Source organism: Mustela erminea, chromosome 19 (assembly GCF_009829155.1).
Source record: "Mustela erminea isolate mMusErm1 chromosome 19, mMusErm1.Pri, whole genome shotgun sequence".
NCBI classification, from domain to species: Eukaryota; Metazoa; Chordata; class Mammalia; order Carnivora; family Mustelidae; genus Mustela; species Mustela erminea.
In genome coordinates this window covers 18,742,072-18,810,078 of record NC_045632.1, presented here as the reverse complement: position 1 = coordinate 18,810,078, position 68,007 = coordinate 18,742,072, and the positions used below count along the sequence as shown (strand labels likewise).

Below are 68,007 nucleotides of genomic sequence, written 5' to 3'. Positions count from 1 at the left end.
TCCCTTCTGGGAGGTGACAGATAAGCCTGGGCAGGGGCTGGGATGTGGCATGTCATAGATGCTTGAGCTTGGGTTGAACAAATGCTACAGAGAGGGGCTTCGCCATGTTCATGAACTCTTCCAGCAACTGTTCATCAAGGTTTGGCCTGTGCTGGGTACTGGGGAGGTAGCAGGCAAGAGAATTTGATCTTGGGGTGGTGAATCCACGTGCTTGTGACAAATGACTTTGTTCCTCTACAGCCAGCTTCCCTGCCCGACAGCTGTAGGGATGCTGTGCCAGGAGGGCTGCCGGTGTGACACAGGCTTCAGGCTCAATGTCACCGACTGTGTGCCCCCGTCCAGTGTGGCTGCCCTATGGGAGGCAGGGGCAGACACCCTCTGGCTGGGGAGATCTCCGGGGCCTGGGGAACATGGGGAGTAATTCTGCCATCTTCCCCCAACGCCGTGTGCTGCTCCCCCAAGGTTTGCCTGTGGGGCCTGCTCTGGGAGTCCGAAATCCCTGCAAAAAAGGCTCTGAGCTCAGTCCAGGGCCCTCAGTGACCTCATGCGAGGCCCGTTCTCAGAGAAGTGGACACACCGAGCCCCATCACCGGCGGGGGTGGGGGGACCTGGGGAGTGCAGTGGATGTTGTACGAGGGTGCCAGGCCTCCTGCAGGGTTGAGAAGACAGGAGGTGGCCCTGGGCAACCTCTCCTGGGCACCAAGTCCTGTCCAGAAACTCTGAGGCATCACCAATTCTGAATTCACACCTGGCCTCCAGGGCATTAGAAAGGTCTGCGTGTCAAGATAGGAGGACAAAACCCAGTTCACTGAACACTTTGGCGGCTGGAAGACATGGCGTGTGGGCCCCCATTTGTACTCCTGGTCTGGGCCCCACAGGTGGTGGGGGAGGGAGTGGACGTTGGGCCCACACAACGCAGGGAGTCAGTCTAAGAAACAATGTGGGGAAGGAATGAAGTAGGCGGCACCAGGCCTGGTGGCCCGGGTTCGAATCCTGCTGTGCCCTTTGCTAGCTATCGACCTTGGCCTAGTGGCTTTCCATCTGTGTGGCTTGGTTTCCCCCTCTGGGGCATAAGGGTACTGTGGGTTCCATGTGGCACAATTCTCTGCTCACACAGAACACACCAAGCAATTCTCCAGGTCCCTGTGGACACCAGCCAGGCCTCCTAACATTCGATTTAATTCTGACCCTACCTACGTGAAGAGAGCACAGGTGACGGGCTGCCCCCACAAGACTGTCCCCCCAACCTCAGATGTCAGCTGCAAGTAGTAGGCTTCCCATGACTTTGGTCTCAGAATTGGGGGTTCCCACAAACCCCTCCTCGGGTTTGGTCATTTGTTCTAATGCTCACGTTTACAAGTTTATTATAAAGGCTGTCACGAAGGGTGCAGGTGAGCGTCCAGATGGAGGAATACACAGGGCCGGGGCCAGTGGGTCCGGAACACGGGGGCTCCTATCCCCAGGCAGTTGGGACGGGCCACCCTCCTGGCGTGCGGATGTGTTCTCCAACCTGGAGACTCTGTGAACCCCATACTTGAGGGATTTTTATGGAGGCTTCCGGACGTAGGCATGATCGGTCATTCACTCGAGTTCCGGCCCCTGCCCCTTCCCCAGAGATGGGGTGGGACTGCAAGTTCCAAGCTTCTGGTCAGAATTTGGTCTTTCTGATGACCGGAGCCATCCAGGTGCCTGCCCAGCGTTGACTTATTAGAACAAAAGACACTACTACTCCCTGGGAAATCCCAAGAGACTTAGGAGCTCCGTGCTGGGGAACTGGGGTCAAGGACCAAACCTCAGAACAAAAGAAATCCCTAGTGCCCCCATCACTCAGGAAGTGACAAGGGTTTTAGGAGCTATGCCAGGAATGGGGCAGAGACAACATACAGATTTCTTAACATGTGCTTATCTGTGTGTGAGGACTAAGAGATGCGAATTGCCAAGGACAAGCCATTTAGTCAGGGCATAAAAGGATTTGATAAACAAATAAAACATATAATTGCAAAGTCAAACCAGATTTCTAGCAGCACCCTACCGCCCCACTGTAGGCAAAGGTGCAATCTTTAAAAAAAGGCCAAGTCAGATCACATGTCCCTTTTTAAAGCCCTCTCATGGCTCCATCTTACTCGGACTAAAACTGTGGCCTGTGTGACCCCACAAAATGGCTTCTCTGCCCTCACATCCTCTTCCTAACCACCTCCCAACTCTGTTCCTACCACATCGACTTCTCCGTTGTTCCCCCAACACTCCAGGCAGGCTCCCACCTCAGGGCCTTTGCACTAGCTGTTCCCTCTGCCTGAAATAGTCTTCCTTGAGATGCTCACACAGCAGATGCTGACACATCATCCTTCATGTGTCAGCTCAAATGTCACTTCCTCTGGGAAGCCCTCCCTGACTACCCCCATGAAAGGAGTCCCCCTAAGGCTCTCTTCACTATAATCTCCCATTTTCTTCCCTTCAAACTATTTGTCAGTATCCTAAATCACCCTTTCTATTAATCACTTCTTTGTTTCCTGTCTTCCTCTTGACAGTATAGGAGCTCTCCAAGGTCAGGGACTTTGTTTATTTCGGTGAAAAAAAAATAGACAAAAATTCCTGGGAAAAAGACAATAAACATCAACAAAAGCCTCAAGTATGTCCAAAGGCAATGCATGCAGTTCATTCTGGAGAAAAATAAGGCAGGGAAGGAGGTTAAAGAGAGGGAACCATGTAGACACATGAGGGAAGAGGGTCCAGGTAGAGGGACACGACATTCTAAAGGTCCAGAGATTGGAACGGGGCCTGGTGTATGGCTGGAGCAGAGTGAGCAAGGAGCTGAGTGGGTGACAATGAGGACAGAGAGGTGACAGAGGCCAGTCTCCGAGGGCTGCCCAGGCCGCAGTGAGGACTTTGGATTTTATCTGAGTGTACCAGGGAGCCATGGAAGGGTTTGAGCAAGGGAGCAACAGGATCTCGTGGAGACTGGATCACGGGGGCAGAAGCCAGTGGTCCCGAGGGCCTGGTGTCTGAGGAGGGCTTCCTGACCCACCTGGGCTTCTGTTCTGTTCTGTTCCAGATGAGCAGGTCCCAGCTCAGCCTGCCCCTGCTTCTGGCTGAGGTCATGCTGCAGGCCTTCTCCAAATCTTCAGCCATCACCATCTCTGGACCTCAGTTTCCTTATTTGTAAAAGGGGTGATGAAAGTCTCTATCTCATGAGATTGTTGCAAGGTATAAACCAGATGGTGTGTGGAGAGCAAGCTTCAGGGAACTGCTCAATTATTGGTTGTTCTTCTCATTTGATGTGTGATAATGACCTTGTATACTTTCTGGCTAACCCAGGTTTCTTCAGTGAATTCAAGAAGAAAATATGAATTATTATAAGAGATAACACCTGGAAGGAGTCCAGAGCAGGGCCTAGCATACAGTGAGTGCTCAGGAAACATTATCTAAGACAATTCTTTCACCATCATCACCACCATCATCATCATCATCACCACCATCACTACCACCACCACCACCATCACCATCATCATCACCATCATTACCATCATCACAACCATCATCACCATCACCACCATCTTCCCCAACACCATCATCACCACCATCACCATCATCACCCTCACCACCATCACTACCATCACTACCATCATCTTCACCATCACCATCACCACCATCGCCACCATCATCACCATCATCATCACCGTCATCGCCACCATCATCACCATCACCACCATCACAACCATCACTACCATCATCACCATCATCACCCTCACCACCATCACCACCATCACCACCATCACTACCATCATCACCATCATCACCCTTACCACCATCACCACCATCACTACCATCATCACCATCATCTTCACCATCACCATCATCACCATCACCACCATCGCCACCATCATCACCATCATCATCACTGTCATCACCACCATCCTCACCATCAGCACCACCATCACAATACCTCCTGATGAGACCTCCACATTCCCTGCCTTGCCCTTATGACCCGCCTCTGGCCTCTAAACTGCCCTCTGCTCCCTTAGTCATCTTCTGGTTGGAAACCTTCCAGAACGGTAATACTCAGCTAATTATTAACCCCCATCTGTGTCCCTCCAGAGCTGGCCTGCCCTCCCAAAAGCCATGATGAGCTCTGCAACTCCTCACATGTCTTGGCTCCTGCACTGAGATGGCCCTGCCCGACTGCTGCCTGACACCATGCCAGGCGGGCTACCAGTGTGAGCTGGGCCTTGTGCTCAGGGACACTGACTGTATGCCCCTCATCCAAGTGGCTGTTCCTTGGGTGGCAGGTACCACCTGGCCAGGGGAGATTTGGGGGCTGGGGAGCGCTGGGAGCCGTTCTGCCACTGCCCGACCATGCCACGTGCTCGCTGCTCCCTCTCCTCCCACAGGCCTGGGCAGAAATATGGGAGCCTGAGAGGCATCTCTGGGTGTCACCTACTCTCCCCTGGGGAGATACCTACTGGGCATCTGAGTACTCGTCCATCACCGCCTTCCATGGGAGGACTTTGGAGCTCCAAGGCACCTCTGCTTCTGTCTCTTCCAACCCCTGTGGCTCCTCTGGCTCACTGCCCTTTTTCCAGGTGGAAGCTGTGACGAGGACAGGTCCTTCTCAAAGATGTCTGCCCAGGTGAGCAGTCTGAGACTTGTCCACAGAGAGACTTGACCTGGCCAAGGTAAGTACTTACTGGCTCCTGGAGATACTTGGAGTGATTAAAGCAAAAAGAAATGCTTTGGCTCAAATGAAATAAAAATCATGGGACATATTCCAGTGAAAGTGCAGTGATGCCGGGTCCACAGAATTTCTCTGTGCACTAGTTTGGTTATTATTATTTACAAATAACAGAAAACCTCACTAAAATTAACTCGAACAAGTCAGATTTTTAGATTCATAACTGAAAGTTCCAGAGGGAGATCAGGCATGACTTGATCAGGGTGCAGATTCTGTTTCTCAGCATTTTTCTTGGTTTGTGGTCCTCTTTAGTGTTAGCCTTGTCCTGAGGTTGGCTCTTCCTGTGGTGGCAAAACGATCGCAATTTCCAGAACCCAAATGTGCATTTCCCACTATTCAAAGCAAAACCCAAATCTTCTCTTCCCTCAATTACTAAGCAAAATTCTGGGCCTCACTTTGATTGGACCCCACTGGACCAATGGTTGCGGCCCAAAGATTATCTTAGCCTCCCTGGTCCTACCCTCAGGAGCTGCAGGTGGGAGAGACACCCCAGGAAAGACACCCCCCACCCCAGCCCTTGTAGCTGTTCATCGCAGGGAGCCCACTAGGGTGGGCTCACGTTCCCAAACCAGTATTTCTCGTTGTAACAATCATCAAAGAATGTAAATGCCCTGGAAAAACTCCCTCCTGAGACTTGAAAATTTTATCTGGAGCCCATAGGGGTGGATGTGTTTTCCATGCCTGAGGGCCCTTGCCTACAAGAGTTCCATTGTTGGCTGTTGGAAAACACACTGCCCTGCCCCTTCCACCCCACCCCCTTCCAGGAAGGGAACCAGCTTTCAGAATTAGTCACGGGCAGCCAGCATCCCACACAACAACCCCATTGAGTTGAAAGGGCAGCCCAGGCAGGGTGAGGGCTATTCTTAGTCTAATTTACAGATGGGGAAACTGAGGCACAGAGAGACGACTGGCTCCCCTGAAGTCACATAGTGAGAAGGGGGTGGAGCTAGGATGTGAACCTGGGCTCTCTGGCTCCAAGTTCCTTCCCTCTCCACCTGTGGACCTACTGTGTGCCTCCCAGGTGTGATCCCACTTAAGGAGTGCAGGGTCCTTGAGTCATCTGTTACGAGGCCTGGGATATAGTAACTCTCAAAAACGGTTTTCATTCAGTCACTCAACAAATATTTCTTGGGCACCTAGTATGTGCTGGACCCTTGTGTTCGGCACTGGGGACATGGAAGGAATGGAACAGTTGAGGTCCCTTCCTCCCAGAGCTGACATTCCAGAGGCGAAAGAGATAATAAGTAGAACCAGTAAGTGTGTATACACTATGTCAGGAGGTGGTTGGTGCAAATGCTAGAAGGAAAGAAAGAGAAAATAGGGTAGGACGGGTTTCCAGGAGGAAGATGTAGTTTTGAATCCAATGGTCGAGGAAAGCCTCATCAAGAAGGTGACGTTTGAGCAAAGCCCTGAAGAAAGGAGGTGAGAGAGGGAACCATGTGTGCACCTGCGTTGTGAGAAGAGTGGGTCCGCTAGAGGCAAGAGCAGCGGCCGGATGTCTGGAGGCTGGATGTCTGGAGGCTGGAAAGGCACTTGGGTGCTGGAGGGCCAGCAGGGAGCCCAGGGTGGTGGGAGGGAGCGAGCCAGTGAGTGAGCGGTTGAGGGGGAGGAGATGACAATGTCGGAGTGATGACAGGGGACCAGCCAGAGCAGTGACTTCTGGGTCGTGGGTCACAGTGAGGACTTTGCTTCTACCAGAAGAGAGCTGCAGCCAGAGGAGGCTCTGAGCCAGCAGGGCCCTGCCCTGACTCAGGGGTTCACAGTCTCCCTCTGGCTGCAGGTGAGCAGGGAACAGACCAAGGGCCAGCAAGGGAGCATGGAGCCCGGGGAGCGGCGGCTATGGGGTCCAGGATGGGCCAGGGTAGGGGCAGTGGGGGAGAAGTGGTTGGTTCTGGAAATATTTTTTGTGATCTAATTCTTTTTTCTAACCTGCTGTCTGTTCTCAGGACCCTCAAATTTACGCGGGGTCCTGATCTTTGGTCGCTCCGCTCCCTCCCCTCCCCACACATACCCACGAGTATGGAGCCCAGTGACCTGGCTTGGCATCCCAAACTTGACCCTTTGTTAACTGTGTGCCTTGGGACTAATGACAGCCCCTCTCTGCCACACCTACCCTCATTGGGCGAGTCACACAACCCAGTAGAGGACGATCCGATCTGTTGACAATAGAGTGAGGCAGTTAGGATAGTTGGTAAATGACTCAGGGATGCACAGGGGTGTGGAGTTGGTTCTGCCGGGTGTGGCACCGCCTTCTTAGACACCAGGGTGCAGGGAGAAGAATGGGACTGCTGGAACGTCAGGGGCCCCACTGCCAGCAAGCTGCTGGGTCAGTGCCTCCCTGGAGCCACCGGCGCCAGCCAAGCTCTTAGAACTGCAGACTCATCTCCCTATGTCCAAAGCCAGGTGGGAGCCTGCCAGCCCCCGCGCCAGCCTCAGAGCCCCAGGGCCCCTTAGCAGGCAGGGCTGGGCTGGGCTGCCAGGAGCCCGTGAGGCCCCCACAGCTGGGGAGGGCCAGAGTCGGGAACCCAGGGGTCCAAGACGATGCAGGCCACCCAAGCAAAGGAAAAGGAAGACACCGGGGGAGAATGAGTAAAGAGCACAGCTTTTATCCATAAAGAAAGAAATTCATAGAACAATTCATCTCCCAGGTGCCATATACATAAATCCATAATTTCCTAAGTCCCATTAGATTCTGTTTACTTAACACTTAATCCAATTCCCATTGACCTTTTCTTCCATTCTTTTGCCATTTTATAAAAAAATCTTGCAAGGAATTAGTTTGTGTTGACTTGAACTGGAGATTTTTTTTTTTTTTAAGATTTTATTTATTTATTTGACAGAGAGATCACAAGTAGGCAGAGAGGCAGGCAGGCAGAGAGAGAGAGGGATGCAGGCTCCCCATGCGGGGCTCGATCCCAGGACCCTGAGATCATGACCTGAGCCGAAGGCAGAGGCTTAACCCACTGAGCTACCCAGGCGCCCCAGAATTGGAGATTATTTATTCCTTTTCTGCAACTTTGAGTTTGAATTTTTGTCACGACATGAGTTTTACCTGAGGATATGAGGAACCCAAGTACCCTTCACGGAGATGCCCTGATTCTGACTATTTTGCTTTGTCTGCTTTCGCTCCATATATCTGTACCCTAGTTATTATTTTTTTCTGAGTGTCTGGCCTTGCAGGCATCTTCCCCTGCCCATCTTTGAGCAGGTGGGCACTGCGAAAGACTGGCTCTTCTCCACTGGTACTTGCCCATCAAAGCTTTTTTGGGACAGAGTCACAAAACATGAATAAGCTTTTCCTTAGTTGTGTTTTTTTCTGCAGTCAAGGGCAGACTAAGGCTGACGGTCCTGGGGTCTTGCCTGCATAAGCCACACCAGATCCATCCTGGGCCGGAAGGCCCAAAGGCAGAAGCAGGTTTGAGACGGGAGGTGGGTCTCTCTGTCCCATATTCTCTCCCATGAAGCTTCAAACCAGGGGGAGATGGTCTTGCCCCTTCAGCCGCTGCTGTCGAATGGGAACGTTCATGCAGTGAGGCTATGTCTTCCTAATAAACCAGAAATGCAGGTTAGCTATTGGTAACATCCTGATGCTTCAACATTGGTGACTATTAATTTTTGCAACACTTTGTAAACCAAAGGAAACACGTACAGTAGTTGAGTTTTGGTCTTTCTAAACATCAGAAGCATAATGGCAAAATCAAAATTAATTAAGTCTGGGTTGGTGACTATGTAACGCCCTATGGCTTTGATTTCGTGCTTCAGTTCGGCATTCCTGAAAACTGGGGTGTTCAGAAGCTATCTGTAGGTTTGGTTTTTCTCATCTTGCTAGAATTCCTAGGATACTGAGAATTCACAGCTAATCACAACTTCAGCGGATTCTTTAGGACCAAATGATGTCAAAAGCAAGATGAAGGGCAAATATTTCAAATGACTTTATTATTAATATAGTATAATATACAACATATATTTACATATAAAAGCTTATATATACAGATATATATAGAGAGAGAGAGGGGAGACTTCAGATATGATTGAAGTCAAGTTGACCTAGAACACACCCCAAAATAGATCCCGACTCCCTGCAAACCTTCCCCAAGGGTCAGTGGGCACGCCTTCACCTGTCCACACGGGGGTCTGAAGTCCTTCCTCCCTGGGCCTGAAGCCCCAGCCCAGGCCAGCACACTTGTGGATGACACCTTCCAGTCCAGCCTCAGGGGGACGTTATAGTTGGCCTGGGTTGGGTTAAAGCCCCATAAATGAAAAGCCACCGTTATTAAAAGTTCAGGAAATGAAGTTGGCAGAAGTTGCTTCCCCAAGCTGAAACCAGCCCTTAGATGTATTCGTTGGACTTGCATACCTTTTAAAACCTGCATATTTTTTTTTAATCTAGCCAACTTTTAAAAAAAGTAATCTCTGCACCCAACGTGGGGCTCAAACCCATGACCCTGAGGTCCGTAGTCGCCCGCCCCAATGGCTGAGGCAGCCAGGAGCCCTGAACCAACGTTTAATATTGGGAATTCCGTATGAAGATTCAGGTTTCTGACATCGATTGAAAATGTAGCAGCAGTTGGCTAGGATTGTGTAGAGATGACCTTTCAATTCTCTTAATTACACTTTTTTTCAAAGTAGGACATTTTCAGGATCTGTAATTCAAAAGGTACGAGAGGGAGTCTCCCTCCACCCCATCCCCCAGCCTCTCACTCCTCCTCCCCAGAAGCAGAATATCCAAAGATACCTCATTCATGAACAAGTGTATACACATTCTTTTCCGCCTCAAAGATGTACTTCTATACATCTTGCCCCCCCGACCCTCCCCCTAAGTATGTAGCAAGATGTCTGGGAGCTGCTTCTGTCTCTGTCTGCATGAGCTAGCTGAAGTTGTTTTGGGGGCTGCCTTTTAAACAGGACAATTTTCCCGTTTGCCCAGTTTCCAGCCCTCCCTGGGGTCTCATGCCTGTCCTGTTTCACTCATTCACAATTCTTGCCTGGCCCCTTTGGCATCTCAGTTTGCAGAATCTGGCACAGGTGAAGGACAGCCTAGCCACGGAGCACTGGCCCCCTCGCTCTCTGAAGCCTGCAGTTCTTGAAATTTCCAGCAGAGGGAGACACCACTCACCACCCCCCACACCCGCAAGAGCACCAAAGGGGTCTTCCCAGGGACATTGTAATAGGGAAATGTCTAGGCGAGGGATGCATGCTCTCTTCCCAGAGACAAAGACCCCCTTAGCTGGACTGGGATCCTCCTCTCCAGGCCTCCCTTAACTGTTTCTGTCTTCCCCCCGCCCGGAACCTCCCACTTTGACTGAGCCCCACCCCGGAGCATCCCCTCCACTCCTTGTAGGGACTGGCCCCTTCCTAATGGGAGGAGGGTGGTGGTGGTTGGGGGGTGGAGAGGCCTTGTCCTAGTCTAGGGCCTGGGATTGAAAAATTGCCTGAGGGAGTCACATAAAGAAAGCATGTAATTGGGCGGGACTTCCTTGCTTCCCCATCCCTTTCTGCTAGGAAGTGGGGGGTCCTTTCTCTCTGTCCCCAGCAGACAACCCCCAGCAGAGTCTTGACCTCGGAAACCCCCTTTCCCCATCCTGCACTCCACCCTCTCCCTGGCCTGGCTCCTGCAGCCCTCTGTCCCACCCCCGAGCTGGTGTTGGGGGTCGCCTGGAGTCCAGCTGGTGGCCAGGGCACAGCCACCCCTTTCCTGGCCCTGCCCCTCCCCATGACCCCAATCCTCCGCCAGCCACTCAAAGGCGCCTTGTTCTCCATCCAGCCCCCAGACAAAAGTCCCTCTGTCTGAAAAGGCAGAATTGGGGGGAGGGGGCACCCCAACGAGGACCGTGTGGGGGCCCATGCAGACCCCAGCCAGAAGGAATGCCATGAGGAGGAGGGGCAGGAGGGGGGAGGGAGGTGAAGGGAGCCTTGCACAGTGCAGTGGCCTTATCCAGAGTGGGAGGCAGCCTCCACCCTAACGCCCACTGCATAGACCCGGGCATCTGGCTCCCAGCACCCTTGGGAAGAGCCTGAGCTCAGAAGGTCTGCTTGATGCTCAGAAACCAGTCTTCGGTCTCTCCTGAGAGCATCAAGGGCATGCGAGAGAGAGGTCATGGTCTAAAGCCCGACAGCCACCCCCCTACCCCTTGTACACCCCCACCCCCACTCCCACCTCATGATCTTGGTCATATCAGCCTCTTCTGCTGACCCTCAAACTGTCAAAAGCAGCAAGTGGTCCGGAAGAGGACCTTGGATGTCCCACAATTGCCACCAAGCCCTCCTCCAAGCGTAACCTGCCATCTAAGTGAAGGAAATGAGACAATTACGCCAATGCATTGCTTTTCCCCACCATTCTGCGAGGCAGAAGCTTTGCTGCTAAAGACCTTGAATTTCTTCCTTCCAGGTCCTTTTCACGGGGGCAAGAGATTGAAGAAAGCCCCCTCCCCAGATGCGAGGAACAGACTTCTGCCCTGTCCTATGCTCCTTCTGCCTACCTGAGGCTCTTGTGACCTTGGGGAGCTCCCTGCTGGGAAGAAAGGGTGGTAGCTGTCTCTTTAAGAGCAGGAATGGGATGAGAGAGCCCCCGAGCTTAGGGAGTCTGACTTGTTCTCTACCTGCCCAGGTTTGCCTAGGGCGTGGCAGCTGTGGATAAAGGCAGGACTCAGGCTTAGCAGCTGCATTCTCCCCTTCTCTCCCGGAACTTTCCAAGCAGCCTGGGGAGCCACACAGGTGAGAGGCTGGGGTCCCCTGCTTCCAACACCCTCTCGGCTCTGCCCCCAACCTCTCCTTGCCCCTCTCTAGAACTTCCTCTCTTCAAGGATCTTTTCTGGGGGGCAGGGGACAGGAGGTTAGGGAAAGCACCTTCGACTAATGTGATCATCCCCCCATCATTCTCCCCTCGGGAGGCTGGGTAAGCTAGCTGGGATGAGCCCACCAGTGGGATTGGGGTGATTGGGTAGATCGGGGGTGTCTGAGTTGACCAGAAACATCTGGATCGGGGGTATCTGGGTGGATAGGGTTGGAGCGGGCTGCTTGGGTGGGTGGGGGGTAGCTAAGTTGATCAAGGCTGGACTGAGGGTATCAGAGTGCACGGTGGGTGACTGCGTGGACTTGGGGTGTCTAGGGATTGAGGATGTGTGGATCCTGGAGACCTCTTGGAAGAGGGGACAGCGGCTTCCTGGGGGAAACTGTAAGGTGGGGAGGTGGGTAGGAAATTTCAGGGACATGGGAAAGTCATTCTGCACAAGCTTGATGGGCCTGGCCACCATCACGGAGGAACAAAGGGGATAGCAGAGGGCGGACCGTGGAAATGTCCATCACTCGGGTGTTGGGACCGGCAGGGCGGGGAAAGAGCCCAGAGGGGTGGGCACAGCCTCTCTCTGCCGGTTGTCTTCCTCTCCCAGGCTTCACGCCAACTACAGTCAGTCCGGAAGCAGCTCAGGAGCCCCTTCCAGCAACAGCCTGGGAGGGGAAGGTGAGGGCAGATGCCAGACACCAGCTCCCAGTGGCCTGCCCTGTAGGAGAGCCAGGTTAGGAATGTGGCCCCAGGGCTGGGGTGCAGCCAAGATTACTCCCACATCTCCCCTAGGCCAGGGATGCTGGGAGAGATGCCCTGGGGATGCGGAGTAGCAGAGCCCGGCAGCCAGGGGGACTAGGTGAACTCCAGGGCAAGAGACTTCAGAGCTGGGACTCTGGGTCCCTGGTGACAGCTGCAGCATTCAGCTTCGTTAGCAGGGTTTATGGGGCTCCGACAGCACAGTGGGGTAACCACAGTGCCACCCCATCATGCTGCGGAGTTATATGAATAAGCGTGAAGCGCTGAGACCAGGGCCCAGCGTATGGTAAATGCTCACAGGGCACTAGCTCCTATTACTGGGGTATTATCTCGGGGCTTTAGACAATAGCTGGTCCTTCTCCAGACCTGTGCCTGGAACCACCAGGCTGTCCTGCCCACACACCTGCTCCAGCTCTCCTCCCCAAATCTGCGGGGTCCTGAATGCCTTAGCAATGTTCCCCAAAGCTATAGGCCCCCTGCCTGCAAGAAATGGATGCCTTTGGGTCCACCATATGGGATTCAGGGCTGAGAGGATGCCCTGGACCTGAGTGTACCCAGGGAGAGGGAGGAGCCTGTGAGGAATGTGCAAGAAACAGAAGGAAATGTGAGGTGGGGGTGACGCCGAGGGTGCGGAGACAGATGGGGTCACTGTCTTCAGTGGTGGAGAGGAGTCTAGGGACAGAGCAGGGAATGTCAGATGGCTTAGTGAGGGCCCGTGCTGTGCCATCAGTGAAATGAGGGCTGGAACAGATCATCTCTGGGGTTACGGGGTGGGGGGAGGGGAATGGGCGAAGACACAGCAAGGTCATTGGAGGGGGCCCAGCACAGGGTGGGGCAGAGGACATGCTGGACAGTGTCTGCTGGTGGCAGTGAGGCGGGTCCTGGGAGAGGACTGGGGGACACACAGAGACCAAGGCTTCGCTCAGGCATCCGGAATGGGGAGAGGGTGGGCTGAGACCAGACCAGGAGGGGATCGGAGGGGTTCTTCTTGCTGGACAGGCCTGTCTGAAGAAAGAGGAAGTAATGGCTGCCAGGAAGAGCTTGGCAGGAGCAGGGGTAGGCGCGGGGGGCGGGGCCTGGGGCAAGGCCAGGGGTAGGAGCTGGGGCTGGGGCAGGGGTAGAGGCAGGGGCAGGGGCTGGGGCAGGGGTAGAGGCAGGATCAGAGGCAGGTACGGGCACAGAGGCCAGGGTAGGGGTAGGGGTTGTGGCAGAGGTAGGGGCTGGGGCAGGGGTAAGGGCTGGGGCTGGGACAGGGGCAGGGATAGATGTAGGGGCTGGGGCAGGGGTAAGGGCTGGAGCTGGGGCTGGGGTGGGGATAGAGGCAGGGGCTGTGGCGGGGGCAGAGGCAGGACAGAAACGAGGAGTCATGGAGGCAGAAGATGGGGCTAGGGCTCCAGCCATGTGACTCCTCTCTGCTCTGGCCCTCGCCCCTGCCCCAAGCCTCCAGCTCTCTCCTCCCCACACCCTGCTCTGAGCAGCCTGAGGAGCCAGCTCGAGATCTGTGGAGTCTGGCCAGGGCGGGCAGGCTCTGAGCTGTCTCTGAGAGACACACCCGGCAACCCGGGCCTCCTGCCACCTGGCTCCCTACATCCCATTTCCCAAAACACCCCGAGGACCCGATAGTCCGGAGCCACAAACAGCCGCTGCAGAGCTGGGCTGCTCAAAATCCTGCTCCCTGCCAAGGTGACCCTATGCACCCATGTTTAGTTTTCAGAGCCCCAGTTTCCCCATCTGTAAGCTGGGGCGAACAGCAGGCAGCACCTCCCTCATTTGGTCACCAGGGCCATGTCCCTAGAGCCCCAGGTCTGTGTTGAGCCAGTGATTCCTGCAGCTCCTCTCCAGGTTCGCGTTGCCACCCACCCCCGCCCCCGCACCTCCCCACTCCTCAACCCCCTTTGATGGCTCCTCCTCACCTTCCAGACAGGCTGGTTGGTTAATAGCAGCCTCTCTGTCCCGGGGCGGGGAGTTGTGTACCCTGGAGAGCAGAGTACAAGAGGACTGGAAACCAGAGGCACCGCTCTGGCACCTTGGTGGGGGGGCCCCCATAGAGCTGGACCCTACCCCCTCCCTCCCCCTCCAGGCCAGCTGGCTGACATGCGGGAGGTGACAACACTGAGCCTGCTCCTCCTCCTGGCAGGTGAGTGCCTGGGCCCCTCACTGCCTTTCCCAAACCCTGCCACAGAGTGTTGGCCAAGCCCCATGTCTGTGCATCTGTGGGTGTGTCAACACTCCAAGCCCCATGTCTGTGCATCTGTGGGTGTGTCAACACTCCAAGCCCCATGTCTGTGCATCTGTGGGTGTGTCTGCCTCTCTCGTGCTTTCTGCCTCCCCTGTCAGGTGGCAATTCTCCGGTCAGCATCTCCTTGAGGGTCGCAGTGTTGCACTGATGGTTTCAAGGTGCACACAAAGACAGGCCCCACCTTACGGCAGTGGCTCACACAGCTAGTCACCCCCTTGAGGTCTCTCCGATGAGAAGACTCAGCCCCGGGCACTGGGTCTTCAGCACCTCCCTTGCCCTTTATTATGAGAGGGAGCTGGGAGCTTTGAGGTTGTAGCCGTTATGGAAATCCTTTGTGCCTCAGTTTCCCCAGCTCTACTAGTAAGTACTTAGTAGCCACTGTGAGGATTACACAAGTTGGTATTTGAGAAGTGGTTAGAACAGGGCCTGGGACAGAGTAAGCTCTAGGTGTTCATGCTTTAAATACAATTAGAACTTATTAATCACCCTTGAACACACAAAGATCAGAGTTTAGGCCCGGAGCTCAGGTAGCCCACGGCGTCTAGCCAGAATGTAATCCTAGTCCTTTGCTTTTATTGTATTTTTTTATCCCTTACATCGGGCCAGGCTGGCATTCCGTTCAGGGTAGGGAGAGAGGGCTGCATTTTTAAAGAAAGTGTATTAAGTTTATCATTAGTAATTTGCTCTACAAGGAAGCGGTGAGGACACGCCAGAACAGGTAGGGTATGGACGAGGCTCCGAGAATGACTGGGAGCTGGGACCGTCTGTCATCTTGAAGAGAATGTTGCTCGGTTTCTGCTGGAGGGAGGATTAGCCAGGTGTCTGGAAACATCAGGCTAAAGAGTGGCCCCAAGCCACCTAGGCTAAAACCTATTTTGGGAGGCAAAATGTGGGCAGACCTGAGGGGCTCACAGGTATGGGGAGGCGGGGGAAGCCAACACCTTCAGGTTTGGGGCCAGGACCCCTGGGCCCTCTCGAGGCGGGGACCTGTCCATCAGGGGCCCCTGAGGCTCTGTGGCCCTGCCTCCCAGCTTTGCTGAGGTCAGCAGGCCATCGCCTCTCCTTCCTGCTTCTCCCAGCAGGCCTGCCTGTCTTGGATGCCAATGACCCAGAAGGTGAGTCAGACTCCACCACCAGGCTCACCCCCAAATTCTAGCCCCCACCCTTGCCTCCTGGCTGTTGTCCTGGATTCATGTTCTTTTTCTCTTTCTTTGCAGATAAAAACAGTCCTTTCTACTATGGTGAGAGTTTGTGCCCCTCTCTTGATTCCCTCCCACCCACTCCCCCTGCTCACATTTTGTGTCTGTGGACCCACAGGGCTTGGGTGGGGGTCCGATGTGGGCGAAACAGGAGGCGAGGGTAGGAAGGGGTAAGGATGGGGAGAGAGAGAGGTCTACACAGTGGAAGAAAGGAACGAGCCACGCGGGTCTGGTCCCAGGGAAGGTTCTCTTGGGGCAGGAGAGCCGCACAGAGGAAGCCAGGAAGGTTCACCAGAAGCCGTTGTGATGGTTCAAATCAAATGCTAGGAGGAGGCTGGCTTTGCAAAAACTGCCCGGAGGAGGGAAGTTATCGGGCACCCTTTCTGCGGTTGCTCACACACACAGTAGACACCCTCCAAACCCCCGGACCTTTATACTTTCCGATCTCCCTGCCAGGCCCCCCGCCCCGCCTCATCTCCCCAGGGCTCTGCTCAGAGAGGCCTTCCCTGACCAGTCTCCCTAAAAGAGCTGCCCTCTGACTTTTTGTTCCCTGGCTCAGCTTATTTGCCTTCAGAATGCTTATCTCCACTTGACCTTCCATTAAATCTCTTATCGGTTGTTTGTGTGTAAGGGAGAATGTGAGCACAGGAGGGCTGCGGGGCTGTTTGTTCTCTCCCCTCTGTATCCACAACTCCCTGCTGGTGGTCAGGTTCCCCATACCCACCTGTCGGAGAGATGGAGGTTTGGATGGGGAGGACACAGGCGGGCACTAATGGCCTCCTCTGGGTTTCTCCTAGACTGGCACAGACTTCGGGTCGGTGGGCTCATCTGTGCTGCGGTTCTATGCACCATCGGCATCATCGTCCTCATGAGTGAGTGGGGACCCTGGAGGCCGAGCTGGCAGGGAAGGGCAGGGCTGTGGGTCCTCTCCCTCAACCATCCCTTCTCCCCTGACAGGTGGGAAATGCAAATGCAAGTTCAGCCAGAAGCCCAGGTAAGACGGGCTCCCCAGGTGCCTACTTCATACTGAACAGACACCTTTCCCTGGTCAAAGAACTGAACCTCGCAGAAAGAGGCCTCCAGGCATTGCCCTGGAGAATTCCTGCCACTGAGATGTCCCAGGTTTATTCCTCAGAGCTGATCATCTTCAGAGGGCCCGAAAGCCTGAAAAGCTTTGGTCCCATTCCAGGAAAAATAGCCAGGAAGCTCTGTTAGGGCAAGCTGAGAATCCTCTAGCCTTAAGGGAGAGGACAAGGGGGATGGAAACACATCTCACCACTTTTCTTTCCCCAGCCACCATCCAGGGGAAGCCCCACCTCTCATCACTCCAGGTAAGCCGGGAACAGAATGGGGATGCAGAGAACACAGGCCGTGAGGGCTGGGCACGTGCGAGGGTGTGTGCCTGTGTGTGCACGTGTCTTGGGGCGAAAACTCCATCTGCTCTCACAAGCTGACCCATCATCTCTCCCAGGCTCTGCCCAGAACTGTTGAGGATGGATCCGTTGAAAGGACACAGAGGTCCCTTCCCATCTCTTCCTCCAAGTCCTGGCTCAGCGTGGGAGCCCAGACTCCAGGATGGAATTCTCCCTCTTCTCAGAGCACCTTGCCAGGGCCTCACCTTACCTCTCACTGGAGGGGTCTTTATGTTCAATTTTTATTCTAAAAATGGCTCTTGCCTCCTTATCCTTTATTCTAAAAATTGATTAGCCAAGTGTCCTCAAGACTCCCTATGTGTACATCACAGTGGGCTTTTAAGGACTAGCAGAAGGTGGATTGGATACACCCTGGCAGCTGGGACAGAAGCTGGCAGCTAAATCTCTTTGCTGGGAAAAGTTCAAGGCCTGCTGGATGGCTTGAGGCCCGCCCTCTACCCCCAAGGCTAGGGGAACCACAACGGCAATTTAAAATTTTCTGGTAGCCAAACGGCGGATGCTTTGGGGAATGAACGAGGGCTCTAGCCAGATGGAATGCTGGGATATTCCAGTGGACACTGAGACCATCCTGGGAAAACAAGGATGTGGATCTTACTACCACAGTATGATTAGTCAGATACATTATGATTTTAATGGTAAGACCCCCATGACCCTCCCACTCACCCCCAAGACCCCACTCTATCATAGAAAACCCTTCCTAATACCCAAGCGTCCCTCTGAGACCTTTAAATAATTCCTCATGACACTCTTAATAATATATAGCAGTGTGAGAACTTCCAAGGAGCCTCAAACTCCCTTGAGACTCCCCAGTACCCAGTAAGATCTCCAAAATGCAACGAAGGGCCACTCTATAAAATGCCTAAAACCCTCTAAAACACCCAAAACTATCTCCTACGATGCACTGAGTCATGTCCTGAAGAAGAAACCCAGAATAAACCAGAGACTTGTCCCCTACCAATGCCCTTATATCTCTCAAACATCCCATAAGCCTCTCCCCCACAACCCACGAGCCCACACGCATCGGGCAAGCGTGAGCGCACCAGGGCAGACAAAATGCACCCCTGGGGCAACCCCCACCCCAATACTGCTTCTGGGACACCATTCCTCCCCCTTGTTATTCTCTCCCAAAGATCCCACAACAACGAGCGGGGCAGCTGCACAGCGTGTTTATTGAGCTCATACACTTTCTCTCCTCTCCCCTGTCCCTCATCGGATATGTGCAGCTGGGCTCCCCACAACAGCTCCTGCTTTCCTACCTATTTCCCACTTTCCCACCTATTTCCCGCGCATGCGCAAGAGGGCCAACATGCTGGTCTTCCGCCTGGGCAGCAGGCATGCGCACAAGCAGCAGAGGAAGTTAGCAAGCCCGGCTGGGAAACCGGCCCAGCGACTGATGACGTCACGGAGGCGGGCACCAAAGCGATTGGCCGGATTGAGTTTAGAGGGAAAGGAAAGCTGTCTCTTCCTCAGTACTTTCTCAGGGAGCAGAAACGGTGGGAGTGGGTTGAGGGGGCGCACTTCCAGACCGCAAGGAGTTCTGCACATTATCCCCACCATGACTATTGTATCCTGGCTCCTTGCAGCGCCCCAGCCTGAGCTACCAAGTCATCTCTAGTGGGGACATGAGCCTCCAGCTGAGATGTTGCTTAAAGACTGGAAGGACAGCTCTTGCCTTGAATTTGGCCTCTGGTCAGGACCTCACAGGTAGCATCAGCCCGAGTAGGGCCAGGAGGCCGGTGTCTTGGGGAGAAAACTCCATCCGCTCTCACAAGCCCTTCCAGGCTCCCCGTCAAGTGGGTATCCAGAGGCCTGGGACTCTCTGTGCCAGTCAGTGCCCCCTAAGGCCCTCCCGGCCATGACCAAGGTCCTGTGGGGTCTCAGGCACTGAGGTCTAACTCGTGATGCTGGTAGATCTGTGTGGGGCCTTTGAAGCAAGCGGCAAAGAGGAAGCGTCTGCCGGCTATGGTGATGTGAGCAAAGGCACGAGGGGCCACCAAGGCTGGGGGCCCCAGCTCCTGTAGAGGTTCCAGGAGCCCCTTGTCAGGCTCAAGGCGAAAGACCTGGCTGAAAGCGAAGTCGCTGCCCAGGATGGCCAGCTGGTCCCTGGCGATGAGCAGTGGCTGGAAGACGTGGGCACCACGTGAGGGAAGTTGCTGCAGGAGGCGGAACATGGAGCCATCCCAGCGCATGACCTGTGAAGTGTGGCGACCAGTTAGGGCCGGGGGTCCAGGAGGGCCAGGCCTGCCAGTAGCACCCTGGGTTTCAGAGCACCCGGAACAGCTTGGAGTCAGGCCCATAGGTCCCCAAACTCCCACAGCTTTCCTACCTTCATACACCACCCGGTTGCCCAGGACACAGACTTGACGTCATTCTTGGCCACTCTCTCTCCCTCACACCCCACAAAGAATCAGTCTGTTTTACCTACAACGGTATCTATTTTTCCTATCTCCTCTGGCCGCACTCTGCCCAGCCACAGTCACCTCCCTCCATGACGGCAGGCTCTGCCCTAGGCTCCCCACTCTCATCCCTGCACCCACAGTCTGCTCCCCACACACATGTCCCGTGAACACCTGAGTCAGACCATAGCCTTCTAGGCCCAGAGTGCCTGCTTGACTGTTCCTCAACCCAGAATGAGAATGCTGGAGGGGGTGGGCCGTCAGCCTCGGGGGTCCAGAATGTGGTGGCTGTGCTCAAATGTAAGGCTCAGAGTCGGGGGGGGCAGTGTTAGTGTTGGGGGGATACGAAGTAGCTTATGGTCACTCAGGCTTGAGGAGTCACAGTGGTCTTAGAGTCGGTGTGGGGGGGTGTGGGGAGGGGGTGGCCAGAGTTCAAAGATCAGTACATCAGGTGGGGTCAGAGTTCAAAGGTGAGTCTGTGCGGTCAGGTGAGAGTTTAGAAGTTCCTGTGCAAGGTGGGAGTCAGCGCTGCAAAGCCAGCCCCGAGGCGGGAGGCCACTGTGGTCAGATCTGGCTTGTGGCCGCCTGCCCCACCTGACTGGGCCCAGCCTCACCATGGAGTCCCCGATGTAGCGTGTCAGGCACAGGAACACATCACCCCCGGCCTGGAAATGGCGTGTGGCATAGACGTCCTCAGCCTCGGGGATGTCCGTGCGCCTCTCGAAGTGGCCGCCGAGCCACTGGAAGAGCACGGGCCGCTGGGAGGCGGAGGCCAGCAGCAGATGGGGCCGGCCGTCCAGCTCCAGGGCCTCGGCGTCCGTGTCCCGATGCCAGGCGTGCAGGCTCTGGCGGGGGTAGAAGCCGGGCCCATCCTGGCACAGCAGCGTGGTGCTGCCTGCCTTGGAGGCGTCAGCCACCACGAAGCAGGGCTGCCCGTCCAGCCACAGGAGCTCAGCGTCGTTGGGCCGCAGCAGGCGCCGCGGGGCCAGGGCCTGCGTGGGGGCGAGGCGCAGGCCAGGGCTGGGCCGAGCCCACAGCTGCGAGCCCCCCCACAGGCGGGCGGCCAGCACGAAGAGGCGCAGGCCCAGCACCAGTGGCTTGCAGGACACCACCGAGGGCGCTGTGGGAGGGCGGGGTGCAGGAGGGCAGGTTAGGCCCGCCCGGTTGGGCCCCTCCACCCCCTGCAGGCAGAAGGATGGAAAGGGGTGGTGGGGGGGTGGCAGGCTCACCGGACAGCTCTTCTTCAGGCCGGAAGCGCTGTAGGCTGTAGTCCCAGGTGAGGATCAGGCAGCGGCCCGCAAAGGGCTGCGCCAGGACGATGTGGGGCTCCCCCTGGTAGGAGAAAGACTCCACGCCCAGTGCTGACTCCCCAACCGTCTGGAACCAGGACAGCTCTGGGGGTGGCAGGAGAGAGTCAGGTGGGCACCGGGACCTCGCAGGCCCTCATCGTTGAGCCTCGGTTTGCACATCTCTGAAATGAGGACCGTCGCAGTGTACACCTCATAGGGACACAGAGTGGGATCTTTTCATCTATAGATGAATTAAGTCACAACAACAGGGGAATGCTTTGTTTTCTAAGTCGCAGGACACCATCAAATCATTGCTTAGAAACAACGTGTTTCTCAATTCATTTAGGGATGTTCCATTCTACGCATTCTACAGATGAGGAAGCTAAGGCCGGCAGGCACAGTCCAGCCCTTCCATGTTCCATGAAAGAGGACTGGAGCACAGCCACAGCGCTGACCCCAGCGCTCCCCCAATACCTCCCTCCTGAAATTAGGTGTGGCCCTATCTAGGCCAAGTTCCCCGTGGAGAAAGAGCAAAGCGCTGGCGGTAATGCTCGTCTCCCTTGTTTGCTAATGGCTCTTCCTGGACTTGGTCTCTTGCCCCTTCTCCCTGTGACCTGGCCGATAGATGGGCCACAACTCAGTTTCAACCATGGAAACCAGGACAACACCCAGGGGCTCACCCACCCGCCGGGACTGCTCACCTCAGACCCTTCTGTCTTCTTTAATTCATGGGATTTTGGACCTCTTGGTTACAGCCACTTAGCTTTATGGTAACGGTACACCAAGGTTGCCCAGCGTGGAGGTGGGTTGTAGACTCCAGGTTATAATACTTCATTCTATATGCGGGGCCCTGTTTCCAGGCACCAGGGTTGAAGCAACAAACCGAGGCACCAAGGATGCCGGCCCAAAGGTGGATCTTTGAAAAATGGCCATCATATCATCACCCCCGGTTCAAAACCCTCCGAGGCTTCCCACGGCCCTCAGGGTAAGATAACTCTACTCTCTGTGGCTTTCAAAGGAATACACGGTGAGAACCCTGCTGCTTTTGATCTCACCTGTGTCCTTCCTTTCACTCACTCCCCCAAGATGCTGCCTGCCTTTGATCTGCAAGCAGGACAGACTCTCTGCTGCCTCAGGACCCTTGCACATGCTGTCTCCTCTCTCCAGAGTGCTCTTTCCTCTGTATTTCACTGAGCTACATCTGGATGTAAAGCCACCTCTTCAGAGAAGCCTTCTATGATGCCCCACAGAAGGTAGGACCACCCCATTGCCTTAATCTCCCTCATTACTCCCTGTGTTTTTCACAATGTATAGCACAAAGTTTGTTTCTGTAGTGTTTTACTTAATGTTTATGTCCTCATCTGCCAGGGCTCTGAAGGCAGGGCTCACGGCTGTCTGGGTTACCACAGTATGCCCACTGTCTCTCATAGGACCAGACACAGAGTGGCCCTCAGTGACTGTTTGTGGAACAACTGAATAAAGAGGGACTCTTAAGTTAACTTCTCCATTTCTATGAGTACCACAAATGCAGAACACGACTTACACTTAGATGCTGGTAAAAATTGATTATTACATTAGTAGCCTTACCCACTCCTTCAGGAAGCCCTCTGTGGCCCTCCCGCTGTGCCTGGTCCTTGCTCTCGCTCGGGACACCCAAAGCCCAGCCCTGACCACTCTGGGCTCTCAACCTCCACCTTCCCCTGTGCCGTGGCCTCTGGGAAGGCAAGAGCCAGGGCAGTCCTCATCACCGCTGTGCCTTCTGCACTGCTAAGGACCCATAAAGTTACTAAAACATATTTATGGAAAAGCAATGTGATCATAGCAAGTCTTTTTAAATAGCTGTTTTTATATTAATAACAGCCACCAGCGTGCACACTTAGGAGGGCCTCGCATCCAAGGCTCTGCCCCAAATGCAGGCGTGGACACGTCACCGAATTCTTGCGGCAATCCTATGGCTCCATTTTACAGATGAGGAAACTGAGGCTCAGAGAGCTAATGCTCATGCTCAGGGGCTCACTAGCTGGGGAACAGCTGAACGGGGAGCGAGGTGAGCCCTTCAGCCCTGGGAGCCATGCCCCTGCTCTCCCACCTTCTTCTGGAACCCCGGCTGCCCCTCCCACCCTGCGGGGAAAGCCCCCACCTATGGCTCTGCACTTGAACGTCTTGGGGTCGAGGTGGCGCAGCTGCATGTGGGCCAGAGCAGGGGGGCCGGCGCAGGCCCCCGTCCCCACGCTGGCATTCACGGTGGGCGTCCACTGCAGCAGCCAGAGGACACGGCAGTCACACTGGAACGGGTTCCCGCGGAGGTCCCTGGGGCAAGAGGCCGGGAAGGGGCTGCGACCTGGCTTCCACGCCACCTGGCAGCCATGTGCCCCATCCCTTCCCCAGGCAAGTGTTCTAAATGGGGCACCCCCCGGAGGTGGCGTGAAAAATAACGGAAGAACCACAGCAGCCATACTTCTCGGTGTCGGCCAAAAGTGGGCCCAGCGCTCCCCTTCCCTCTCAAACAACCCCCAACTCTCCGGGCCCAGCCAGCCCCCTTGAGCCTCACACGTGAGTTAGGGTCTCCAGGCCTCGGAAGAGAAATCTGGGGAGGGTCTCGAGGTTATTATTGGCCAGGCTCCTGGTAGAAGGAGAGGAGGAGGAGAAGCTGTCACCCAGATCAGTGACCCAGATCCCCAGTGTCCCTGGGTGATGGGGTTTGGGGGTGGTGAGGCAGAAGGGAGGGGGTGAGGCCTTGGGGGGGCACGCACAGGTGTGTGAGTGAGCGGAGTCCTCTGAGAGCGTTCTTAGAGATGGAGCCAATCTTATTGTCCTCAATGAAGCTGTGGAGGGAAGGCGGGTTGAGGGGGAGGCCCTCGGTTCCCTGCTGTGGCCCTAGGGCGCTTGGGGAGACTCGCCCCGTTGAAGCCATAGGCCACTGGAATGTGCTGAAGCCTCCCCAGAAACCTGTCCTCCCCAAGGCTCCAGATGGTCATCCCAGGAGTCATGAACCCAACCCCATGCTCGCTGCCAAGCTAACATTGAACCCTGCCTGCACAGGCTCATGGCCTCCCACACTACCTCCAGTGTCACCACTGCCACCGCCACCAACATCCATCACCACAGACACCCGGGCATCCATCACCATCCCCAACCCCAGTGCCAACAACATGGCCGCAACTCTTGTTAATGCCAGACGGTGCCACCACCACCGCTGCCGACCCCACCACTCACTCCCGTCATCCACACCCACGCCATCGTCACCAAGCCTCACCCAGCAATACTGAGAAGCATCGTCAACAACACAGCCTTCGTGACACCAACAGGACCGCCACCATGGTCACCAACCCCGACACTAGCACCCCCATCACCCCCATCACCCCCATCACCTCCTCAGAGTTGTCTCCCGTTCATATGAAATATTTTCTTGTCTCTGGCCTCCCTGTCCTCTCCCTGGGCTCTGCTACGTCAGGGAGGGCCTGAAAGAGTCCTGGGTTACCCAGGCCCTTTGTGGATCTTGAGGCACAGAGAGGGGAGGTGAGCAGGCTGAGGTCACACAGCTGAGCAGGAGCCCTGACCCCATCCCCCTCCAAGAAGGACCTTTGTTCAGACACCCCCAACCCAACATGCCAATAAGCCTCTACCTCCCTCTGCTCCCGGAGCCACAGATGGGTCCCTGCTCCTCTCCCAAGCCCCCATCCCCACTGCCACTCCCTGACCTCACTCACAGGTACTGCAGGTGGGACAGACCCGCAAATGCATCGTCCTCAATCACGGAGAAGGAGTTGGATGTGAAGAGGCTGGCAAGGGAGCAAGAAAGACTTTTCCAGAGTTGCTGCTGCCCCCTCTCTGACGCGTTAACATTGACCCCCACCCTCCACCCTCATGGGCGTATTCACACACACACACACAGGTACATGTGATTCCTTCGCAGACATGCGCATACACACGTGTGCACACGCCCCCCACGCACCTGTGTGAACACCCACCCACTCCCTAGAGCTAGTTGTCGGCTTAGCTGGGCCCCACTCACAGCAGGTGCAGCGTGGGCACCCTCAGGAAGCTGCCGGCCTTCAGTTGGGTGACTCCAGTCCTAACGAATGAGCTGGGGATGTGGGCAATGGCAGGTGAGGAGACAATCACCCCCAGTGCTCTGGTCCCGCCCCAGAGCCATCTCTTGTTTGGGGGACACTGGTGTGCTGCCCCAACCCCGGATGTCTCTCCTTTCCATCCTAGGGAAACAGGCATTTGCCCTCCTCACTTGGCAAGGATCCTGGCAACATTCAGCTTCCCCCCACCACCCACGGCCGTCCTTCCCCCCTCCCCTCTTGGGTCCCAAATGCTGCCTTGGGCTTTGCAGCCTCCCTTCGGCTCCTGTCCAAATGCCAGCACCCCCCTTTGAGGCATCCTAACATCCTTTGCTGCCCACCTCCCAAGATCCTGAAGGGTCCCTGCTTCTTCAGGGACCCCCGCACCCTGCCTCCAGCCCCTGGGGTCCCAAGTCTCCCATCCTTGCCCTCAGGCCCCCGGAGGGCCTGACACTCACAGTGACAGCAGGGTTGGGGAGAAGTTCTCGGGCAGGTCCGGAGAGCCCTCACACAGGGCACTATCCTTGGAGCAGGAGCAGCTCAGAGGACACTTTCCCTTTGGTGGTCTCCAGGCCACCCCCACGCCAGCTCCAGCCAGCAGCAGCAGCAGCAGCACGCCCGCCCCTCCCATGCCCCCTCACCCCTGCTGAGGCTCCGGCTTCTCTCTGCCTACCCGGCTCAGCGGGCTGGGGCCACTACCTCTGGCGTGCCAGGCGACCCTCCATTCCGCCAGCTGGCACACTCTGTCCCGCCTTGTCTCTCCTTTCTCAGTCTCTCTCAGCCTGTCTTTCTTCCTGTATTGCTTTGGTGTCTAATTTTCTGTCTATTTCTCTTTCCTTTTCTGTCTCTCTCTCTTTTTGTATTTCTGACTCAGTGAGTTAGTCTCTTTCCCACTCTCTGTCCGTCTTTATTTCTTTCTGTCTCTTGGTCTCTGTTTCTCTCTGTCTCTGTTTCAGGCTCTCAGTTTCTGTCTGTTGGCCTCTGTGTGTGTGTGTGTATCCCTCTGTCTGGTGTCTTTATTTCTCACCACCCTTTCCAGTTCCCTGTTCTTCTCCTCCTCCCACGCCCCTTCTCCTTGGAGGTTTGGGAAAGGGACTTAATGGGCACTGGGTGCGCCCGCAATGCAGCCTAAGAAGGAGGGGGTCAGAGGCCATAGGAAGAGCAGCCCTAAGGAAGGGACTGGATGGCCCCATGGGAGGGGAGGGGCCACAAAGGGCTGGAGCTGCCCTGACCACTCTCAGCCAGCCCCCTCCCCAGATTCCCTACTCCATCCCACTCGGAGTGAGAGGAGGATGTCACCAGGGTGGGGACCGGATGGCTGGCAGGCGGAGGGGGTGAGAGGAGAGACCCCTGGGGGGTTGGAGACATCCTGGCCACGCCCAGCCAGCCCCCTCCCCTGGATCCCAGGAGGGTGTAATGTGCCCCTTCACCAAGGCTCAGAGGGGGGTTCAGCTGCTCCCTCTGGTGGCCACACTCGGCAGGGCAGCTGTCAGACCTCAAACTCAAAGCCTCCCTCCCAGGCCTGAAATTAACCCCTTGAGTGCCCACCAAATACTGGGATAAGGAGCCAACTCCTGGGAAAAATGAAAGTGAGGATGCCACCCCCTTCCTCAGCATTGGCTCTGCACTAGACCCTGTCCTAAAACTTTGTCTGTCAGCTCATGCCAACCTCATCACAACCCTCTGACATTGATCCTATCATTTGGCTATTTTACAGATGGAAACACTGAGGAGAGAGGTCAAGTCAGTTTGAGATTTAGGTTACCAGGCTGGGGCAGAGCCAGCGCTTAAGCCCAGGCAGCTGGCTCCAGGGCCTCTCTGTGTGATTTTGTCTTCTTCTTCTTCTTTTTTTTTTTTTTTTTTAAGATTTTATTTATTTATTTGACAGAGAGAGATCGCAGATAGGCAGAGAGAGGAGGAAGCAGGCTACCCGCGGAGCAGAGAGCCAGATGCGGGGCTCGATCCCAGGACCCTGGGATCATGACCTGAGCTGCAGGCAGAGGCTTTAACCCACTGAGCCACCCAGGTGACCCGGATATTGGTCATTTTCATTTGGACTAAGCTTTTAGCAATTTGGATAGAGTCTGCCCATTAAATAAGAAAGAATAAAGAAATGTCATTTGTATCCAACCTGAAATAGCAGTAATAATAATCATCGAGCACTTCCTACATGCCTGACTTTACATGAATTTATTCAGTTCTCAAGCAGCCCCATGAGTTGGGTCATACTACTGATGTATCCTTTGCGCATGGAAAAACCGAGGCTGGAGGAGGTTAAATGATTCCCTTCATGGCCCTGGACAGATCTAAATCGAACCCCTCTCCTCCCACCCCTGAGGAACACACCCAGCCTCTCTGGCCAGGGCTGCACACTCAGGAGACTTAACAGCCCTAGCCGCTTCACATAATCACCCCAATTTCCCTCTGAGGGGACTATGAGTTTATCTCCATTTTACAGAAGGAGAAACTGAGCCTCATAGTGGTTACGTCAGGTGCCGGACATCACCCAGTTAGAAAGCGGTGGAGCTGCTCTACTGTGGTGCAGTGGGCCTTGGGAGGGGGAGAAGCCAAGGACGGGCTGGAGCTGGCCAGGTGCCCCCAGCCCTGCTTGCCTTCCCTGCCGCTCTGTCAGCCCTCCCCAGGGCTGCATAAACATCAGGGTTATCATTAACCAGAGACTGCCACCGCTGGTGGCCCTGGGGTGCAGGGCCATGAGGGGCTGGGGCTCAGACGCACAGGGATGAGAGGGCATTTCAAAGCCCTGTGGGTCCTCTGAGGTGGGTCCTCTGTGTATGCGTGTGCGTGTACGCGCGTGCGTGTATGTGTGTGTGTGTGTGTGTGTGTGTCAGGGCTCTCTACCCCTGTGCCTTGGTCTGAACACGCCCACCTGCTCTCAACTGTGTCCTCTACAGTCTGAGCCCATGATCTGACCCTTTCAGGGTGGGGCCGGTTTCTGTCCTCAGCCACCAGGAGCCTCAGGAGAATTAGCTCCATCTTGCTAAAACCTCAGTTTGCTCATCCCGAAAATGGAATTAATAATAAGACTGTGTGGGGTTCAGAGACCTCTAAGGCTGGCCCCGTGCAATACGTATGATCTCCGTGATTTCTCCATTTTGTGGGACAGAAAACTGAGGCATGTCGGAGAGGTCACATGGGCTGCTGAAGGTTACACAACCAGGATGGCAGAGCTCCCACCGGAAGCCAGGTTTCTCTGTCACCAGAGTCTGTGAGTCCGGCCTGCGGGTGAGGACACCATGTGCATCGTCCTCCACAGAGTCCCACAGGCCATGTGAGATTGGGAAAGGGGAGGTTTGGAATTAAACACATCGACACAAATTTGGAGGTGCCTCATACATGTGTAGGCCTGTCTCCCTGTGACCAAGTGGCCCGCTATGCCCTGGTGGCCCGCATGTGAGGGTACGAACACAGTTTGTGTGCGTCCGTTTTCGGGGTTGTGTGTAAGAGTGGCGGGTCGCAGGGCGGTGTCCTGGACAGAATTTCTGCTTCTCTTTGTGCCCACGGCACTGTGTGCCGTCCCCTGTGTCCCTATGTACACAGCGTATGGGCCTTCCTGTCCCTGAAACCGTGGAAGAGGGCCGGCTGTGTGTCTGGGCTTCTGAGTCCATTTACGTGTGGTGTGTGTATTGGTGTGTTTCTGTCCCCTGGTTTGTATGTCTTCACAAGAGTGTGACCGTTTGTAAGGGTGGACACGTGTGTGGCTAGGTTCTTGTGTCTGTCTACGGCATCTATCTGAATGTGTGCGTGTGTGTGTGCGTGTGTGTGTGGTGCACTCATGGGGGACCTCACAGTCAGCAGCAGACAACACACACACACAGAAATGTCTCAAGAGCCCTGTGGGGCAGCCTAGGTCCCCGCAGAACACTGGGGTTAGGGGTCAGTGGGCTCCTGAGCACTCAGATGGGGGTGACCTTAGGAGCCGAATGGGCCCAAACCCCAGGGAGCCTCACAGAAAACCCCTGACCCCCACCCTTGCACCGCAGGGCACAAGCGTGGGTGCATGCCTGTGCGGGTACGTGTGTGCGGGCACATGCGTGGGTCCGTGATCCTGTCCTCCCTCCCGACTCGTCCCTTCTCCGGAGACGCCAGCCGCCTGCTGCTCCTCCATCTGAGCGGAGAGAGTTAACCTAACGGGCCAGGGCGGTCTGGGCTGGGGGCCGCCCCCTGGCCCCCCTCCAGCCCCGGCTCCAGTTACAGCTGCTGGTTGGGGAGGGGAAGGCTGGGGTGGGGCTGGGAGGGGAGATCGCTGAGGGCGGCCGCAGTCCAGCTCTGGGCCAGGGGGTCCAAAGTGCTCACCCCCGGCACAGCCGGACCTTTGGGGGCCTTCTTTCAGCAGGGGACAGCCTGATTGGGGTGAGCGTCCCCTGCCCTCCCCTCCAGGCCTCACCCCCTTGCCTGGCTGGGCCACCTATTTTGGGAGCAGGAGTGGCCAGCCCGTGGCTTCCCAGGCGGGCCAGACCGGAGAGGGAGGGAGTATGGTTGGGACAGTGGGGTTCCCCAGGAGTGGGCGTGGGGGTCCAACGCCTCGCTCCCCTGTTGCTGCGTGTGCCCCTGGCTGGGGTGGCTTTCGGACACTCCTGTGTGTAGGTCGGATTGCGTCACAGTTTGGGGGCACTGGAAGCTCAGATGAAGAGAATCGTTTTAGTAACTGTCTCCACCCCATGTCTTGCTCCAACCAGGAGTTTGGAGAACGGGCGTTGCCTCCATTCCAGCCCCATTGCCTGTGCTTGAGTGTGTGTGTGTGTGTGTGTCTGTGTGTCTGTGTGTCCCTGCCCCTGGCATGCATCTGCCTTCTGTCTCTCAGCCCCACTGCTCTGGGCCTCATGCCACAGGCCTGGTGGCGTCTGCCTGTGGAAGATGTCACCCAGAGGCGGGCGGAGGGGATGTTTTTCCCCCCATTCTCATCATTTCCAGAAGACGAGGAGTGGTGGCCTTTCCCACAGGGGCAGCCGGGAGCGATGTGGCAGCTGGGCCTCACCCCGGCAGGGTTGTGCGTGACCCCCGAGTGGGGGAAGGAAGGCTGTTGCCATGGTGGCCTGTGTGAGGCAAATTCCTCCAGGGTGAAGTGGGAGATATTTATACCCAGGGTCAGGCTGAGAGCTGGCCAGCGGCGGAGGGCAGGAGAGCTGGGATATTACACAGACAGAGCGAGGCCGTGGTGTGCGGGCAGGTGGGCCCTCAGGTCCTGGCTGGACCATCCCTCATCCTTCACCCCTCACCGTGTGTGTCTGTGTGTCTGTCTCTCTGGCGGGCTGGGGCAAGCCATCCTGCTCTTCCCCTAGGGTAGATGTAGGGCATCTGGGGCCTGCTGTGGGAAGGCCCAGGCCTGTGGAGGCCCCTGTGGACCGTATGTATCTTACCCCTTGCCCTTGCTGTGTGTCGTATGACCACCACTGTGGCTTGTTTTGGTGACACTGTGTCTGATGAGGCAGGGGGTGCCCCTGCTTCTCCCAGTGGTCAAGCTGGATGATAAACATTTCTGAAATCAAACCCCCGGACCCTGATTTAACCCCTTGGGTTCAAGCCCCAATGGTGGGGGGAATGAGGGAACACATTTCTTGACCCTTGGTGTCCCCCAGGACAATGGAGCCTCTCTACCACATCTTGGTTCTCTGTGTGGGTTTTCTCACCAAGGCCAGCGCAGGTGAGTCTGGGGTATGTAGCCCACCACCCACCTTGGCCCCAAGGGAGGCGGGGGTGGGGTGATGGGAAGCCCTTCAAGAGAACCAAGTTGGAGACTCCAAGCTAAATGAGTCAATGGGGTACCAGGAAATTGGGGGTTTCACATGGGTCCAGTCAGAAGCTAGTATTTGGGGTGGGGGCTGATGCTAGGTCAGGCAAAGGTGGACCGTGGGATGGAGGCCCACTTCCCTCAGATGACAGAATCATTGACAACACGGGATAAGACAAGATTTGGGGGGCAGTTAGGTGCCCCCTGCCCCACCAAGACAGGGCAGATGTGGCAACTAAGACCTAGAGAGGTTGGGCAGACTGCTCAGGGTCCAACGGTCCCCAGACTCTCAGCGCAGGAGAGTAAAGCCCCCACAAGGTCCCTTTTCGCCCGTCCCTGTCCAGAGTCCCAGGAAGCATCCAACCCCTGACTTCTTTCTCTTTCCAGAAGCTCCACAGGAACACGACCCATTCACCTATGGTAAGGGAGGGAGGGGTGTCTCTCCCTGGGAGTTGGGAGGGCGTATGGCCTGGGTTTGTCCGTCCTGTCCTAGTTACTCCTCTTCTCTTTCTCCATCTCTGTCTCTCTGACTCAGTGTTTGTATCTCTGTCACTCTCCTTCTCTCTCTCTTGTCTCTCAGATCTCAGATCTCTGACTCTTTGTTTTGATCTCCCCTTGTCTGTCTCTGTCTCTGTGTGTCCGTCTGTTTGATCCCTCTCTGTCTCTCTGAGTCTCTTTCTCCTTTAACCTCTCAGTATCTTATGGCTCATCCTCTGCTGCGCCTCCCTTTCTCCCCTCTCTGTTCCCCTGATCCTCTCCACCAACCTCCCCTACCTCCCTCCTCCGTGCCCTGCCTACCTCCTCCCTTTCCTTCCCACCCTCTCCTCCCCCTGATCCCTCTCTTCCTTCCTCCCTTATCTTCTTCCTTCTCTCTCCTCTCCTCTCCCGATCCTCCTTGCCCCCTCCTCCCCATTCTGCCCCTCTTCTATCCTTCCTCCTCCCCTCCCCTGCCCTCACTCTCCTCCCTGCCGCCCACAGACTACCAGACCCTGCGGATCGGAGGCCTCATCATCGCCGGGATCCTTTTCATCCTGGGTATCCTCATCGTCCTGAGTGAGTACCCACACCCCGCTACCTCCAGCCCCCGCAGGAGCGGGTTTTCGTCCCCGCCCCGCCCCCGCCCCGCCCTCAGCCCCGCCCCCGCTCCGCCCCATCTCCGCCCCTGTCCCGCCCATCTGCTCCAACCCGCCCTGTTGATGCCCCCGCCCTACCCCGCCCCCGCCCCGCCCCTGTCCCCACGGCCGCGCCCCTCGCGAGCCTGAGCCGGCGCAAGAGCGCCGCTCGGTGCCCGCCTGGAGCCGAAGCTCAGCCTCGTCCTCCTCCTACCCCCACCCACAGGCAGAAGGTGCCGGTGCAAATTCAACCAGCAGCAGAGGTAAGAGGCCCCTCCAGGCTCTCACTCATCTGCTTTCGCTCTAGAGGGGCGCTGGGGGTGAGGCGGGGAGTCCATCGGACCCGCAGCCAGAGACCCTTCAGCAATTATGTATTAAGCACCTACTATGTGCCAAGCCCCAAAGCCAGGCCCCGGGGACCAAATGGTGAATAAGTAAACTGCCCTCCCTGCCTGGCTGAGCTCCCAGCCCAGTGGGGGCGGCGACCGTGGGTTCCAGCAGCCCCACAAATATAAAATCACAAAGCGTGGTAAGCGGCGAGAGAAAGAGCCACGGCGAAATGAGATCACCTCTCTCGGCGGCCCAGTTTAGCTCAGCGTCCTGTTCCTAGCCCTTTGATTCATCTTTAAATAAAAATTTAAAGCAATGTATGAATACCTTCTCCATGTTAAAACAATTATAGATGTGATTTTAAATAATAGCTAATATTTAGTCCCAAGTGCCAGATACCGATTTATTGTGAATTATCTTATTTACTCCTCACACCCCTTCTATGTGTGGTAGGTGCTGTTATTAGCCTCATTTTACTGATGAGGAAACAGAGGCACATGGAGGTGAAGTCACTTGCCAGAGATCACTCCACTAAGAGATGAGGGTTCTGGGTTTCTAGCCTAGGCTGTCTCTAGGCTGTCTGCTCTCCAGTCCTTCTGCCACCCCATCCTCCACCAACTTCCAGGCTCTTCCCCAGCACTCGGGGAGGCACTTGTCTCACCCCCTGCCACCCGCTTAAACCGCAACTGGGTGCTCCCGGTTTTCTGGCGGACCCCGAGCCTGCTCCTTGCCCATCTCTGGTCCTCAGTTCGGGGGACTGTGAAATGAGGGCTGCACTGGGGGACTTATGGGGGTGGCTGCCTCTCTCCTTTTTCATCCCCAATTCCTTCTGCCAGAACTGGGGAACCTGATGAAGAGGAGGGAACTTTCCGCAGCTCCATCCGCCGTGAGTCTGGGGAGACTCGGGTGTTTGGGGGTGAGGGCGGGTTCCAAGTACCCCTTTCCTGGCCGGGACAGGCACGTGGAGGGAGGGGCTTGATCTGAAACCAGAGGTACGGGAGTTGCCCTGATGCTCCCTGCTCTGCAGGAGCTGGGGTGGCCCTCCTGACACCCGAACTCTCCGTGTTCCTCCTCAGGTCTGTCCACACGCAGGCGGTAGAGACACCTGGCGCGATGGAACCCAGCCAGGTCCTGCAGCTCGGGCTGGGCTGGGGGGTGGGGAGAGGAGAAGGGGGCGAAGGGTGGGATGGGGTGGTTGGGGGGCTCTCTTGCCTCTCACGTTTTTCACCCCCACAGGATTCCCCTGGCTCCTGATGCCTCCCACCCACCACCTGTGCGCCCACCGCCCCCTGGACTGCCCTCTTCCCCAGCCCTGCTCCCACAGACTCCTCTCTGCCGCCCAGACTTCAATAAAACGTGCTTTTCTCTCTTGACAGCGTTTGGTGGATCTGTCAGTCCCTCTGCGCGGAAGCTCGGGCGCCCCCTTGGCCCCGGCAGGGGGCGCCCCCACCCTTGGGGAAGGGGCGGGGACGTCGGGAGTGGGCGGGGGCGGGGGCGGGGGTGGCCGGGACGGGGGCGGGCTCTCCGGGCCCCCATTGGCTACGGCCCCCCCCACACGAGGGCTCCCCCCATCTCCCCCCGACATCAGTCCGTCCAGCTTCCAGCTGCTGCAGCCGCGCCTTCACCGTCTCCGCATCCAGCCGCCCCCCTGCTCCGGCCCGGCATGGCGACCCCGACCCAGGCCCCCACAAAGGGTGAGCGCCGCCTGGGGAGAGGGCGAGCGGGTTGGTGGGGGGGGGGGTCCTGGATCTTAACGCTTAGGGGAGAGGATCTAGGGAGATTCCAGTACTGAAAAGGGAAGGGAATGGGGAAGGGGATGTCTGTTCCTTCCATGGGTGGAGGCCCCTGCAGTGCACCCCTTGGCGCCCCTCCAGGCCTCGTGGACACCCCCTCCCGGTGGTGTCGTTCCTGTGCGGGACCCGCGGTTGGAGAGCGGCAGTCCCGGGAGAAAGGATGCGCGGACCGGTAGCTATGGCAACCGGGCGGCTGGTCCTGCACAGCGGCGGTAGTGGACGCGAAGAGACGGGCTTCGAGGGTGGGAACGGATGGGTCTGCGACCACAGGGGCTCTCGCAAATTTCAGGGTCTCCAAGATGGGCAAGGTGGGGGGAGGGGAGGCATATGCCTCTCTTTTCCAGCGCGGGCTCTTATGGTGGGTGTCTCCAGAAATCCCTGACAGGCAGATTCCGCGGGAAGGAGGGAGAAGGACGGAAAGACAGGGTGTAGAGAGCTGAAGGAAGTGAGAGAAAGATGGAAAGAGACGGAAGAGAGCGGGAGATGGAAAGGAATGTGAAGAATTGAAAGCCTGAAAGAGAGAGCGAGCGAGACAGGGGACCCAGAGTCAGAGACGTGGGGGAAGACAGATAAGATGCCGAAAGAGATTGAGAGTGAAGGGGAAGGCGGAGAGCAACAGAAAAGGATGCAGAAAGAGGAAATCAGAGACAAAAAGAGAGGCATAGAGAAAGACACAGAGGAGGAGGAGAGATGGACCCACAGCGCGGGAGAGAGAGAGCAGGAGGAGCAGCGTGGGGTGGGGCCGAGCCACTGCGGTGAGCCCCCGCTTGGGCAGGAATGGATGGCGGGACCCTCCTTTCCAGCCAGCATGCAGGGGTGTTGTCTGGTCCGGGAGGTGCACTCAGGTGTGCACACAGATGTCCCTTCTTTACCCCCATTCAGCTGCGGCGGGATTTACATCTCACGCCCCTTAACCCAGTTATGCGACCACTTAAACACTGGCTGCCCCCTAACAGCCCCCTTTCTTGAGGTTGTCTCTGCAGAGGAACCAGGAGAAGAATGCTCTAATGGGGGTGGGGGTGGGGTTTCCAGCACTGAGAGCAGGGCCAGAGGGGATGGGCCGGTGGTGCCGAGGAGCCCCTGGTGGTGAAGGGAACCCCAGTTCCACTCTGATCTCGCCTTCCCTGCCCCCTTTCCCGGCAGGCAGGGGCTGCTGCACCGAGCCATATCTGCAGAATTTGAAGCAGGGCGGGGGGGGGGGGGTGCAGAGGCTGGAAGCCACCCTAGGGAGAGGGGGGCAGGGCTGAGCCAGCGGGCCTGGCGGGAGCCCAGGGCTTCTTTTCGCAGAGATGGTGGTTAACAGGATCGATGGCAGCAGACGGGCCGAGGTGGGAGGACAGACGCCTCAGCCCCACCCCCTCCTTTTCCTCAGTCACAGCAGAAGAGGGGACCGCAGGTCTTGGGAAACCCCGGGGGAGGGGGGAAGAAGAGCATGCTGTGTGTTGCACCACTTAAACTGATTAATGGATCAGTTGTGTGTGTGGGGGGGAGTATGGGGGAGGGAAATGAGGCCTCTCCCACTCTGTGAGAAAGCAAGAGGGAGAGATGGGGGCAAACAGAAAAGGGATGCAGGAGCACAACCTGTGGGTCTGGGTCCCTATCCTTGAGAAGGACCCTCCGCTTGGCCAGAAGCCAGCCCTGCAGGGCAACACTGAGAGATACAAAGGGAGCAGACGGAGCCAAGTTTGGCCCCAGAATTAGACACCTAACCCCCAGGACCCCACCCAGCCTAGGGTGCCGGGACCCATTACCTCTCTTCACCTCTGAAGATGCCCCAGTTGCCATAGCAACCACCTCCTTCCTGATGTCTCCCTGGCAACTGGCCAGGAGTGGTGCACATTTCTTCTCTTGCCTCCTGGCTCCACCCTTAGCCCAGTCTCCCCCTGAGAAACCAGATTCCTGGGGCGGCAGGGACCAGAAGAGGGACTTCTGTGTAGAGCCTGGGGCACCCAGGATGAACTAAAGAGGATTTTGGACCATGTGCTCCCCCCATGGGCTCCTGATGGTTTGGGAAGGTGGGCTACTTGGCAACCCAGGAGACAAAGTAGTCTAATCCAACCGCTCCACCTCTGATGGGGCTTCCTGCAGCCTAGCGGGGGCTTTCATTCATTCACCCACTTACCCACTCGTGTGTGCATTGTTTCTTTCATTCATTCCAGAAAAGTTCTTAGAAAGACTTTTATAAATGTCAGGATTAATGGCAGAGGAGTCAAGCAAACTTCCTCCCCATCTGGTGGGGGAGCGAAGACAGCACATGCGACTCTAAAATAATGTTTCCCCGTCTTGATGCTTTCGAGGACGATTTTTGCCCTATCTAGATGTTCTCCACACTCACATTTACTATTTTCCCTTTAAAGGATTCGTTTTTGACAAAGCTTAATTAATTAGCTTCATTTTATATCACCATCACAAATGGAAAATCAGGACTTTTCTTTTCCTTTTTTTTTTTTTTTTTTGCCTTAAAGGCAAGTATAAACACGATTTTTAACAAGTGACTCCACATTTCTGGGCCTCAGTGTCCTTCTGTGTGGAATAAGGGTGAAGACAGCACCCGTATCAGGGAGCAGCTGTGTAGATGGAAGTGTGTTAACACCTGTGAAGTGCTTAGAACAGAACCCGGCATGCAGTCAGTGCTATCAAATGCTGGTTAGATAGGTAAATAAAGGAGAAAACCAGATAATGTCACAAAATTCTACAGAGTTATCACTGTCTGCTGAAGGCTGGGAGCCCAAGGATGGTGTCCTCATGGGAAAAGAGGGAGCTTAGCAAGGAAGAAGGTGTTAAAGACACCTCCACACCTACCCAAGACTTCCTCGTTGAAGACCGGACAGGGCACTAAGAAGGAGAAACTGACACATCATGAGAAATGGTGCTATTCCGAGTCTTGCCTGGGTGCCATCTGTATGTGTCAGTTTAGGCTAGAGTGTGCCATAGTAAAGATTTTATCAAAAATCCCAGGGGCTTCTGACAATCAAGGTTGAAGTCCCACTTATACCATACGTCCATTGCAGGTCGACCCGGGGGGTGTCTCTGTTCACGAGAGAAAACTTCGCAACATGGGGGCAACAGGCAAAAGGGAGCTCTTGTAAGAACATTTAAATGCTCCAGCCTGGAAGTCACCTGATGCTTCCACTCACAATTCATTGGCCAGAATTAGTCACATGGTCTCCCCCCCCAACTACCCCCCACCCCCCAGCATCAAGGAAGCTGCCCTCCTTCCCCAAGCCTGGAAGAGAAAACTGATGACTGTACCTAGCATTGGCCACACATTGCTGGTTCCCCTCAGCTAGTGATGCATGCTCTGCAGAATTCAGCTCTAGACAAGACAGAATGTCCTGAGAGCTGTCAGGAATGAGGGAGCCATCAAGATGGGCTTTTTGAATGGGAAGTGTGGTCTAAGCTCTTCCGAAGGGGAATATGGTTTGGGACAGGGAGGTGGGGGATGGGGAAAGGTAAATACACACACACACACATTTTATTCACACATTAACACTTCTGAAATTGGGATGAGTCTTCTAATGGTTGGGTGTGTTTTGTATGGTAGAGTTCCATACATATTCACACACACACTGAGAAAGCTATTATGAAATTAATTTTGAATCTTAAAATTGATGTCTTAGAAATAAGTCATAAAATATATATTATATGTAATATAATATAGGGTATTTTATAGGACAATTCCTCTGCATTGGATTCAGTGGCAGGAGTGAGTGGATGAGAATAGTAGCCACAGTGCCTAATTTTTTGGGAGCTGTCAAATAACTGAGAAGTTTTAGGGAGTATTCAGGGGAAGCTGATACACTCAACAGTTTATCAGTGGGATTGAAGTCTGTTAACTCCAGCATCATATGCAAATGATAGGTGTATGTGTTTTTTAGGAATGAGTCCGTAGCTTGCCTCAGATTTCCACAGGAGGCTAGTTCCAGGACTGCCATGTACAGTTTGGTGGGTTGTGCATTGAACAAGGGAAGGTACTGACTAATGGTGTGAGTGAGGACTGGAATCCAGCCTATGCTCCACGCTTCAAGCCTGTGTCTTGCCATGCATGAGGCTATATCATTCAGATCAAAGGACATCTTTATCTGATTTCTACCCAGAAAATATTGGGCCAGTGGCCCCATCTGGAGTCTCAAAAATGTTAAGAAACCCAGTGTTGAAATGTGTTTTCCCTCTCTCTCTTTTCCTGTCTTCCTTGCCACAGTTCCTCAGGAACCTGATCCATTTTACTATGGTGAGTGGTAGATGTGATGAGGGTACCCTGGGGCTGGAAAGAGGGGTGGTTGCTGGTCCCCACAGGTTATTGCTGAAGTGGCTTCAGCCCTGGCAACATGATACCTGCTGGGCCACTTGCCGTGTGACCATGAGGTTTCAGTTTACATCAGCTGGGCTCTTGGAGGGCAGAATTGGATTTGGTGGGATGTGGGGGGCGGTACCCACTTTGGACCTCATCTACGCTTCATCGTGTCTCTGGGGTGGTACATTGTGGTCACCAGAGAAGCATACAATTCTGAGGCCAGGCTGCCTGGATTTGAATCCTAGCTTATCCACTCACTAGCTGTGTGGCCTTGAGCAAGTAACTTGTCCTCTCTGGGCTCTTCTGCAAAGAAGGGATAGTATTAGGTTCTACCTATGAGGCTTGTGGAAAGCTTTACTTGGGTGATGCCATTATATCATCCCCATGACACTGAAGCTTAAAGAAGTTACCCCCAAGTTGAGCAGACATGGCCCAGGTTCCCTTTCTAAACACCCCTCTGCTCTCTCCCTTTGCTCACTTGTACTGTTCCTCCAATATGCCAAATTCTTTCCCACCCCAGGGCCTTTGCACGTGCTCTTCCCTCTGCCAGGAATGCTCCTTGTCTAGCTCTCCACACAGCTGACTAAGCTCCTTTTCCTTCTTCAGGGCTCAGATCAAATATTGACTGCTCTGCTGGGAGAGGCCCTTCCTGACTCTCTGCCAACACGAGCCACAGACACATCTAGTCATAGTCACATGGCCCAGATGTTTCATTTTATCTTGTCCCTTGTTTTGTCACAATATGAAAGCCAATTCCCTGAGGCAGAGGCCAGGACACTGCTGGTACAGAGTGGGTGCTCTATAAATTCATATTTCAATAAATACAATTGGCCCCTGAACAACGTGGGGATGAGGAGTGCCGAGCCTCCCATGTAGTTGAAAATCCACATGTAACTTTTGACTCCCCCAAAACTTAACTACTAATAGCCTGCTGTTAACTGGAAGCTTTACCGATGACATACACAGTTGATTAACACATATTTTGTATATTATGTGTATTATGTACTGCATTCTGGCAATGAAGGAAACTAGAGGAAAAAATGTTGTTAAGGAAATCATAAGGAAGAAGGGCGCCTGACTGGCTCAATCAGTAGAGCATGCAACTCTTGTTTCAGGATCATGAGTTCGAGCCCCTAGTTGGGTGTAGAGCTTACCCCCCCCCCCAAAAAAAAATCATGAAGAAGAGAAAATACATTTACAGTGTTATACTATATTTATTGAAAAAACATCACATCTAAGGGGACCTGCATGTTGTTCAAGGATCAATCATATTTACTGTGGCATTTTGGACAATAATGCTTCTTATGAAGGAAAATACAGGAAAGAATGAGATTATAAAGTGCTAGGGAGAGAATGGGAAATTCCAAATAGACAAGGTTTCAGAGAAGCTTTCACTGACATTTGAATAAAGCCCAGAAATTGGTAAGGTGGGAATATTGGCGGGGAGAGAGCTTCCAGGCAGAGGGCACAGCAAATTTAAAGGCCCTGAGGTAGGACCATACCTGATCTGCTCCAGGAATGGCAGAGAGACGAGGATGCCTGGGGGAGGGGACTGAGGCAGAAAGTGGGGTGGGGTGAGGTCTGAGAAGGAACTGCAGCTTTTCCTCAGAAAGCACTGGAAGCCAGGGTGGGGTGGGGACTCCAAGCTGGGGGACCCTGATCTGACTCAGGTATTAGCAGGATCCCTGTGTCTGGGGTGCGGGGAGACCACAGAGCAGGTTGCTTGCTGAGATAGTTCAGACAGGTGACAATGGTGAAAAGGACCAGGTGGGAGGCAGTAAAAGGAGAGGAGGTACATGTGTCTATGATGTAGAGGATGGTTTTTTGTATACATGAAGCATCTAGGGAAGAGTCAGGGTAAAGAAGTCAAGGGAGCTCCTGAGCTCCTGCTCTCCATCCTCACACTAGCCCATTGGGGGAGCCCCCAGCACAGCCTGCAGCATCCCTAGACCCTGGGCCCCTGGCCAGGCAGCCTTGAAGCCAGGTTGAGGCTCCAGGGAGGGCTGAGGTGCTTCCCATGTTGATGTCCCCCATTGTCTCCCCCAGACTATGACACTGTGCAGACAGTGGGCATGACTCTGGCCACCATATTGTTCCTGCTGGGCATCCTCATCATTATCAGTAAGTGTGACCCTTTCCTGGGCTTCAGAGTGCCGCCAAGGGGGCTGCCTTGGGATCCCTGGGCACCTACAGTTTCCCTGCTGGCTTTCATCCAGACTCTTACGTCCTGCCTCGTTGTGTCTATCTGTCTCCTCACAGGCAAGAAGGTCAAGTGCAGGAAGGCGGACTCCAGGTCTGAGAGGTCTGGCAGCAGCGGGGAGAGAGAGGAGAGGGGCGGGAGCAGCCTGGGGTGCAGGGGTATTTCCCTAACAGAAGGGCCCCAGGGTCCCCACATCTTTCCCAGAAAGCCTGTGGCTATTGGATTTCTTGATGCTTTTCTCTCTGGTCTTTGCTTCCGCAGCCCAACGTGCAAATCCTGTAAGTCGGAGCTGCCCTCCTCAGGTGAGGGGGAGGAAGGGAAATGGGGGCAGTTGGGGAAGAGGGGTGGCACTGGATGTCCCCCGAGAATGATGCCACCCATGAATGGATGGGCCAAGCGCAGTGGGAGCTGAGGCCCCTCGGATGGAAGAGGGTAACCTATGGAGTCAGTGGGGTGTGGGGAACGTCCTAGAGTCCACTGAAGCTTCCCAGAAACAAGCAGACAAGCTCCGGGAAAGCAAGGATGAACTAATTCTCCAGGGGAGAAAGCCACAAGTCTGTGAAGAGAGGCGGGGCCCCAGCATTCGGATTAGGGACAGAGCTGAGCACTACGGGGGGGGGGGGGGGGAAGATGGGATATTTTCCAGACCTTATTGTTCAGCTGGGAAGACCAAGGATGAAATGATCAAGAAAAAGGAAGGAGATGGGCATCTGGCTGGCTCCGTTGGTGGGAGCTTGTGACTCTTGATCTCAGGGTTATGAGTTCGAGCCCCACATTGGGGGAAAAGATTACTTTAAAAGACGGAAAAAGAAAGAAAAAGGAAGGCGGGAAGGGAGGAGAGGGGGAAGGAGGAGGGAGGAAAGGAGGGAAGGGTTTTTGGATAATTGTATCAAAATAAGCAAAGGAGAGACGCATAGAATACAGATTTTAAAAACTGATTTTGGAAAAGACAATATGGGGATGGAAGGAGTATGAGATGGAAAGTACAGGAAGGGAATAAAGTGTGAGAAGGATGGAGGGGGTGTATGTGGGGGGTGGAGAGTGGAGGGGGAGTACAGGAGATGAAGGGGATGGAAGAGTTGGGGGGTGGGGGGCCACAGAAGGGGTGGCAGGTGTGGAGGGGTGAAGAGTGTGGAGGGAGTGAAGGGTGGGGAAAAGGGGTGGGGGCCATGGAGGGGGTGGGGGCATGGAGAGGTCAGGAGTATGAGGGTGTGGGGGTGTGAAGGGGTGAGGGCGGTGGGGAAAGAGGCGGTGCAGGTGGGCGGAAGGTGGACAGAGATTAGGATGTAGGAGGGAATAAGCTGCAGATGAGAGATTGGGACTCCTTGGGGGTGTTAATTCGAATTATGTAAAAATATCCTGACCTGTTTTTAGTGGAACTGCGTCCTTTCCAGGGACTTATGAAAATCAGAAATGGGAATCTCTCTGCCTCTCACAGAAAGGCTTAGAACTAAAAAGTGGGTCTTGGGGTACTCTGTGCTTGGGGGGATTTTGTGTGAATTTGATGTGTTTTGTTTTGTGTTCTTTTCATGACATTTAAAAACCCTAAGGGGGGCGGGTGTTTGTGGATGACTTCTTTGTGGGGTGGGGTGGGTGGCACTAGTACCTGGGGCAAGGTCTCAGAATATGCCCAGGACTGTGACCCACGCCAGTTGCCGGATGGTCCCCAGTGGGTGGGACACAGAGGAATTCCAACTGTGTCCAAACATTGGGGAAATAGGGTGTGCGTCTAGGATGGGGGTATAGGAGGAGGCTGGGGACCCAGGAGGGGCATGGAGATTTCCTTCTAGCAGGGGGGACATTCCAGAAGGTCCCAAGATGGGCCAGGGGTCTCCAGCCTCATTACAAGTATGCTCCCCTCCATGACAGTGTCCTGTGGGGCAGGACAAAAGTCACACAGGTGTCCCTAAAGGAATCATTGTGTGGGGAGGCAAAACATTCCCAGTGTTAGCTCAAGGGTGACAGTTCCTGGGGGTCTGGCTTCCATGGGAGGATGGGGGGAAGGGGACACTGGTTTGTGGGAAGGGGCTGCTTGCACAGGTGCCCAGTGTGGGTGACCACAGCTCTCTGACACTGTCTCTGTGTCTCTCTTTGTCTCCACCCACCCCCCACCCCCGGTCCCCAGCCCCTGGAGGTGGTGGCGTGTAAAACCAGCCCTGGGCACCTCCACTGCTGTCCCTGCCTGAGTGCAGAAGCCTGAGGACCGGGTGGAGGCGGTGGGGACCCCAGCCTTGCGCCGGGGAGCGCTCCCCCGAATGAGCCGCCCCACCCACCCGAGGCTGGTGCGGCTGCACCCCGCTGCCCCTCCCCAGGTCTTGGCAATGACGACCCCCCAAAGAGCCCGTCTGCATCCCGGACCCAGGGACTCAGGCCTCCAGCTCCTGGGGTCCAGGAGTCCAGCCCCAGACCCCCAGAATGCCCACGTATTGCTCCCCTGCACCTCCCCGTCTCCCCTCCGAAGATCGGTTTCCTTGCACCCTTGGAGTCTCTGTCTTGAGCTTAATAAATGTGCACTTGGTTTTTTCCCCTGTTCTGTCTGTGACTTCTCATCTGTGGGGACAAAATGGGGGAGAGGGCAAAACTGAACCTTGGGGGAACTCTCTCCCGTCCCCAGGCTCGCCACCTCCTTCTTCCTCCCCTCCCCCAGCGCCCCAGTGGCCTCCCCAGTCTCAGAGACCCGGGAGTTTCCCCTCCCGTGCTCCGCGCCTCCTCCCCAGTTGCCCCTTCCCGTCGCTTCCCCGCCGCCCCCGCCACCCCAGAGTAGACACCCCGCCCACGCTCCCCTGCCTCCCCAAAGGTTTCCCACCCACCGAGACCTGCCGGTGCTCTCCCGCCCCCCTCCCCACAGCCGGTGGGTGGAGGCCACTAACCGGCCTCTCACCCCTGCCCCCCATCGCCCTCAGCGTCTCCCCCTCCTGCTCCCACCGCGGGCTCTGAAGCCAGGAAACCCGAGAGGAAATGACTGAGCCCGTCTCGGTCCCCGCCCGCCAGCTCTCCCCTGGCCACACCCTCCGCCGGGACGCAGCCACCGCCGCTGCCCTCTGTCCACGAGGCTGCAGGCTTGGGACCCCCGGCTCTGACGTAAGTCTCTCCTCCGATCCGCCTGCGCCCGCCTCCCCTCTGCTCAGGGGCCGGCCTCAGGTGCCTGGAGGACTGCTCTTTTCGTGCCTCTCTGCCCCTTTACTCATGCTCCAGTCTCCGCGCCTGCTCTTCGGGCACTACGGGCACTACGGTGGGCTGCGGGCTGCCTGTGGGCCTCAGTCTCCCCAGCTCTCTGCCATTCCTCTCCAGTCGGGTCTCCAAGAGGTGCCCAGCATCCTGCTTTATTGTCCCTGAGGCAGTGAGGCCCCTAACACCAGCTCACTTTTTCCTTCGATCGGGAGCACATTACTCATTCTTCCTCTTTCCCCTCCTTGCTGACTCCTAGCCTCTGGGGACAGCCCCCGAGGGAGGCACGGGGCCCCCCTGATCTACTCCTGTGCCTTGTAGGCTCAGCCTTGGTGGGGTAAGTTCTTCTCTGCCCCAGGGGTGCCCCTGTGCGGTGGTTGCTACTGGAAGCCCCTTTCGGTCTGATGCTTCTTGTTTTCTTTGGGGGCCTGCAGATGGAAGAAGGGGGTGGTTGCTGGGGGTCTCCCTCCACTTCTAGAGCCCTCCTTCTCCTTGAAGCCCTGGCGGGGCTTGGCGGGGGTGTCCTTGAAGCCAGAGGTGCTTCCTCTGGGTAAAGAAGGGACTGCAGGATCCCCACTGGACCAGCATGTGTGTGTGTGGGGGCGGGGGAGGTCCTGCCTAGTGACATCATGGCTGACTCCAGCTCTTGCTCACCCCATAGATGTCGCCCTCTGGTCGCCTGTGTCTCCTCACCATCGTTGGCCTGATTCTCCCTACCAGAGGTAAGGCTGAGCCCTTGTCCCCACTCTGTCCCAGAGTGCCCCACCTTGAGTACACTGGTGGGGGGTGGGCGGGCGCCCAGTGGATTTCGATAGCCTGCCCTGTGTCTCTACCCTCCTACCGAGGCAGCACCAGGAAGTGGGGGCTTGGTGGAGGGGACCGGGGTTACACCCTCTTTGGACACTTCGCACCTGGGTGGCCGCTTCCAATGAGTCTGGCCAGAGCCTGTCCTGCTGAGCATCTTCATTTCACCTCCAAGAAGAACTCACTGAGTTTGGTTTGGCTGGGAGACTGGTGTCAGTTTTCTACTGAGCAGCCAGGAACCCTAGGCTCTCAGCAAAGCCGCTCCTGGGACAGCCGGGTAATCCGGGTAATACACGATTAGGCAAAGGGGGTGAGCTGGGGCCAGTCCAAGAGTAAGAACTGTCTCAGTCCTCCCTGGGGAGGGTTTCTAGAAGACAGTACTCATGGTGGTCATTTGCGGGTGCTTTCTACATGGCTTGTGGTGCCTAGGGGAACTCATTTCAACTTAAGCCTTACCCTGTTATGCATATGGTCAGGCCCATTTTATGGATGAGGAGACCGAGGCTCTGCAAAGGGAAGTGTCGTGTGCTAGAGGCTAGAGAGCAGTGAGGCTGGGATACAACCATCTTTCTTGTCCCCAGAATTTGGGTCATAAACTGCCCCATTTGTCTTTGTTAAAATGGTTTTCATGTATTCTTTCCGTCATTCGCCAGTGTTCACTGAGCAGCTACTGTGTGCCAGGTTTTATTCTATGCATGGGAGAAGCAGCATCACATAACACAGGAGCTCACATTCTAGCTGGGAAAGACAGGCAATAAACAATCCATCAGCAAACTATATGGCATGCTAGAAGGTGGTAAGTGCTATGGAGAAAAACAGAGCCGAGTAATGAGGACTGTTTAGACGGGGTGGCCCCAGAAGACCTCGCTAGAAGGTGATACTTAGGCAGACACTCAAAGGACATGATGGGGTGAGCCAAGCAGGCATCTGGGGGATGAGTGTTGTCCAGTGAGTGCAAGGAACAGTGCGCAGGCCAAGTGACTAGGCTGGGGTGAGCAAGGGCAGGGTGGGAAGAGGAGAGGTGAGACGGGTGACAGGGGACCAGATGGAGGGGAGAGGGGGACGGCCCAGGCCCCACAAGTCCTTTGGCTTGTATTAGGAGCAAGGAGAGGGCTCTGCACAAGCAACACTTTGACCTGACCCAGGGGTTGACGGGCCTCTCTGGTTGCCAGTGGGAGCAGACTGCAGGGGGCAGGGATGAAGGCAGGGAGCCCTGAGGGGGGCGGTATCCAGGCCAGAGAGGGTGAGGCTGGGCCAGGGCGGGAGCAGTGGCTGTATCCAGTTCTGGCTGCATATCAGGGAGTAGGGGAGACCCTTTCCTCTGCTGTGTCCTTTCACCCTGTCCGTAGCCCTGAGAAGCAGATTCAGGTAGTATGCCGTCTTTGCAGGTGAGACAGCTGAGGTTCAGAGAGAGGACTTCACCCGCTCCAGGTCACATAGGAAGGAAGTTGCTGGAAACAGAATTTGAGACCATAGCCCTGGCTAACTTTAGGACCCGGGCTCACGAGGCTAAATCACCTCTCCTTTCCCACAAGTTCGGGCAAGGGAGAGGAGCTGGAGAAGGAGTGCTGGGCATCAGCGTTTCTTAAAACAGTTCCAGGACCATGGATGGATATCACTATTCAAATGTCTGTCTGTCTGTCTGTCTGTCTGCTGCTTCACCAGTATGTCCTGAGCTACTGCCCACAGCTTCAGAGGGGAGGGCAAGGTGGAATTTTGATGAGAGAAGCAGGACAAGAGGCTCCTCTCTGACTCCTTGCCCTTGGTTTCTCAGGACAGATATCGAAGGAGGCCACAGTTTTTTCTCCAGCAGACCCAAACCAGTCAAACGTTCGTGCTCTGACACCAGCCCCAGGTGAGGAAAGAGAGATAGATCTGTCAAGATCCTGTCACTGCAAATAACAACAGCCACAAAAATCTCAAGCTCTGAACGCTTAGGAATTTTGGATTTGTGCAATCAGAAAGTCTGGTGATAGGCCTTCAGGTATGGCTGGGTCTAGGTGCTCAAATGATGCTATCAGGAACCTGTCTCAGTCTCTTGGTTCTATCTTTTCTGATTTGGCTGGATGATCCTTTTATGGGATCAAGACGGCCCCTAGAGACCTGAGGCTTCCGTCCGTCCTGTTAGGAAGCCAGAGGAAAATGGATTTCCCCTTCCCCAATCCAGCAAAAGTCCCACAACTGAGCATCCCTGACAGGTCTCAGGTGACAAGTCCAGCCATGAGCTGATCATTTTGGCCACGGCCAAAGCTGATTGACCAGACCCCAGTCTCATGTTCCAACCCCAATAAGACTGGTGCCGGCCTCACTGAATGAAGCGGACCCAGACTCAGGGAATGGTGGTTCATAAGGAAAGTTCCAGGGGGCTCTTTCCAGAGGCGGATGAGTTCTGAGTAGGGGCATATGCATCTGTGGGAGGAGAAGGCTGAAGCAGGGCAGGTGTGGGCGAGGCCGTTGGGGCGTTAGCAAGTGGTTCAGTTAATTAAGTCATCTCAATTTTATAAAAATTGAGCGGCTACAGAAATCCCCCAGTTCCTCTACCCATAGGCCTTCTCCACATCTTCTCTCTCTTCTTTCCCTGTTTCTGGACTCCAGATGCAGACCTAGAACCCAAGCCCACCCCTCAGATAAGCCCGCAGACTGGTGGTGAGTGGAGGAGGGGGCAGGACCGTGGGCCTGGGATGGAGCCCTCTTCTTCTTTCTCTCCCACATGACCCTCCCGGTCCTTGGTTACTCATTTTGGTCCCCCAGCTCTGAACCCTCTGTCTTACTTTGTGGTGGGACAACCAGCCACCCACCTCCGCTTCTTTAGAAACAAATCCTTCGAAATTGTGAAAAAGAATATGCAGACTGAAAAATATAAAACCCATAAACATAGAACTAAAGCAGATTACTCTAAATTGATCCCCTGCGTAACCGGCACCCAGCTCAAGGATCAGAGCTTTGCAAACACCCCGGCAACTCCCCAGGGGCCAAACCCATTCCTTCCTTCCTTTAATCTCTGTATCTTTTGCCTTTTTTGAGTTTTCAAGCGACCTTTGAATTGTTTCTGGGAGTATCATTCAGAAAGTTCTCCCCGATTTTCTCCATGAATATTTAATGATACCATAGTACGTGCACACATTCTGCTTAGAAGTGATACAGATATTATAGGCGGGATGAAATCCTATGGTCCATCCCCCATTCTGTTCTCTCCCCACCGTCTCCAAGAGGCCCCCACTGCTGGCGCTGGTTGGGGAGTAGCCCCCCAGAGATGTTGGACCACAGGGGGATTGCCTGCAGAAAATATCCTGACTGGGGAGCGTGTTCCTGTGAGCTGGTCATTTGCAAAATGATCGTTGTTCTGCAACTTGCTATTTCCCCCCATGCAATGGTATGTTTGGAGGCTCTCCCCACATTCCTGTATAAACCACTGGTCTTGTTCTTTTGCACTGCTGTCTGGTACTCCGCTTGGATGTCTGAGCGCGGTTAGGGAAAACTTGCACGTCTTGTGAACATATTAGTCTTCTCTCCTACACCCAGCAACGCAATAGGCAACCTCGTTCCCTCCTCCTTAAGCAAACCCCATCAACGCTTATGATATATTGGCCATGGTTCTATCTGACCTGCGTTCACTCACTCAATCCTCACCCAAACCTTCTGAGATAGAACAGCCTTCCTTTACAGACAAGGAAACAGAGGCTCAGAATAACTCACTCAAGGTGTCACAATAAGTCAGGGACTGAGGTGGGACTGGGGGTCCCGGATCTCGGCGTTTACCCACAACGCTATGGGACAAAGAACACGAACACCGACATGTGTTTTCAAAGCCTCTTGGGAAGTGGCTGTGCAGATTCACCCTACCGCCAGCCACAGGCCAGTGTCCCCCTTTCCCGCCCGCACTGTGACAGCTGCAACATGACCGTCCCTGATTTTTGCGAACCAGAGGAGGGGGAGAGGGCCCTCTGATGTTTCATGGATCTGCAAGCCCCTGTTTCACTCATTGCTCACCCTTCCCTCACTCATCTGACCTGAGTAGGAACAACACGAGAGCAGGAGGAGGAGATCCAGACCCCGAAAATGGAGTCCCAGCAACCGACTGGAGTGCACCCGCCCCTAACCACAGATCCGAGGACAGGCAAGACCGGCCCAGAAGGTATGGCCTGGGACTAGAAAGGCAACATACAAATTTTGTTTAATTCTCTATCTGGGTCAACAGTTCCCCAGGTACATTTCTCAGAGCACCTGTTTGGGGAATTGTTCATACATTTTCAAAAAACTCTGTTTTGATTTGCGGTCAAAGGTATTTGGGAAACTCTGAGTTAAACACATTTCTTTTTGGCGGGACTTCTTGGAGTCCTATTAACACTCATTTGCAGCAAGCATCCCCTACAGGAGCTTGTTGTACACAGTGTTCTCCAAACCTGATAGACTTTTATTTTTCAGGTTCCTTTATAGGGCTGGCACCTGGAAATGTGGATGTAGATGTTTCCTTTGTGTACCTCTTCATGTTAGAACAGGAGCTTTTCACTTGCAAAATACTGCAAACACAACTAAAAGTAAAATAGATTTATTGGCTATATGTGTTCTGTAAAGTCCCAATATAGGATTTCAGGAACAGCTGGATCTAGGTCCTCAAGGATTGCCATCATAACTGACTTGCTCTCTCTTTCTCAGCTCTGTTGTCTATGTTCTTAAGTTCTCAAGTTTCTTTTCCCCTCTTGTGGCAAATATAGTCCTATAGTTCTATTTAAGTCATAAACCCAGCAGATAGAGCACATCTCTTTCTCATCTGTAGCCCAAGGCATAGAATTGACACTCACTGGCCAGCTGGGGTCACACGCCTACGTATGGCCAAGGGAGCCAGGGAAACGGATTGCTCTGACTGGTTAGGCCCGAGACTTGTGCCCACTCTGGGGCTGGAGAGCAGGGTCACCCCTGTCTGCACTGTATAGACCAGAGTCAGGGAAGAAGTAGTTCCCCTCAGGAACAGTGAGTCAGTTAACAGGCATGGAAAGGATGCTGAGCTGAGGGGAAGCCAGCAGGTGGTCTCCCATTCCTATGTGACCCATATTTGAAGAGCAGCCCCATCTGGAAGGTACTGTAGCTTGGACCATTCCCAGGCTGACATACATGCACAGTTGTGCAGACTGGGCTCTGCACAAGAGCATCACCTCCAAGGCCATGTCATTCCCCTTGTGGATTTTTATAATCATTGTAGTTTTCCAAGGATGGCAGTGAAGCATCTGATTCTGACAGAGCCTATCTATTAAAGCAATTTTACCAGGGATGGAAATAAAATGTCTTAGAGAAGAGAACTATTCTATTTTCCACCAAAATGGAGGTGCAGGGATTTGTAGTGACTGTGTCTACTCTTCCCAATGGAGAAAACATTCTCACATCTCTAGATTCATTTGCTGTGAGTCCGTGTTGACCCGAGTTACTCTGTGTTATGATATCATGTTCCTGAATATGCATGAGAGAAATTCAGTTGGGCTGAGGGGGTCATGAAATCAAGTGGTAAAAGGCACCTTAGAGCCTTGGCTCACCAGAGCCCTCCTCCCAGGGAAGAAGGAGTTTGGGTCACATGCTCCCCCTTGTGGCCTGTGTTACAATAGAACCAGATGGACTGGGTAAAGCGGGAGCAGGCCCTCCCACCCCAAAGAAAGGGGAAGCTGCTCCTAGGAGGAGAGCCAGCTTTAGGGTGACAGCAGCAGTGGAGTTTGCTCTGTGGCAGGCACTGTGCTAAGCTTTCCCATGTTAACTCATTCAGTGCTCATGGCCCCCTGCGTGGTAGGAACTGTCAAAACCTCATTTTACAGGAGGGCAACTGGGGCTTAGAGAGGTTCCTCTGCTGGCCCTGTGCCACACAGCCCAAAGCTGCAGAACCAGAATGTGAGCCCAGGCTCTCTAGGACCAGTGTGCCTGAGCCCCGCACAGCACACAGTCCTTTACGTTCTCTGTGGTTTTCATGTGTCTGTCCTTGCTGCCAGTCTGGCTTGAGCCTTCCCTTGGCCAAGGCTTTCCTGAATATCTCGTGATCCTTGCCTGTCGGTTCATACTTAAGAAGTGAGGTGGTGGGACACCTGGCAGGCTCAGTCTGTTAAGCGGCTGCCTTGGGCTCAGGTCATGATCCCAGGAAGGGAAGTCATTGTGCCTTGTCTCCTCCACAACTCATTTCTGCCCTCTGCCACCTTCTAGCCACACCCTCGGCTGAACCCAGTAAAGGCACAACGGTCTCCAAAAGGCAGTCTCCAGGCAAAGGCGGCAGGCCAGACCCTATCCTCGGGCCGACTGGTCAGTAACTCCCTTCCCAGACTGGAAACAGGAAATTTCCTATACCCTGTGTATTTCTAGCACCTGGAACCATGCCCAGCATGAAATAGTCCTCCGTAAACATGTGTTGGGTGGATACATGAGTTCAAGGCTGGAAGGAGGGGGTTATAAGGTAGGCGTCCAATAAATGTCTGGATAGACAAACGAATCCATGAATGATTGCCCAGTGCAAACCACCGTGATGTTCAGTGGCTTAAAATAACAACCATTTATGTAGCTCCCAAGGTTGCAGTTTGGAAATTTCATCTGGGCTCAGTTGAGGGGCTCTTCTGGTCTCAGCTGTACTTCCTCATGCTTCTGAGATCAGTTTAGGCGTCAGGAAGGGAGCTCTGTTTCAGGGATACCTTGATCTGTCCCTTTGTGGTCTTATCTTCCACTTCCTGCCCAGCCAGCCCCACTGAAGGGGTAGAAATGATTGGTCACATAGAGAGTTCATTCATTCATTCAAAACACATTGACGAGCACCTGCTGTGTTCTAGGTATCAGAGAGATAGCAGTGAACAAAGCCCACAAAAATCTCTTCTCTTGGGAAATCTCTTCCCCATTTTTGTGGGGGATAGAGACACTAATAAGAGTTATAAGAATTATCTATCAGGTATTTTAAAGCTGCTATCAAGAGAAATAAAGTAGCATTATGGGCAGAGGTGACTGGAGGGCCGGGGAGACCTCTCTGAGAAGGAGCTGAGGGGGAGTCATGTGGATGTCTGGGCAGGGGTGTTGCAGGTAGAGGCAGCAGCCAGTGCAAAGGCCCTGAGGTGAGAGGGGCCTTGTCCAGCCGCTAGTGGGGTGGCCATAGAGGTGAGCGCTGGAGTAAGGAGCTGAGGTAGAGAGGAGGTGGGAGCCATGTGGTGCATTGTATGAGGCTTTGGTTCTAAGTATCCCAAGGCTGAGGCCCAGGTCCTCCCCCTCCCTCCCTACCGTCTCCGTCATTCACTGCTTCACTCCACAATTTTTGTTGAACACTGACTTGCTCCCTGTCTGTCCCCCCAGGTTCCAGTGAGGACAACCCCTTCTCCTATGGTAAGTTACCCATGGGAGGAGTGGGAAGAGGCAGGGAGGGAGGCCCCTCTTGTCCTACTCCACTTTTCTCTCTGCAGATGAGTACACTCTCCGGAAGCGGGGGCTGCTGGTCGCAGCTGTGCTGTTCATCACCGGCATTGTCATCCTCACGAGTAAGACTCAGAGCTGGGGGAGGCCCCAAGCCTGGGAGGGAGGAGGCTTCAGCTTGGACTTTGACTCAGGGGATCAGTTCTTGAAGCCCCTCCTCCCTGAGGCAGAGTTGTTTTAAACAGGTCATTATTAGCTACATGTCTGGAGAAACCACACTGGAAGAAGTCAATGGCTTAAAATGATCACCATTGACTTAGCCCAAACATGCCCTTTGGAGATATAGGCTGAGCTCAGCTGGGTGGTTCTTCTGGTGGCAGCAGGATGGCACAGCATCGGGGAGGGGCAGCCGTGTCCCCACAGCCTGGAGAGGTGACAGGAGGGAGTGGTGGCGCCAGGGACTAGTGGGAGACAGAACTGCAGATGGGGCCACTGGCTTGGGTCGTGGCTCCGTGGCTCCAGGGAGAGGTTTCCAGCCTCTGCATGCCCCTGCCCTCCATCCCATCAGGAGGGAGCAGAGGGGGAAGGGATCTGAAACCCAAACCTCTCTCTCTGGCCACGGCCTCCCAGCCAGGGCTCAGCTAGGTGACGAGGGGCCAAGGGGTTGCCGTCTCTTGGGGGTTGGGGACAGCATTGCATGGAGCCCAGCATTGTATAGGGAATGGGGGCAGAGAGAGAACAATGAGAAGAAAAATGAATTTTTAAAATGCTGCAGATGAACTAAAACACACAGGCCACCCGTTCACAAGCTCTGCGTGAAGCCATATAGCTTACATCAAGTGTTATTGCCTCTCTTGCCCAACTTCCCCATCAGGAAAGCACACACAGCCACATCCTTTTCTGTCTGAGGTGGGAGGCAGAACACTAGCAGTGGTGAGAAGAGATGGCGGGTGCCTCCTGCCCCCCACCGAGTCCAGGACTCGAGAAACACTGTCTCTGCCATTTGTTGATCCTGACCTTGTGCCGGAGCCTGTCCTCACCCCTCTCCTCCCGCCATCCCCCACCCAGACCGCTGTGGGAAGAGTGAAGCTCAGAGAACTAGGGGTGTGCCCAAGGTCGTTCAGCGCCTGAAAATCAGGGAAGGACTGGACCCAGGTCTGTGTGAGGGCAGAGCCTGAAAGTTAGCTCTGGGGCCGGCAGTGGTTCCGGGGACAGTCATCTGTGGGTACCTACTCTGTGCCTATGCTGTGCCCGGTCCCCACCCTTGGGGAGCTCACATCCAGTGGGGGGATGACAGTAAAGAGGCGAGTGCATTAGTGAGCAGAGTGGACATTGCCAGAAGGAAAAAAAAGCAGAATAACAAGCCAGGAGGGATGGGAAGAGACACTCCCGCTAAAGAGATAAAGTCAGAACAGATTCTTGATGATGAGAAAGACGATTTGAAAAACAGGTAAAGGGAGCAGCAAGTTCAAAGCAGGAATTAGCTGAGCATGTTGTAGTAACCACAGGAAGAGGCCGGGGTGGCTGGGACTGTGTGAGCCTGGCGGGGAGTAGAACGAGGTGAGTAGGCAAAGGTGGCAGCTGGAGACTTGTCTTCTGGAATCCGCCCCCTCATTCACTTTGGTCTGGCCCCCCGACCTCCACTGTTGTCCATTAAGCCCACCTGTCTCCTTCTACCTCAGGGCCTTCGCACTGGCTATTCCCTCTGCCTGGAACACCCTTCCTCTAGATGTCCACGTGGCTCCCCCCACACCTCTTTCAATGTGCTCAAATGTCACCTGCTCAGTGAGGCCTCTCTAGTCAATGCCGTGAGGATGGCGCCGGCCCCTGGGCCTCCCTGCCTCCCTCCTGGCTTTAGTTTTCTTCTGAGCCCACATCACCATCTGATATCACTGTCCCTACACTTGACTTAGTCATTTTGCTCATTGTCGGTCTCCCCGACTACTAGAAAGTTAGCTCTCGCAGGGCAGGGATTTTATTCATTCCTGTCCCCAGCTGTGCTCCCGGTGCCAAGATCAGAGCCTGGCACATAGTAGGTGCGCAGTAAATATTTGCTGAATGAACGAATCACACACAAGCTCAGAGGGGTTTTCAAGCTCCTCTGTGTGTGTGGGAGGCTGCTTGCTTGGGGCCCTCGCACTTGCTCTTTTCCTGTGTGCTCCTCATCTCTGGCTCAGGGTTGCCCTGGAGCTTCCTGAGGGACAGGGTCAGCAGGCCTTGACCCCTAGCAACCAGAGCACACGAGATAATCACTGTTGTTCCAACTCATGACTGAACCCTTTTCTTTACCCACAGGTGGCAAGTGTAGGCGGTTACCCCAATTATGCCGGAATCGTAACAGGTGAGACCATTGGAAGTAGGGGCCGGCAACTGAATCGATGGGCACCCCAAGACTGAGTCCCCACCGGCTCACCGTGCCCAGCCACCTCCCTCCCCTCGCGAAGCCTACAGAATAGTCGATAAAGCCCAGCCTGAGAGGGAAGACCCGGATGGAGCCAGAGCCGGGGCTGATGGCCCAAGGCCCCTCCCCTCCCCTCCCCATCCTGCCCACCCAGAGGGCTGCCCAGCTCCCTGGGCACTGCTCCCCAAGTTACCCATTGTGTTCAGATGAAAAGTAAAGCACTGTGGTCCTTGCCCATGGCCTCTGATCATTCGTGACTGGGGAGAGGAAAAATGCAGCTGGGACTGGGGAGGGGTCCCCTGAGGAGTGAAGGAAGGGGGCCACAGACTCAAAAGCCAAGGCAGGGAACCCAGAGAACACAGCCTGGCTGGTGTGAGGCAGCAGGGATGGGAGGGTAGGCCGTGGGGACTCTGGCTGGTGGGAGCATCAGCACTGGATTGGGCCCACAGCAGTTCAAGACCCCAGCCTGGCGTCTGGATGTGAGCTCACCCCTCACCTTGGTAGGAAACTGGCCAAGTGCAAATGGAAGTCCCAGGCCCACAGGGGCCTACTTTTCTTTACATTGCAGATCCCTTGTCACTGTGAAGGGCCTCACACACGAGTGTGGACTCCCCAGCCTGCCCATCCGAACTCTATCCACACCCCCCACTACAAATGACTGCCTTTGGGCCACCTCTTGGTGGAGGGGGAGGCCCATCAAGAAGGCCACACAGGCCCTGGAGGGGGTGAGCTCAGAGCCATTTGGGCAGGGAATTCCAGGGTCCCGGGGACCCCGAGCAGGGTCAAGAAAGGCGTAGGCTCTGCTGGGCACATCCTGAAGGCCCTGGAGAGGGGGTCCGCCGGATAAGGCTGGAGCACGCCCTCTGTAGCGTGGGGCCCCGGGCAAAGGCCACTCCCCTGGTGTACAGGCCATCACGACAAAGTACAGAGACCAGTCCTGTCCTCGGGGGCTTGCATAACAAGAGTTCACAGACCTTGGGTCACAGCCTCTTCATGGATTATGAAACCAGTTTCATGGGCTGTGAGTAGCATAACAAAGTAATAAAACAGAAAAAAAAAAGAAACTAAAGTAGAAAAAATAGATAAAATAGAAAAGTAATAAAATAGAAAAAAAACCAAATAATCTGACTCTTTATATACTCTTCTCTTGGTTTGGGCTTGGGTCGTGATCTCATGGTCCTGGGATCAAGCCCTGCATCAGGCTCCGTGCCCAGCATGGAGCCCGCTTGAGGTTCTTTCCTCCTCCCTCTCCCTTCCGCTCTGCTCCTCCCCTGGCTTGCGCTCACTCTCCTGTCTCTGTCTCTCAAATAAAAAATAAATGGGATAAATCCCTTGAAAACAAACATGTATTATATGTAATATATATCATGTGGACATGTGTGATATATACTATGTATATGCATAGACATATTACATGGGATACAAGTATATTATATTTGTGATGTATGTAGTATGATATATACGTATGGGGGTTCTAAAAATATTTTTGATTGATAGCCACCAGCTGCTAATTGGAGGCCTAATGCATGGCGGGGGAGGTCATTCATGTGTATATTACACACACACACACACACACACACACACACACACACGTGAGTGGATACAAACTGTGGCATATGCTGAGAAGGAATACGGCTCACAACGAAACATGGCAGCAACAAGGAGGACTCGCAGAAGCATTAGCCTGAGTGAAAGGAGCCGGGTACCAAAGCTCGCGGGTACTTTCACTCCTAATACTACCACTTATATGAAGTTCTGGAGTAAGCAATAATGATAATAATAAACTGGTAAACAGAAGTGTTTCCCTGAGTTCTATGAGCCATTCCAGCAAATAATCAAATCCAAGGTGAGGGAACCATGGAAACCCCCAATTTGTAGTCACATTTGACAGAAACTGTGGGTAACCTGGGACCTACGATCCAGGGGTGTCAGAAGGGGGGGAGGGGCAGCCTCATGGGACCCATCCATTCCCCTCTGGGCTCCGCGTTCACTCTGGTGCATGTGAGAATTGAACTGAATTGTAGGACGACCAGCTGGGGAATTGCTTGGTGTGGTGATCTTGTGAGTATCAACAAGAAGCACACAGGAGTGGAGGCAAATTTTTCTCCAGAGTCAGGTTCTGGAAATCATCTGCAAAGTCTTAGCCTAGAGCCCACTCCACCAGGCTTTCCAAAAAGCTTCTCAGCTCCTCATTCCCTGTATCAGGCCGAAAAGTGACAGAAATAATTTCAAAATCTCAGTGGCTTACAATGGTAAGGGTATGTTCGCAGTCATACCTCATGCTTATCATAGGTCGCCTGGGAGCAATGATGTGACCTAAGCTGATGGAGAAGCCACCATTGGAAACATCTCTGGTTATCAGTGACACAAAGAAGAAAGAAGGTGATACCACTGGCTCTTGTAGTCTTTGCCAGAAGGGACATGCACATCATTTCTGCTCACATTTCATTGGCCAGAGCAAATCATACAGCCATGTTTGCATTCAAGAAGGTAGGAAACTACAATCTTCTTATAGTGAGGGAACTGGGTAATGCCACAAAGGAAAGTTGTTATCTCACATACCAAGAATTCTGGAAGCAGAAACCATATTCAATGTCAAGAGCCATAAGTTGGGGACAACAGTGGTTTCAACGAGGTGATTTATTTCTCCCTCACATAACAGAACTATGAAGTGTGTAGTCTGAGACTGGAGAAGGGGTTCGTTGGTGTCATAAGGGACAAGGCTCCTACTGACCTACCACTCTGCCATCTTTAGCATGTGGCTCTAAACCTCATGATCACAAAATGGCTGCAGGAGCCTCAACCACCATGTCATGTTCCAGAGGAAAAACAAGAAGAAAAGAAAAAGGTGTGGAGGGGAAGGCACCACTAGGCGAGCTTCGTCCTTTTAAAAGGGGATCCCAGGATCCCCTCCCAAAGACTTCTGCTTACTTCCGATTGGCCACTTCTATCTGCTAAAAGAAATTGGGAAATGTAGTCTTTTAGCTGAGTCCATGACACTCTGGCTACCATCAGGGAAAACAATAGCCTCGAGGAATGCATGGATATATGGTGGGGACGATGCTGAGCTTCTCCCAAGTTAAGGATGGGGACTCATGCTATTTTTATTCAAATATGAAAGGAATAAGTAATTCCTAAGACTGGAGTCTGTGGAGACCTCCAGGGGACAGAATACTGACTCTCAGACTCGGAAAAAACATCCAGAAATCTCTCCAGCAAGGCCCCCAGTGCTCTCCAAAGGCTGTCCATCTGCTGCCCCAACCCCTTCTGGCACAAGACCCCTTTTTCTGTTGTGGTGTCTAAACTGCAGCTCCTCCCCCGCTCTTACATCAGGGGAGAGATGGCTTGCCAAGACCTAATGGAATGGCTCTCGGAATGCAGCCAGACTCCTGAGTACAATACTGACAAGATTTTTATTCTAGAAGAATTAAGGCCACATCACACTCACTGGAAGGAATCTGCTTTCTTCACATGGAACTACCTCGTGCCTTTTTGGGGCTGTTGGGAGGGACTTTAAAGGCTTGCTTCAGTGAGGTGTTGCTTTTAGGGAGGTGGGTGAGTCTGTGAGCTCCTGTCTGTGGGGAGATTAAACAGCTTTGGAAACACCCCGTGAGGTGGCTCTGGGATGTGTCCACTTGGCTAGGTGAAATGACATTTCCCAGCATTCCCCTCTCTGTACACTTCTGGTTAAGGTAGGATGCAAGAGACGTTCTCATGGTGGATGGCGGGGTCAAGGTTGGAGCCGTGGCCATCTTGTGGCTTCCAGTAGTCGCTGTTTATCTATGACGACTCACCTCGTTGGTAGAAAGCAAGAGCGGGCCTGCCTCTGTTCCCACCTCCCCCCTCTTTCAGCTCCTCCAACCCCTGCACCAGCTGCGTGCCTAGCCCTGCGATGGTGGGCCCTGGCTTCTGCGGGACACATACCAAGGTCACAGGCAACTGGTTCTCTGATCTAATCAGATTTAAAGGCATTAATGACCTTGTTTCCCGTGGCAAAGGAGACACTGATAGCCCATGGCACGAAGTGGCAAAGCAGTTACTCAGATCAGTATCGATAACTGCTGTATCAGTAGCGAGGCTCCGGGGGACCAAGTATTTGCTTCCATAGGACGTTTTGGTAAAAATAAGGTGGTTAATGAGTGGCTGGTTGCCTCTAAGAGTGCTAGAAAATGTGAGGAAAGAAAACGGGGAGCTCAGAGCTTTATATCCCCAGCCTAAGAGCTGTCCGAGGGACTCGAACGTTTCTGTGGCTGTGGAGAGAGAAACTTATTTCCTCCAGAGAAAGGTCCCAGAGTTCTGAAAACACGCTCAAAGTGAAATCCTGTGAGCAACCGAATTTACAATTCCCATCCAACTTCCAACCTTACACGGTCCTTTGGTTAATGCTAGGGCACTGAATGGGAAGAAACAGGAGCCCCAAAAGTGGGTTTGGGTTATATGGGCAGATTCTGACAAGGCTATCACATCTCCTTTGCCCATTGAGTGAGCCTGCACCCCTGTCTGGGGAGGATGGTCTCCTATTGCTTGAAGGAACTGGAATGGCCTTTCCTCAAGCAGTGCCCTTTGTAGGAGCTGGTGATCCTCCTAAGAACTTTTCTTGCCTCTAAGACCTGTAGCCAGACTCAAGTCTCAACAGAACCTAAAGGGCGAGAAGCAAAATAAGAACTGTGAGGAGATCCCCAGAACAATTGCCAATTTCCGTCCACAGAAAACTGCAGAACGTGCGTAGAAATGGGTCTTTGGTGTGCTGAACCAAGGTAGGGCAGAATATAAAATTGGATCAGGCCAAAAGTATTGATTTGGCTCATGCAAGCAGAGATTCTAGCTTCGATGCTCCAACATAAGGGTCCAAGAATACCTCTGATGGTTTTCTTGGTTGTTTGACAGACCTGTGTACCCAAAGGTGGCCTGTCCTAGGTTAAAATGTCAGAGGTTCCTTGGTGGACCCGCAGAGCCCGAGTCAGCAAGCCTTGTCTGTAAAAGGCCAGATAGGATATATTTTAGGGTTTATAAGCCAGTGCCGGCTGTGGCTCCAGCTTTAGAGTGGAAAAGCAGCCAAAGACAATTGGTAAAAGAATGAGCATGGCTATGTCCCCATAAAAGTTTATTTATGGACACTGAAATGTGGATTTCATATCATTTGCATGTGTCACACAATATTATTATTCTTTTGATTTTATTTGAATTAAAAATGTGAAAACTGGGATGCCTAGGTGGGTTAAGGATCTGCCTTTGGCTCGTCAGGCTTCTCACTGAGTCCACTTGTCTCTTTCCCTCTCCCTCTGTTCCTCCCCCACCTCATGCACTCACTCTCTCTCTCAGATAAATTTTAAAAAATGTGAGAGCCATTTTTAGCCAGCAGGCCATACAAAACAGCCTGTCCAGTAGATTTGGTCCCTGGGCTGTAGTTTGCTGAGTCCTGTTCTGAAGGAAAGTATCCAAAAGTCTTGGGACCCGGAGGACACAATGCTAAGTAGAATAAGCCAGACACAAGAGAAATAAATACTGCATGATATCATTTGTAAGTGGAATCCATACAAATCAAATTCATAAAAGCAGAGAGTGGAGTGGTGCTTGCCAGAGGCTGGGGGATGGGAGGAATGGGGAGATGCTGGTCAAAGGGCACAAGGTTCCAATTATATACAAGATGAGTAAATTCCAGAGATCTAATATACAGCATAGTGACCATAGTTAATAATATTGCGTTTATTACAGTAACCCTGAATCTGGCCAAGAGAGTAGATCTCAAGAGTTCTCACCATACACACACACACACACACACACACACACACACACACACACACAATGAAAATGTTAATTAGCTTGATTGTGTTAATCATTTCATGATATATACTTAAATCAAAACAACACACTGTATACTGTAAATATATAGAATTTTTATTTATTGATGATATCTCAGTTAAGCTGGAAAAAAACCCACATAGGCTTACAAAGATTGGAATACTGAGTGGCTTTGTCATTTAAGACTAGCTATACCATGGGGCAGGGTGGGCGGTGTTAAAGAGCCACAGGGAGGTCACTATCATCAGCTGTCATGTGGCTGTCAGAAATAAAGTCATAGGAAGGACTCCTAGCGTCCTTGAAGAGCTTCGTGGTGGCTCTTCTTTGAAGGTCAGAAATCCTAGGGGAAACGGTTGCCCTTGAACTAGGAATTCTAAATTCTATAGGAACGATAGACCAGAGGTGGCAGGGATCCTGCGGGTGCTGACACGCCAAAGATCAGATGACGTGGTTTCCACTGGAGAGTGAAGCCCAACCAGGAATGAGAACAGGCTGACTTGCAGAGCTCATTGGCATTTCCTAGTTTGAAATGAAATAGGCAGGCAGCCTACTAAAGTCTTGCTTGATCTGAATTAGTGGGTGAGCTCTAGGACTAGAGAATGAGTTCAGAGCTAGATGACCAACACAGTCATTGCACCTCTATCATGTCCTACACTTGAGCCTTCGATGAAAGGAGGGGCTGGGATCCTTGGAGGTAAGACCCTGTTATGCTGCCCAAATGCATGCTGGTAATCTTTCTCCTAGACTTCTCCAAGGAGACCTGTGGTCATTTACCAGGCAGCTGTATACCGGGGGAAAGGAGATAATCTGATTTTCCAAGCATGACTGGACACTGGGTCGGGGGGACTGACTCGAGTTCCTGGAACCCCAGGAACTAGTGGTTTGTTAGTCAGAGTGGGGCTATGGGGGTCAGGTGATCAACAGAGTTTCTGGGAAGTTCTGCCCGCAGAAAGCCTAACTGGTCACTGAATCCATCCTGTGGATATTTGCTCAATGCTGAAATGCATAATGGGAATAGATACATTGAGCAATTATAAAAATTCCAACATTGGTTCCCTGAACCACGGAGTTGATGGATATCACGGTAGGAAGAGCCAGGTGGAAGTCACTAGAACTCTCTCTGCCTATGCAAATAGCAAATCAAAAGCAATACCACATTCCTAGAGGGATTGTGGAGATTGGTGCCACCAACAAGGCTTGAAAGATGCCAGAGGGGTGAGTCCCACCACAACCCCATCAACTTGCCTCTCTGGACTGTGCAGAAGACAGAGGGATCTGGGAGGAGGACCGTGGATCATTGTAGAGGTAAGCAGGGGAGGTGGCTCCAATGGCTGCTATTGTTCCAAATGGGGTTTCATTGTTGGAGGAATCAGCAGATTTTCTGGGACCTGTTATACCATTACTGATCTGAAAAATGTGCTTTTTAAAAATTTTTTTTTAATTTTTTTCTATACCTGATAGTAAAGACCATCAGAAGTTTGTTTTCAGCTGACAAAGCCAGAAACGTCTCTACTGTCCCAGCCAAGAGGTATACCAGCACTCCAGCCCTATGTCATAAGATGGTCTGGACCGAGCTTAGGCACCTGCCTTATTCCCTGGACATCACACTGGCCCATTACATGGAGTATATTATGAGGATGGGATCTGATGAGCAAGAAATAGCCACCACTTTATACACTTTGGAAGGACAACTGCATGCCAGAGATTGGGAAATAAATCCCACCCACAAAAAAAATTTTCAGTCTATCACTTCAGTGAGCATTCTTGGGGTCCAGGGATTGGAGGGATGTAGAGATATCCTTTCTGGGTGCAGGCGAAGTTGCTGCTCATGGCCCTCCTGACCCTGAAAGAGAGACCCAATGCTGGGGGAACTTCTTCAGACCTTGGAATCTGCATATACCTCACTCAGAAATACTGCTGTCACTCATTTACTGAGTAATCTGGACAGCTGTGAGTTATGAGTGGGATCCAGAATGAGGGGGAGCCCTGCAACAGATCCGGGCTGAGACAATGGTACTTGAAGCGTCTTGGTAGACAGGGTGCTCTTGGGGACTCTCAGCTCCTTATTGGTGAATCACGGTGTAGACCTCTAGGATTTTGGAGCAAAGACAGGTCATTCTCTGAAAATAATTATTCTGTCTTTGAAAAAACAGTTCTTGGCTTTCTACTGGGCTTTAGTAGAGGCTAAATATTTGACCCCAGGCCACTAAGATACTATGCCAATGGAGCGACATTTCATTACCTGTTGCACGACCCAAGAAATCACAAAGTTAGGCATGCAGAGCAGCTATCTGTGGAAGTGGTTTAGACAAGACGGTTCTAGCAGGTGGTGAAGGCATGAGTACTTTGCCTGAGGAAGTTACCCTGATGTCCAGGTCCCTGATTCCTGCTTCAATGCCTTCTTGCTCTCAAACCTCACCTATGGCCTGTGGGGAGTTCTCTATGACTAGTTGACTGAGAAGGAAAAAATCAGATTTTGCAGATAGTAAAACTCTAGTGACAGGAAACTGTGGTTTACATATAATTCCAAAGGACATAGAGGCACCACCCAAAAGTGGGCAGCTGTATCATGATAGCGCCATCCTGGGACACCCCTGAAGGATGGGGGTCAAGGGAAACTTTGCCCATGGGCAGAAATTTGAGCAGAGCACCCAGTTGTCCATTTTGACCACAGCAAGAGATGCCCAGAAATACAGATCTATATCAATTCATCAGTTGCGACTAATGGTTTGGCTGGATGGTCAGAGACTGCTACAAAGAGGTCTGGGGAAGAGATAAGTAGGTAGGACTCTCCAGAGGAGGAAGAAGAGAATTGTGTCCTACACAGGGGCTCGCCAGAGTGAACTCAGAAAATAAGATTTTTAGGAAGATAGGATAAGCCATCTTGTGGACACCAGTCAGTCACCTTGACCAGCCACTGCCATCATCAACAACCCAGTTCCTTAACCATGGAGGGTGGGGGGCGGCCAGGGGAGCTGCAGGCGGGATCTGCAATCAGAACTTCCGCCTGGAAAGGCTGATCTGGCTACTGCCACTGGTAAGTGCTCAGTCTGCCAGTAGAGAAAGACCAGCACTAAATCCCCTGATCCAGTAGCAGTCCCCCAAGCGGATCGGTCAGCTTGGTGATAGCAGGCTGATTACACCGAACGGCTTCCCTCATGGGAAGAGCAGCACTTTTTCTTTCTTTCTTTTAAATAACTGCTTTCTTGTAATATAATGCACATACCATACAATCCACGTCTTTAAAGTGTACCAGCTAATAGTTTTTAGTCTATTCACAGATATGCACAACCTTCACTACAACCCATGTTCTAATGAACATTGTCATCACCTGACAAAGAACCCATGGAGGATTCTGGGAAGATGGCAGAGCGGGAGGCGCAAGGAAGCTGTCTCCCCATCTGGACGGCAATTGCACCGGAGACTCATTTCAGAACTATGGAGACAACTGAAGCCTGAAAACTTCCAGAGGAAGGCTTGGATGGTGCACTGTGGTAATTTCCTTCAATTTCAGCTCTTAGCAGAGTAGCAGCTGCCCAGCCTTCAGCCCCAGCCCCATGGCAGGTGCCTGTGCACATGTTCCTCCAGCAGCTTGCATTACCCCCTGTAGGAACCAAACGGCCAAAAAGCACCTTGTCCTCCAAATATAGAGGATCAGTTGTCTGATCACTGACTGCTGCTGCTTTTTCCTTTTTTTTTTTTCTAGCTTCAGAGGTAGAATTTAGTGGTTCATCAGTTGCCTGTAATACCCAGTGCTCATTTTTTTAAAAAGATTTTATTTATATTTATTTAGTATTTATAAATACTGTCAAATAAAATAAAAGTATTTATTTGACAGAGAGATAGAGAGAGCACAAGTAGGCAGAGAGGCAGGCAGAGGGAGAGGGAGAAGCAGGTTCTCTAATGAGCAGGGAGCCCAATGTGGGGCTCGATCCCAGGACCCTGCGATCACGACCTGAGCTGAAGGCAGAGGCTTAACTCACTGAGCCACCCAGGCATCCCAAAACATTCTCATATTTAAAAAGGAAGTGGAGGGAACTTGTTCCACCCCCAAGAAATGCTTAGGGTGGTCTTGTGGGGTGATGTGAAAAGCTGCTTGACAACACTTGGAAAACACCTAAGGAAATGAAGATCTAAATTAAAATGTGGTGAGATTCTATACCGAATTCTGACACATAATGCCTTTCCCCCCAGGCCAAGCAATTCTCCAATAGCAGCTGGATGTCCTCCAATTTCACAATTTTGACACTACCTACTCTGAGATATAGCATCAGATTCCACAGGTTAAGGGCTCTGTCCTATGAGCCTGGATCCCCTTCAGAAGCCAGAGGGAGGTCTTGGCTGTCTCCCGTGCTTCTGGATGACTAACTATAAATCAGAGGTTCCCATGACCTCCTCCTTGGGTTCAATAAGTGAGCTAGAGTGGCTCACAGAACTCAGGGAAACATTGCACTTACCAGAATGCTGGTTTATTACTGGTTATAAAAGGAAGGTAACTCAGGAACAGCCAGATATAAGGGAGGCAGACAGCAAGATGTTGGGCGGGGTGGGGGTGGCGTGGAGCTTCTGTGCTCTCTCCCCAGATAGCCATGTCTTCACCCACCCGGAAGCTCTAGGAAGCCCACCTTTTTGGCTTTTTATGGAATCTTCATTACATGGGCAAGACTGACCAGTGGCAATTCAACTCAGCCTCCAGGCCCTTCCCTTCCCAGGAGGTAGGGTTATTAAGATGCAAAGTTCCAAATCTCTAGTCATATGATTGTCCATGGACAATCATATCTCTTCCTTAGGGATGGTCCAAGGCTCGCCTCATTAACATAACAAAAGATATCTTTATCTCTCTGTCTGAGGGTTTGAGAAGCTCTGTGTCAGGAATGGAGAATGGAGACCACACGTGTATTTTGTATTATAAATCACAATATCATACATGGGCCATTAAGAAGCTAATATTATTTTAATTATGATTTATAAATGCACTTTTTGTTTGCTCTATTATCTGAGAGACATTTAAAAAAATTATTAGTCAAAAGGCTAGTATTATTATGACATTGGTTTCTTTTTGTTTGTTTGTTTAAAGATTTTATTTATTTATTTGACAGGCAGAGATCACAAGTAAGCAGAGAGGCAGGCAGAGAAAGAGGAAGGGAAGCGGGCTCCCTGCTGAGGAGAGAGCCTGATGTGGGACTCGATCCCAGGACCCTGAGATCCTGACCTGAGCGAAAGGCAGAGGCTTAACCCACTGAGCCACTCAGGCGCCCCTCAAAAGAATTCTTAATTTATGTTTTGGGGCACAGAATGTTTAAAGATGTAATTCTGTGACATCAACAACCCAAAGGGTGGGAACAGAGCTGTAAAGGAAGAGTTTTTGTACGTTATTAAAATTAAGCTAGTCTAAATTCAAATCAGAATGTTACAACTTTAGGATGTTAAATATAACCCCCATTGTAACTACAAAGCAAATAGCTATAGAATGCACAAAGGAAATGAGAAAGAAATTCATTCTTTTTTTTTTAATATTTTATTTATTTATTTGACACAGAGAGAGAGATCACAAGCAGGCAAGAGGCAGGCAGAGAGAGAGGGGGAAGCAGGCTCCCCACTGAGCAGACAGCCCGATGTGGCACCCGATCCCAGGACCCTGAGACCATGACCTGAGCCGAAGGCAGAGGCTTTAACCCACTGAGCCACCCAGGCGCCCCGAGAAAGAAATTCAAATACTTCATTATAAAAAAGTTAACTAAACATCAAAGAAGTTAGCAATGTAGCATATGAGGGACTAAAAAGCTGTAAAACATATGGAAATTAAATAAGAAAGTGGCAGAAGTTAATTCCCACCTTATCAATAATTACTATAAATGGGAATGAATGAAACTCTCCAATGAAAAGACAGAGACTGGCAGGAGGGAGAAAAACATATGTTGTTTACAAGAGACTCATTTTAGACCCAAAGAGATTGGATCTAAAATCAGATTGAAAATGAAATAGGTAGAATGGGTCGAAATCATCTGAATTCACAAACACACTGAAATACATTGAAAATAGATTGGAAGCAAAAGGATGGAAAAAGATACTCCATTCAAAAAGTAACCAAAAGAGAGCAAGGCATCTCTACTAATTTCAGAGCAAACAGACTTTAAATAAAAATGTTACAAGAGACAAAGTACATTCTGTATTAAGAAAAAGTTCAATTCAACAAGAAGATAGAATTATAAACCATTAGGGTTGCCTGCGGGGCTCAGTCAGTTAAACATTTGACTTTTGATTTCAGTTCAGGTCACGATCTCAGCGTCATGGGTTTGAGCCCTGTGTTGGGCTCTGAGATCAGTGTGGAGGCTGGTTATTCCTCTCCCTCTGCTTTTCCCGCCCCCACTCTTTCTCTCTCTTTCTCTCTAAAATGAGTAAATAAAATGTTTTTAAAAAGGAATTATTAAACTTTACATTTCTAACAGACCACGAACATATATGGTGCAAAAAACTGACAGAACAGAAGGTAGAGATAGACCAGACAAGATGGCCGCTGAGGGCAGAGTGAATACAGAAAGGCCTCTTAGTCCATTTAGCCACTATAACAAAATACCACAAGCAGGGGTAGCTTATAAACAATGGAAATTTACTTCTCAAACTTCTAAAAACTTCTAAAGGTTAGAAGTCCAAGATCAGGGCATCAGCATGGTTGGGTAAGGGCCCTCTTCTGGGTCCAAACTTCTTCCTATATCCTCACTGGTGGAATGAGCTAGGGAGCTCTCTGGGATCTCTTTTGTAAGAGTCCCATTCATAGGGGCTCCACCTCCATGACCTTATCACCTCCCAAAGACCCCACCTCTTGGTATCATCATATTGGTCATTCAACATATGAATGGGAGGGACCCTAAACGTGGAGACCATAGCAAATGGATAATGGGAAAGGGAGTTATAAATATAATTATAAATGCCAGCCATGAGCAGGTACAGAAGTAAGAACTGTAGCTATATTTCTAGAAAGAAACACTTAACTTCTTCCCTTTTCTGAAATGAATACATTTGTGTGTGTGTGTATATATACATACCACGTATTTTTATTTTCTTTCCCTCTTTCCCCTTGTTCGCTAACAGAGGATGTGTTCATAGCAGTTAGCTTTATTGCTCAATATGTAAATGACAAGATATCAAAGGTGGAGAATCAGCTATGAGAAGAATAAGCATCAACCAATAATTTAAAAAAAAAAAAAAGGTGCTCTATCTTCTCCTTAGAAAAAGGCTAGCAAATTCTGAGTTTTAGCTGGCACATGTGTACTTTAGTTAAAGCACGACTCTGTTATTCTTTTTATTTGGAGATTAAGTATGGTTTAAGGAGATGCGTATGTGCTGGGTGACAAGGGGTAGACTGTGTGTGGTGGTTTCCTAATGTAGCAACTTGCTCGCGTTGAACTACATTTCCCAGAATCCCCTTCTCTGTGTGTTTCCATAAGGTTGAGCCCATAGGAGGGATTCTTATGGAAGATTTGGGGCAGCCGGAAGTAGCGGGCTTCTAGAAGCTCATGCATCCTGGCCTTTATCTGCTGCCTCACTCCACTGGTCCTGCAACTGCTCCACCTTCCCCTGGATCCTCCTTCAGCTGCCTAACTCCTGGGCCAGGTGTGCATTTAGCCCTCTGATGAAGGGCTCTGACTCCAGAAGGACACACACACCACCAAGTTGTCAGAGGCAACAGGAACTGACATAGGCTCAGTCCATCCTCACAGACTCCAGCCTGGGGGGCGTGCTCCTGCTAATTCTTGCTCTCCCTGAACTGACATCCATCTTTCCTTCCTGCCTGCCTGCCCTGTGGACTTCAAGTTCATGTATCAGACTCAAATACAAACCCCTGACAGAGACTGCTTCACTTGCTCCCCAGATTGCATAAGATCAGATCCAGGAACAAGTGCCTTCATAGCTATTTATAGGTATAGCTCAGTGGTTCTGCTTCTCCGGTTGAATCCTGACTGATACACCCACCAAATTCTTGTGATTTCAGGACCAGAGCCCAAAACGTGGGCATGGCCCATTGAGTGTAGGAGATTTGGCCAGAATAGAGTTTCTATTAGCATCTGACTGAAGCTTCCCCCCACTCCCCCACTG

General features: G+C 53.1%; 5 protein-coding genes and 1 long non-coding RNA gene across 8 annotated transcripts; 5 read left to right on the top strand and 1 right to left on the bottom strand.

Moving 5' to 3' along the window:
* Positions 1–11,336: 11,336 nt before the first annotated feature.
* FXYD3 (FXYD domain containing ion transport regulator 3) lies at positions 11,337–17,421 on the top strand. The gene is given in 8 exon segments (XM_032323778.1): positions 11,337–11,443; positions 14,350–14,406; positions 15,591–15,623; positions 15,726–15,749; positions 16,505–16,586; positions 16,588–16,701; positions 17,001–17,038; positions 17,179–17,421. Coding segments are annotated over 7 exon segments (354 nt in total). The 5' UTR covers positions 11,337–11,443; positions 14,350–14,363; the 3' UTR covers positions 17,199–17,421.
* An 87-nt stretch (positions 17,422–17,508) lies between these two features.
* Positions 17,509–26,252, bottom strand: LGI4 (leucine rich repeat LGI family member 4). Its single transcript, XM_032323668.1, has 9 exons — positions 25,354–26,252; positions 24,841–24,912; positions 24,536–24,607; positions 23,579–23,650; positions 23,377–23,448; positions 22,966–23,135; positions 20,766–20,930; positions 20,151–20,656; positions 17,509–19,332 (listed from the first exon to the last, which is right to left on the bottom strand). The coding sequence occupies exons 1-9, from the start codon at positions 25,524–25,526 to the stop codon at positions 19,018–19,020; spliced, it is 1,617 nt and encodes a 538-aa protein (XP_032179559.1). The 5' UTR covers positions 25,527–26,252; the 3' UTR covers positions 17,509–19,017.
* Positions 20,966–22,848, top strand: LOC116579016. The gene is made up of 3 exons (XR_004281107.1): positions 20,966–21,810; positions 21,912–22,078; positions 22,686–22,848. It is a non-coding gene; the product is annotated as an uncharacterized LOC116579016 (long non-coding RNA).
* Positions 26,253–29,826: 3,574 nt separating the features above from the next.
* Positions 29,827–33,459, top strand: FXYD1 (FXYD domain containing ion transport regulator 1). The gene is made up of 8 exons (XM_032323722.1): positions 29,827–30,083; positions 30,493–30,557; positions 31,032–31,064; positions 31,623–31,697; positions 31,983–32,019; positions 32,923–32,972; positions 33,163–33,214; positions 33,323–33,459. Exons 1-7 carry the CDS (start codon positions 29,872–29,874, stop codon positions 33,183–33,185), a joined length of 495 nt encoding a protein of 164 aa, XP_032179613.1. The 5' UTR covers positions 29,827–29,871; the 3' UTR covers positions 33,186–33,214; positions 33,323–33,459.
* A 99-nt stretch (positions 33,460–33,558) lies between these two features.
* FXYD7 (FXYD domain containing ion transport regulator 7) lies at positions 33,559–42,903 on the top strand. 2 transcript variants are annotated; one of them, XM_032323786.1, is made up of 6 exons: positions 33,559–33,780; positions 38,081–38,110; positions 40,220–40,294; positions 40,433–40,466; positions 40,635–40,675; positions 42,499–42,903. In XM_032323786.1, the coding sequence occupies exons 1-6, from the start codon at positions 33,750–33,752 to the stop codon at positions 42,519–42,521; spliced, it is 234 nt and encodes a 77-aa protein (XP_032179677.1). In that variant the 5' UTR covers positions 33,559–33,749; the 3' UTR covers positions 42,522–42,903. The 2 variants fall into 2 exon arrangements, with proteins under 2 accessions (XP_032179677.1, XP_032179676.1); XM_032323785.1 differs by having other exon boundaries at positions 40,433–40,475.
* A 413-nt stretch (positions 42,904–43,316) lies between these two features.
* Positions 43,317–54,343, top strand: FXYD5 (FXYD domain containing ion transport regulator 5). Of its 2 annotated transcripts, XM_032323766.1 has the most exons (10): positions 43,364–43,454; positions 43,801–43,878; positions 44,203–44,263; positions 46,120–46,200; positions 46,941–46,991; positions 48,364–48,480; positions 50,526–50,621; positions 51,651–51,680; positions 51,758–51,832; positions 54,003–54,343. In XM_032323766.1, the coding sequence occupies exons 3-10, from the start codon at positions 44,203–44,205 to the stop codon at positions 54,050–54,052; spliced, it is 561 nt and encodes a 186-aa protein (XP_032179657.1). In that variant the 5' UTR covers positions 43,364–43,454; positions 43,801–43,878; the 3' UTR covers positions 54,053–54,343. The 2 variants fall into 2 exon arrangements, with proteins under 2 accessions (XP_032179656.1, XP_032179657.1); XM_032323765.1 differs by lacking the exon at positions 43,801–43,878 and having other exon boundaries at positions 43,317–43,454.
* Positions 54,344–68,007: the final 13,664 nt, after the last annotated feature.

Coding starts and splice junctions, on each gene's coding strand:
- FXYD1 (XM_032323722.1), top strand. CDS start 29,872: ATGTGGCAGCTGGGCCTCACCCCGGCAGGGTTGTGCGTGACCCCCGAG. Junction 30,084..30,492: donor AGGCCGTGGTGTGCGGGCAG/GTGGGCCCTCAG, acceptor GGTGTCCCCCAG/GACAATGGAGCCTCTCTACC. Junction 31,065..31,622: donor ACACGACCCATTCACCTATG/GTAAGGGAGGGA, acceptor TGCCGCCCACAG/ACTACCAGACCCTGCGGATC.
- FXYD5 (XM_032323765.1), top strand. CDS start 43,332: ATGACTGAGCCCGTCTCGGTCCCCGCCCGCCAGCTCTCCCCTGGCCAC. Junction 46,992..48,363: donor GATAAGCCCGCAGACTGGTG/GTGAGTGGAGGA, acceptor TGACCTGAGTAG/GAACAACACGAGAGCAGGAG. Junction 50,622..51,650: donor CCCTATCCTCGGGCCGACTG/GTCAGTAACTCC, acceptor CTGTCCCCCCAG/GTTCCAGTGAGGACAACCCC.
- LGI4 (XM_032323668.1), bottom strand. CDS start 25,526: ATGGGAGGGGCGGGCGTGCTGCTGCTGCTGCTGCTGGCTGGAGCTGGC. Junction 24,608..24,840: donor GTGCCCACGCTGCACCTGCT/GTGAGTGGGGCC, acceptor CTCCCTTGCCAG/CCTCTTCACATCCAACTCCT. Junction 20,657..20,765: donor GCCTGAAGAAGAGCTGTCCG/GTGAGCCTGCCA, acceptor GCCCTCCCACAG/CGCCCTCGGTGGTGTCCTGC.
- FXYD7 (XM_032323785.1), top strand. CDS start 33,750: ATGGCGACCCCGACCCAGGCCCCCACAAAGG. Junction 33,781..38,080: donor GACCCAGGCCCCCACAAAGG/GTGAGCGCCGCC, acceptor TCCTTGCCACAG/TTCCTCAGGAACCTGATCCA. Junction 40,295..40,432: donor GGGCATCCTCATCATTATCA/GTAAGTGTGACC, acceptor GTCTCCTCACAG/GCAAGAAGGTCAAGTGCAGG.